This window comes from Dendronephthya gigantea, unplaced genomic scaffold (genome assembly GCF_004324835.1).
Source record: "Dendronephthya gigantea isolate DGI-Jeju-01 unplaced genomic scaffold, DenGig_1.0 000393F, whole genome shotgun sequence".
Lineage (NCBI taxonomy): Eukaryota > Metazoa > Cnidaria > Anthozoa > Malacalcyonacea > Nephtheidae > Dendronephthya > Dendronephthya gigantea.
In genome coordinates, this window is record NW_021163403.1 from 24,308 (window position 1) to 86,648 (window position 62,341).

At 37.0% G+C, this 62,341-nt stretch overlaps 1 protein-coding gene and 3 long non-coding RNA genes across 5 annotated transcripts; all 4 read left to right on the top strand.

The window, feature by feature from the left end:
* The first annotated feature begins 25,158 nt into the window (after window positions 1-25,158).
* LOC114542768 lies at window positions 25,159-59,241 on the top strand. The gene is made up of 3 exons (XR_003689757.1): window positions 25,159-25,189; window positions 25,252-25,332; window positions 59,128-59,241. It is a non-coding gene; the product is annotated as an uncharacterized LOC114542768 (long non-coding RNA).
* Window positions 26,526-27,585, top strand: LOC114542767. The gene is made up of 3 exons (XR_003689756.1): window positions 26,526-26,567; window positions 26,817-26,879; window positions 27,546-27,585. It is a non-coding gene; the product is annotated as an uncharacterized LOC114542767 (long non-coding RNA).
* On the top strand, window positions 32,945-33,356 carry LOC114542766. The gene is made up of 3 exons (XR_003689755.1): window positions 32,945-32,958; window positions 33,159-33,234; window positions 33,316-33,356. It is a non-coding gene; the product is annotated as an uncharacterized LOC114542766 (long non-coding RNA).
* Window positions 33,586-40,270, top strand: LOC114542765 (calcium-dependent protein kinase 3-like). 2 transcript variants are annotated; one of them, XR_003689754.1, is made up of 5 exons: window positions 33,586-33,627; window positions 33,856-34,032; window positions 34,118-34,261; window positions 34,607-34,687; window positions 40,231-40,270. XR_003689754.1 is itself a non-coding variant. In XM_028562224.1 (4 exons), the coding sequence occupies exons 2-4, from the start codon at window positions 34,021-34,023 to the stop codon at window positions 34,682-34,684; spliced, it is 234 nt and encodes a 77-aa protein (XP_028418025.1). In that variant the 5' UTR covers window positions 33,586-33,627; window positions 33,856-34,020; the 3' UTR covers window positions 34,685-34,824. The 2 variants fall into 2 exon arrangements, 1 of the variants encoding a protein (XP_028418025.1); XM_028562224.1 differs by lacking the exon at window positions 40,231-40,270 and having other exon boundaries at window positions 34,607-34,824.
* Window positions 59,242-62,341: the final 3,100 nt, after the last annotated feature.

Here is a 62,341-nt window from a genome sequence, read left to right on the forward strand (position 1 = left end):
CCATCGATTTAACACTTGGGAGACCATCGTCTTCGCCACTAAACCGCAAGGTCTTGTGCTGGATGACCCTGTTTATTTAGTCTACTTTATCCTTTCACGAAGTTCATAATAAAAAATAGTTTTGGCAGGATTCGAAACATCGGTTTTAACACTTGGGACAAAATTGTCTTAGCCACTTGACCACAAGTTCTTTGGGTGAACGGCTATGTTTATTTGATCTACTTTATTGTTTTAACGAAGTTCATAATGAAAAAGGGTTATGGTAGGATTCGAACCATCGATTTACCACTTGGGAGACCATCACCCTCGCCACTAGACAGCAAGATCTTGTGCTGAACGGTTATGGTTATTTAATTTACTTTGTCCTTTTAACAAAGTTCATAATGAAAACGGTTATGGTAGGATTCGAACCATCGATTTAAGACTTGGGAGACCATCGTCTTCGCCTCTAGACTGCAAGGTCTTGTGCTGGATGACCATGGTTATTTAGTTTACTTTATCCTTTCACGAAGTTCATAATAAAAAATGGTTTTGGCAGGATCCGAAACATCGATTTAACACTTGGGGGAAAATTTTCTTAGCCACGAGACCACAAGTTCTTCGGGGGAACGGCTATGTTTATTTGATCTACTTTATCGTTTTCACGAAGTTCATAATGAGAAAAGGTTAAGGTAGGGTTCGAACCATCGATTTAACACTTGGGAGACCATCGTCTTCGCCTCTAGACCGCAAGGTCTTGTGCTGGATGACCATGGTTATTTAGTTTACTTTATCCTTTCACGAAGCTCATAATAAAAAATGGTTATGGTAGGATTCGAATCATCGATTTACCACTTCTGAGACCATTGTCCTCGCCACTAGACTGCAAGATCTTTTGCTGGATTGCCATGGTTATTTAGTTTACTTTATCCTTTTACGAAGTTCATAATGAAAACGGTTATGGTACGATTCGAACCATCGATTTAACACTTGGGAAACCATCGTCTTCGCCTCTAGACCGCAAGGTCTTGTGCTGGATGACCATGGTTATTTAGTTTACTTTACCCTTTCCACGAAGTTCATAATAAAAAACGGTTATGGTAGGATTTGAACCATCGATTTACCACTTGGGAGACCATCGCCCTCGCCACTAGACAGCAAGATCTTGTGGTGAACGGTTATGGTTATTTAATTTATTTATCCTTTTCACGAAGTTCATAATGAAAACGGTTATGGTAGGATTCGAGCCATTGATTTAACACTTGGGAGACCATCGTCTTCGCCACTAGACCACAAGGTCTTGTGCTGGTTGACCCTGGTTATTTAGTCTACTTTATCCTTTCACGAAGTTCATAATAAAAAATAGTTTTGGCGGGATTCGAAACATCGATTTAACACTTGGGAGAAAATTGTCTTTGCCACAAGACCACAAGTTCTTCGCGTGAACGGCTATGTTTATTTGATCTATTTTACCGTTCTCACGAAGTTCATAATGAAAAACGGTTATGGTAGGATTCGAACCATCGATTTACCACTTATGAGACCATTGTCCTCGCCACTAGACGCAAGATCTTGTGCTGGATGGCCATGGTTATTTAGTTTACTTTATCCTTTTACGAAGTTCATAATGAAAACGTTTATGGTAGGATTCGAACCATCGATTTAACACTTGGGAGACCATCGTCTTCGCCACTAGACCGCAAGGTCTTGTGCTGGATGACCCTGGTTATTTAGTCTACTTTATCTTTTCACGAAGTTCATAATAAAATAGTTTTGGCAGGATTCGAAACATGATTAACACTTGGAGAAAATTGTCTTTGCCACAAGACCACAAGTTCATTGGGTGAACGGCTATGTTTATTTGATCTATTTTACCGTTCTTACGAAGTTCATAATGAAAAACGGTTATGGTAGGATTCAAACCATCGATTTACCACTTATGAGACCATTGTCCTCGCCACTAGACGCAAGATCTTGTGCTGGATGGTCATGGTTATTTAGTTTACTTTATCCTTTGACGAAGTTCATAATGAAAACGGTTATGGTAGGATTCAAACCATCGATTTAACACTTGGGATACCATCGTCTTCGCCACTAAACCGCAAGGTCTTGTGCTGGATGACCCTGGTTATTTAGTCTACTTTTACCTTTCACGAAGTTCATAATAAAAAATAGTTTTGGCAGGATTCGAAACATCGGTTTTAACACTTATGAGAAAATTGTCTTAGCCATTGACACAAGTTCTTTGGGTGAACGGCTATGTTTATTTGACTACTTTATTGTTTTAACGAAGTTCATAATGAAAAGGGTTATGTAGGATTCGAACCATCGATTTACCACTTGGGAGACCATCTCCCTCGCACTAGACGCAAGATCTTGTGCTGACGGTTATGGTTATTTAATTTACTTTATCCTTTAACAAGTTCATAATGAAAACGGTTATGGTAGGATTCGAACCATCGATTTAAGACTTGGGAGACTATCGTCTTCGCCTCTAGACTGCAAGGTCTTGTGCTGGATGACCATGGTTATTTAGTTTACTTTATCCTTTCACGAAGTTCATAATAAAAAATGGTTTTGGCAGGATCCGAAACATCGATTTAACACTTGGGGGAAAATTTTCTTAGCCACGAGAGCACAAGTTCTTCGGGGGAACGGCTATGTTTATTTGATCTACTTTATCGTTTTCACGAAGTTCATAATGAGAAAAGGTTAAGGTAGGGTTCGAACCATCGATTTAACACTTGGGAGACCATCGTCTTCGCCTCTAGACCGCAAGGTCTTGTGCTGGATGACCATGGTTATTTAGTTTACTTTATCCTTTCACGAAGCTCATAATAAAAAATGGTTATGGGAGGATTCGAACCATCGATTTACCACTTCTGAGACCATTGTCCTCGCCACTAGACTGCAAGATCTTTTGCTGGATTGCCATGGTTATTTAGTTTACTTTATCCTTTTACGAAGTTCATAATGAAAACGGTTATGGTACAATTCGAACCATCGATTTAACACTTGGGAAACCATCGTCTTCGCCTCTAGACCGCAAGGTCTTGTGCTGGATGACCATGGTTATTTAGTTTACTTTACCCTTTCCACGAAGTTCATAATAAAAAACGGTTATGGTAGGATTTGAACCATCGATTTACCACTTGGGAGACCATCGCCCTCGCCACTAGACAGCAAGATTTTGTGCTGAACGGTTATGGTTATTTAATTTACTTTATCCTTTTAACGAAGTTCATAATGAAAACGGTTATGGTAGGATTCGAACCATCGATTTAAGACTTGGGAGACCATCATCTTCGCCTCTAGACTGCAAGGTCTTGTGCTGGATGACCATGGTTATTTAGTTTACTTTATCCTTTCACGAAGTTCATAATAAAAAATGGTTTTGGCAGGATCCGAAACATCGATTTAACACTTGGGGGAAAATTGTCTTTGCCACAAGACCACAAGTTCATCGGGTGAACGGCTATGTTTATTTGATCTTTTTTACCGTTCTTACGAAGTTCATAATGAAAAACGGTTATGGTAGGATTCGAACCATCGATTTACCACTTATGAGACCATTGTCCTCGCCACTAGACGCAAGATCTTGTGCTGGATGGTCATGGTTATTTAGTTTACTTTATCCTTTTACGAAGTTCATAATGAAAACGGTTATGGTAGGATTCGAACCATCGATTTAACACTTGGGAGACCATCATCTTCGCCACTAAACCGCAAGGTCTTGTGCTGGATGACCCTGGTTATTTAGTCCACTTTATCCTTTCACGAAGTTCATAATAAAAAATAGTTTTGGCAGGATTCGAAACATCGGTTTTAACACTTGGGAGAAAATTGTCTTAGCCACTTGACCACAAGTTCTTTGGGTGAACGGCTATGTTTATTTGATCTACTTTATTGTTTTAACGAAGTTCATAATGAAAAAGGGTTATGGTAGGATTCGAACCATCGATTTACCACTTGGGAGACCATCTCCCTCGCAACTAGACAGCAAGATCTTGTGCTGAACGGTTATGGTTATTTAATTTACTTTATCCTTTTAACAAAGTTCATAATGAAAACGGTTATGGTAGGATTCGAACCATCGATTTAAGACTTGGGAGACCATCGTCTTCGCCTCTAGACTGCAAGGTCTTGTGCTGGATGACCATAGTTATTTAATTTTCTTGTATGATTGCATGGCGACTTTAGTAATTATAATAACTTGTAGGTACACCACGTAAGTATTAAATACTGCAAAGCTTTCGGTCCGTTAACCCGGACCTTCATCAGTGCAATTACTTGAATACACGTTTGCGCGTCACTTAAATATCATGTTAGTCGTGATTAGTTTGCTCGCGCTATTAATTAAACGGTTTCATTTAATTAAGTTCTAACTAATGCGCGCGCCCTAGACAAGTATTTGACTAAGAGACACCGAAAAGAGCACGCCACGTACTATTAAGTGGCTTTCCCTCTTGGACGATAGTTTGATGTTTATAAATTTCAATAGATTCTCTCATTTTACGAGAGACAGTAAACTTATCGTTTGCTAAAATGGTAGCATCGTTCCATTTAATACGATGATCATAAGTCCATGCATGGTGAGCTACTGCAGACTTATCCAGTTTACCTTTCTCGCAGTTCGTCTTATGTTCTTTAAGACGTATTGAGAGATTTCTACCGGTCTCTCCAATGTAAACCAAACCACATTCACATGGAATGCGGTACACACCAGGTTTCTGTTGTTCATCGACGCCATCCTTGTGTGTGTAAAGAGCGCGAAACAATTTGTTATTGCTAGAATGGTAAACTTGTATTCCAACTTCTTTTAAAATCCTAACGATTTTATATGAAGCTGGGCCAATATATGGTAAACAGACAGAGGATAGATATTCCGTGTCTTGCCTCTGTCTTTGCTGTTCATTCATAGCATGTTCTATGAATTTCTTAGGATAACCATTCATGTGCAGAACATCCTTCAAATGCTTTAACTCTGAGTCAATGCTATTTGAATCACAAATTGTTTTGGCACGGTTGATTAATGTTTTGCATACTGATCTTTTAATGCTAGGATGGTGAAATGAACTATAATTCAGATATCTGTCAGTGTGTGTTGGTTTCTATAAACTTTATGGCCCAAAGTCCCGTTCTCTTTTACATCAAATAAGATATCTAAGAAAGATATAGAGTTATCTTTCTGTATTTCTAATGTGAATTTAATTGAAGGGTGTATACTATTAATGTGATCTAAAAATTTATTCAAATTTTCTAAACCATGCGACCAACTACTTAATGTGTCATCTACATATCTAAACCAGAAACCAGGTTTTAAACATGCTGTAGCTATAGCTTTCTTCTCAAATTCTTCCATGAATAAATTAGCCATAACTGGTGATAAGGGACTACCCATAGGAGCACCATGAGTTTGCTCGTAGTATTTCTCCCGCCACTGAAAACTAGTTGTATTCAGGCACAATTTCAGTAGTTCATATATACTCTCAGGAGAAAGGCTAGTCCTTTTAGAGAGGGTATCATCTGAAAGCAGCCTGTCTTTCGCAATGTTACACGCCTCATCTACTGGTACATTAGTAAATAAACTAACTACGTCGAAACTGACAAGAATTTCATTTTTACCTAATCTAACATCTTGCATATTCGTAACAAATTCTTTAGAATTAACTACATGATGTTCAGTTTGACCAACAACTGGTTTTAAAATTCTAGCAAGATATTTAGCTAAATTATAAGTCGGTGAACCTTGGGATGCAACTATAGGCCTAAGAGGTACACCTGATTTATGTATTTTGGGTAAACCATAAAATTTTGGGCACACACTACATGAAGGTCTCAAATAATCATGAAGGTTTTGAGACAAAATACCTGATTTCCTAAGTTCAGATAGTTTAGAACATACTTTACGTTCAATATTGGCTGTAGGATCACGTTTTAGCTCTTTATATGTTGGAGTTTCAAGAAGAGCATGGATTTTACTTTCGTACTCTGCACGATTTAATAAAACCGTAGCATTACCCTTATCAGCCTTTAAAATATGTATAGACTTATCTGCCCTTAGGTTCCTCACTGCATCCTTCTGCTCCTTGGAAAGATTAGACTTGGGTAAAGTTGTACGTCGCAAGACCTCAGTTACTTTAACACGAATGTTGGATGCTATATCATCTCTGAGATGATTCAACTTTGGTTCCAGATGTTGAACGATTTCTTCTTTAGGAATCTTGTGTGGTACAACAGCGAAATTTAAACCCAATGCCAAGACTTCTTCTTCAACCGGCATAAGTTTTCGCGCACTTTGGTTAACAACAGTGCGTCTTAGAGTGTCAACAGCCGGTTGAAGAAGAAGTCTTGGCATTGGGTTTAAATTTCGCTGTTGTACCACACAAGATTCCTAAAGAAGAAATCGTTCAACATCTGGAACCAAAGTTGAATCATCTCAGAGATGATATAGCATCCAACATTCGTGTTAAAGTAACTGAGGTCTTGCGACGTACAACTTTACCCAAGTCTAATCTTTCCAAGGAGCAGAAGGATGCAGTGAGGAACCTAAGGGCAGATAAGTCTATACATATTTTAAAGGCTGATAAGGGTAATGCTACGGTTTTATTAAATCGTGCAGAGTACGAAAGTAAAATCCATGCTCTTCTTGAAACTCCAACATATAAAGAGCTAAAACGTGATCCTACAGCCAATATTGAACGTAAAGTATGTTCTAAACTATCTGAACTTAGGAAATCAGGTATTTTGTCTCAAAACCTTCATGATTATTTGAGACCTTCATGTAGTGTGTGCCCAAAATTTTATGGTTTACCCAAAATACATAAATCAGGTGTACCTCTTAGGCCTATAGTTGCATCCCAAGGTTCACCGACTTATAATTTAGCTAAATATCTTGCTAGAATTTTAAAACCAGTTGTTGGTCAAACTGAACATCATGTAGTTAATTCTAAAGAATTTGTTACGAATATGCAAGATGTTAGATTAGGTAAAAATGAAATTCTTGTCAGTTTCGACGTAGTTAGTTTATTTACTAATGTACCAGTAGATGAGGCGTGTAACATTGCGAAAGACAGGCTGCTTTCAGATGATACCCTCTCTAAAAGGACTAGCCTTTCTCCTGAGAGTATATATGAACTACTGAAATTGTGCCTGAATACAACTAGTTTTCAGTGGCGGGAGAAATACTACGAGCAAACTCATGGTGCTCCTATGGGTAGTCCCTTATCACCAGTTATGGCTAATTTATTCATGGAAGAATTTGAGAAGAAAGCTATAGCTACAGCATGTTTAAAACCTGGTTTCTGGTTTAGATATGTAGATGACACATTAAGTAGTTGGTCGCATGGTTTAGAAAATTTGAATAAATTTTTAGATCACATTAATAGTATACACCTTCAATTAAATTCACATTAGAAATACAGAAAGATAACTCTATATCTTTCTTAGATATCTTATTTGATGTAAAAGAGAACGGGACTTTGGGCCATAAAGTTTATAGAAAACCAACACACACTGACAGATATCTGAATTATAGTTCATTTCACCATCCTAGCATTAAAAGATCAGTATGCAAAACATTAATCAACCGTGCCAAAACAATTTGTGATTCAAATAGCATTGACTCAGAGTTAAAGCATTTGAAGGATGTTCTGCACATGAATGGTTATCCTAAGAAATTCATAGAACATGCTATGAATGAACAGCAAAGACAGAGGCAAGACACGGAATATCTATCCTCTGTCTGTTTACCATATATTGGCCCAGCTTCATATAAAATCGTTAGGATTTTAAAAGAAGTTGGAATACAAGTTTACCATTCTAGCAATAACAAATTGTTTCGCGCTCTTTACACACACAAGGATGGCGTCGATGAACAACAGAAACCTGGTGTGTACCGCATTCCATGTGAATGTGGTTTGGTTTACATTGGAGAGACCGGTAGAAATCTCTCAATACGTCTTAAAGAACATAAGACGAACTGCGAGAAAGGTAAACTGGATAAGTCTGCAGTAGCTCACCATGCATGGACTTATGATCATCGTATTAAATGGAACGATGCTACCATTTTAGCAAACGATAAGTTTACTGTCTCTCGTAAAATGAGAGAATCTATTGAAATTTATAAACATCAAACTATCGTCCAAGAGGGAAAGCCACTTAATAGTACGTGGCGTGCTCTTTTCGGTGTCTCTTAGTCAAATACTTGTCTAGGGCGCGCGCATTAGTTAGAACTTAATTAAATGAAACCGTTTAATTAATAGCGCGAGCAAACTAATCACGACTAACATGATATTTAAGTGACGCGCAAACGTGTATTCAAGTAATTGCACTGATGAAGGTCCGGGTTAACGGACCGAAAGCTTTGCAGTATTTAATACTTACGTGGTGTACCTACAAGTTATTATAATTACATAGTTATTTAGTTTACTTTATCCTTTCACGAAGTTCATAATAAAAAATGGTTTTGGCAGGATCCGAAATATCGATTTAACACTTGGGGGAAAATTTTCTTAGCCACTAGACCACAAGTTCTTCAGGGGAACATCTATGTTTATTTGATCAACTTTATCGTTTTTACGAAGTTCATAATGAGAAAAGGTTAAGGTAGGGTTCGGACCATCGATTTAACACTTGGGAGACCATCGTCTTCGCCTCTAGACCGCAAGGTCTTGTGCTGGATGACCATGGTTATTTAGTTTACTTTATCCTTTCACGAAGCTCATAATAAAAAATGGTTATGGTAGGATTCGAACCATCGATTTACCACTTCTGAGACCATTGTCCTCGCCACTAGACTGCAAGATCTTTTGCTGGATTGCCATGGTTATTTAGTTTACTTTATCCTTTTACGAAGTTCATAATGAAAACGGTTATGGTACGATTCGAACCATCGATTTAACACTTGGGAAACCATCGTCTTCGCCTCTAGACCGCAAGGTCTTTTGCTGGATGACCATGGTTATTTAGTTTACTTTACCCTTTCCACGATGTTCATAATGAAAAACGGTTATGGTAGGATTTGAACCATCGATTTACCACTTGGGAGACCATCGCCCTCGCCACTAGAAAGCAAGATCTTGTGCTGAACGGTTATGGTTATTTAATTTACTTTATCCTTTTAACGAAGTTCATAATGAAAACGGTTATGGTAGGATTCGAACCATCGATTTAAGACTTGGGAGACCATTGTTTTCGCCACTAGACCACCAGATCTTGTGCTGGATGACCCTGGTTATTTAGTCTACTTTATCCTTTCACGAAGTTCATAATAAAAAATAGTTTTGGCGGATTCGAAACATCGATTTAACACTTGGGAGAAAATTGTCTTTGCCACAAGACCACAAGTTCTTCGGGTGAACGGCTATGTTTATTTGATCTATTTTACCGTTCTCACGAAGTTCATAATGAAAAACGGTTATGGTAGAATTCGAACCATCGATTTGCCACTTATGAGACCATTGTCCTCACCACTAGACGCAAGATCTTGTGCTGGATGGCCATGGTTATTTAGTTTACTTTATCCTTTTACGAAGTTCATAATGAAAACGGTTATGGTACGATTCGAACCATCGATTTAACACTTCAGAGACCATCGTCTTCGCCACTAGGTCGCAAGGTCTTGTGCTGGATGACCATGGTTATTTAGTCTACTTTATCCTTTCACGAAGTTCATAATAAAAATAGTTTTAGCAGGATTCAAAACATCGATTTACCACTTAAGAGACAGTTGTCTTAACCATTAGACTGCAGGTTGTGCTGAACGGTTATGGTTATTTAATTTATTTATCCTTTTCACGAAGTTCATAATGAAAACGGTTATGGTAGGATTCGAGCCATTTATTTAACACTTGGGAGACCATCGTCTTCGCCACTAGACCACAAGGTCTTGTACTTGACGGCTATGGTAATTTAGTTTACTTTACCCTTTTACGAAGTTCATAATAAAAAATGGTTTTGGCAGGATTCGAAACATTGATTTACCACTTAAAAGACAGTTGTATTAGCCATTAGACTGCAAGGTCTTGTGCTGAACGGCGATGGTTATTTAATTTACTTTATTCTTTTCACGAAGTTCATAATGAAAAAGTCATGGCAGGATTCTAACCATCGATTTACTACTTGGGAGACGATTGTCTTCGCCAGTAGCTGCAAGATCTTTTGCTGAGCGGTTATGGTTATTTAATTTGCTTTATCCTTTTCACGAAGTTCATAATGAAAAAGGTTATGGTAGGATTCGAATCATCGATTTAACACTTGGGAGACAATTGACTTAGCCACTAGAATGCAAGATCTTGTGCTGAACAGCCATGGTTATTTAATTTACTTTATTCCTTTCACGAAGTTCATAATGAAAAACAGTTATGGTAGGATTCGAACCATCGATTTACCACTTGGGAGACCATCCTCCTCGCCACTCGACTACAAGGTCTTGTGCTGGATGGCCATGGTTATTTAGTTTACTTTCTCCTTTTACGAAGTTCATAATAAAAAAAGAAAGCTTTTGGCAGGATTCAAAACATCGATTTAACACTTGGGAGACCATTGTCTTCGCCACTAGGCCACAAGGTCTTGTGCTGCTCGGTTATGGTTATTTAATTTACTTTATCCTTTTCACGAAGTTCATAATGAAAAACGGTTATGGTAGGATTCGTCCCATCGATTTAACACTTGGGAGACCATCGTCTTCACCACTAGACCGCAATGTCTTGTGCTGGATGACCATGGTTATTTAGTTTACTTTATCCTTTCACGAAGTTCATAATAAAAAATGGTTTTGGCAGGATCCGAAACATCGATTTAACACTTGGGAGAAAATTTTTGTAGTCACTAGACCACAAGTTCTTCGGGAGAACGGCTATGTTTATTTTATCTACTTTATCGTTTTCAAGAAGTTCATAATGAAAAACTGTTATCGTAGGATTCGAACCATCGATTTAACACTTGGGAGACCATTGTTTTCGCCACTAGACCACAAGGTCTTCTGCTGAACAGATATGGTTATTTAATTTACTTTATCCTTTTCAGGAAGTTCATAATGAAAACGGTTATGGTAGGATTTGAACTATCGATTTAACACTTGGGAGACCATCGTTTTCGCCACTAGACCACAAGGTCTTGTGCTGGATGGCTACGGTTATTTAGTTTACTTTACCCTTTCCACGAAGTTCATAATGAAAAACGGTTATGGTAGGATTCGAACCATCGATTTACCACTTATGAGACCATTGTCCTCGCCACTAAACGCAAGATCTTGTGCTGAATGGCCATGGTTATTTAATATACTTTATTCTGTTCACGAAGTTCATAATGAAAAAGGTCATGGCACGATTCGAACCATCGATTTAACACTTGGGAGAAAATCGTCTTCGCCACTAGACCACAAGGTCTTGTGCTGGATGACCCTAGTTATTCAGTCTACTTTATCCTTTAACGAAGTTCATAATAAAATAATTTTAGCAGGATTCGAAACATCGATTTACCACTTAAGAGACAGTTGTCTTAACCATTAGACTGCAAGGTCTTGTGCTGAACGGTCATGGTTATTTAACTTACTTTATTCTTTTCACGAAGTTCATAATGAAAAAGGTCATGGCAGGATTCTAATCATCGATTTACTATTTGGGAGACGATTGTCTTCGGCACTAGACTGCAAGTTCTTGTGCTGAACGGTTATGGTTATTTAATTTATTTATCCTTTTCACGAAGTTCATAATGAAAACGGTTATGGTAGGATTCGAGCCATTGATTTAACACTTGGGAGACCATCGTCTTCGCCACTAGACCACAAGGTCTTGTACTTGATGGCCATGGTAATTTAGTTTACTTTACCCTTTTACGAAGTTCATAATAAAAAATGGTTTTGGCAGGATTCGAAACATCGATTTACCACATAAAAGACAGTTGTATTAGCGATTAGACTGCAAGGTCTTCTGCTGAATGGTTATAGTTATTTAGTTTACTTTATTCTTTTCACGAAGTTCATAATGAAGAAGGTCATGTCAGGATTCGAACCATCGATTTAGCACTTGGGAGACAATTGTCTTAGCTACTAGACTACAAGATCTTGTGCTGAATGGCCATGGTTATTTAATCTACTTTATTCTTTTCACGAAGTTCATAATGAAAAAGGTCATGGCACGATTCGAACCATCGATTTACCACTTGGCAGACATTTGTCTTACCCACTAGAATGCAAGATCTTGTGCTGAACGGCCATGGTTATTTAACTTACTTTATTCTTTTCACGAAGTTCATAATGAAAAACGGTTATGGTAGGATTCGAACCATCGATTTAACACTTGGGAGACCATCGTCTTCGCCACTAGACCACAAGGTCTTGTGCTGGTTGACCCTGGTTATTTAGTCTACTTTATCCTTTCACGAAGTTCATAATAAAAAAAGTTTTGGCGGGATTCGAAACATCGATTTAACACTTGGGAGAAAATTGTCTTTGCCACAAGACCACAAGTTCTTCGCGTGAACGGCTATGTTTATTTGATCTCTTTTACCGTTCTCACGAAGTTCATAATGAAAAACGGTTATGGTAGGATTCGAACCATCGATTTACCACTTATGAGACCATTGTCCTCGCCACTAGACGCAAGATCTTGTGCTGGATGGCCATGGTTATTTAGTTTAATTTATCCTTTTACGAAGTTCATAATGAAAACGGTTATGGTAGGATTCGAACCATCGATTTAACACTTGGGAGACCATCGTCTTCGCCACTAGACCGCAAGGTCTTGTGCTGGATGACCCTGGTTATTTTGTCTACTTTAACCTTTCACGAAGTTCATAATAAAAAATAGTTTTGGCGGGATTCGAAACATCGATTTAACACTTGGGAGAAAATTGTCATTGCCACAAGACCACAAGTTCATCGGATGAACGGCTATGTTTATTTGATCTATTTTACCGTTCTTACGAAGTTCATAATGAAAAACGGTTATGGTAGGATTCGAACCATCGATTTACCACTTATGAGACCATTGTCCTTTCCACTAGACGCAAGATCTTGTGCTGGATGGTCATGGTTATTTAGTTTACTTTATCCTTTTACGAAGTTCATAATGAAAACGGTTATGGTAGGATTCGAACCATCGATTTAACACTTGGGAGACCATCGTCTTCGCCACTAAACCGCAAGGTCTTGTGCTGGATGACCCTGGTTATTTAGTTTACTTTATCCTTTCACGAAGTTCAAAATAAAAAATGGTTTTGGCAGGATCCGAAACATCGATTTAACACTTGGGGGAAAATTTTCTTAGCCACAAGACCACAAGTTCTTCGGGGGAACGGCTATGTTTATTTTATCTACTTTATCGTTTTCACGAAGTTCATAATGAGAAAAGGTTAAGGTAGGGTTCGAACCATCGATTTAACACTTGGGAGACCATTGTTTTCGCCACTAGACCACCAGATCTTGTGCTGGATGACCCTGGTTATTTAGTCTACTTTATCCTTTCACGAAGTTCATAATAAAAAATAGTTTTGGCGGGATTTGAAACATCGATTTAACACTTGGGAGAAAATTGTCTTTGCCACAAAACCACAAGTTCTTCGGGTGAACGGCTATGTTTATTTGATCTCTTTTACCGTTCTCACGAAGTTCATAATGAAAAACGGTTATGGTAGGATTCGAACCATCGATTTGCCACATATGAGACCATTGTCCTCGCCACTAGACGCAAGATCTTGTGCTGGTTGGCTATGGTTATTTAGTTTACTTTATCCTTTTACGAAGTTCATAATGAAAACGGTTATGGTACGATTCGAACCATCGATTTAACACTTGGGAGACCATCGTCTTCGCCACTAGACCGCAAGGTCTTGTGCTGGATGACATGGTTATTTAGTCTACTTTATCCTTTTACGAAGTTCATAATAAAAAATAGTTTTAGCAGGATTCGAAACATCGATTTACCACTTAAGAGACAGTTGTCTTAACCATTAGACTGCAAGGTCTTGTGCTGAAAGGTTATGGTTATTTAATTTATTTATCCTTTTCACGAAGTTCATAATGAAAACGGTTATGGTAGGATTCGAGTCATTTATTTAACACTTGGGAGACCATCGTCTTCACCACTAGACCACAAGGTCTTGTACTTGACGGCTATGGTAATTTAGTTTACTTTACCCTTTTACGAAGTTCATAATAAAAAATGGTTTTGGCAGAATTCGAACATCGATTTACCACTTAAAAGACAGTTGTATTAGCCATTAGACTGCAAGGTCTTGTGCTGAACGGCGATGGTTATTTAATTTACTTTATTCTTTTCACGAAGTTCATAATGAAAAAGTCATAGCAGGATTCTAACCATCGATTTACTACTTGGGAGACGATTGTCTTCGCCAGTAGGCTGCAAGATCTTTTTCTGAGCGGTTATGGTTATTTAATTTGCTTTATCCTTTTCACGAAGTTCATAATGAAAAAAGGTTATGGTAGGATTCGAATCATCGAGATAACACTTGGTAGACAATTGACTTAGCCTCTAGAATGCAAGATCTTGTGCTGAACAGTCATGGTTATTAAATTTACTTTATTCCTTTCACGAAGTTCATAATGAAAAACAGTTATGGTAGGATTCGAACCATCGATTTACCACTTGGGAGACCATCCAACTCGCCACTCGACTACAAGGTCTTGTGCTGGATGGCCATGGTTATTTAGTTTACTTTCTCCTTTTACGAAGTTCATAATAAAAAAAAGAAAGCTTTTGGCAGGATTCGAAACATCGATTTAACACTTGGGAGACCATTGTCTTCGCCACTAGGCCACAAGGTCTTGTGCTGCACGGTTATGGTTATTTAATTTACTTTATCCTTTTCACGAAGTTCATAATGAAAAACGGTTATGGTAAGATTCGTCCCATCGATTTAACACTTGGGAAACCATCGTCTTCACCACTAGACCGCAAGGTCTTGTGCTGGATTACCATGGTTATTTAGTTTACTTTATCCTTTCACGAAGTTCATAATAAAAATGGTTTTGGCAGGATCCGAAACATCGATTTAACACTTGGGAGAAAATTTTCTTAGTCACTAGACCACAAGTTCTTCGGGAGAACAGCTATGTTTATTTTATCTACTTTATCGTTTTCAAGAAGTTCATAATGAAAAACTGTTATCGTAGGATTCGAACCATCGATTTAACACTTGGGAGACCAATGTTTTCGCCACTAGACCACAAGGTCTTCTGCTGAACAGTTATGGTTATTTAATTTACTTTATCCTTTTCAGGAAGTTCATAATGAAAACGGTTATGGTAGGATTTGAACCATCGATTTAACACTTGGGAGACCATCGTCTTCGCCACTAGACCACAAGGTCTTGTGCTGGATTGCTATGGTTATTTAGTTTACTTTACCCTTTCCACGAAGTTCATAATGAAAAACGGTTATGGTAGGATTCGAACCATCGATTTACCACTTATGAGACCATTGTCCTCGCCACTAGACGCAAGATCTTGTGCTGAATGGCCATGGTTATTTAATCTACTTTATTCTTTTCACGAAGTTCATATGAAAAGGTCATGGCACGATTCGAACCATCGATTTAACACTTGGGAGAAAATCGTCTCGCCACTAGACCACAAGGTCTTGTGCTGGATGACACTAGTTATTCAGTCTACTTTATCCTTTCACGAAGTTCCATAATAAAATAGTTTTAGCAGGATTCGAAACATCGATTTACCACTTAAGAGACAGTTGTCTTAACCATTAGACTGCAAGGTCTTGTGCTGAACGGTCATGGTTATTTAACTTACTTTATTCTTTTCACGAAGTTCATAATGAAAAAGGTCATGGCAGGATTCTAACCATCGATTTACTATTTGGGAGACGATTGTCTTCGGCACTAGACTGCAAGTTCTTGTGCTGAACGGTTATGGTTATTTAATTTATTTATCCTTTTCACGAAGTTCATAATGAAAACTGTTATGGTAGGATTCGAGCCATTGATTTAACACTTGGGAGACCATCGTCTTCGCCACTAGACCACAAGGTCTTGTACTTGATGGCCATGGTAATTTAGTTTACTTTACCCTTTTACGAAGTTCATAATAAAAAATGGTTTTGGCAGGATTCGAAACATCGATTTACGACATAAAAGACATTTTTATTAGCCATTAGACTGCAAGGTCTTCTGCTGAATGGTTATGGTTATTTAGTTTACTTTATTCTTTTCACGAAGTTCATAATGAAGAAGGTCATGTCAGGATTCGAACCATCGATTTAGCACTAGGGAGACATTTGTCTTACCCACTAGAATGCAAGATCTTGTGCTGAACGGCCATGGTTATTTAACTTACTTTATTCTTTTCACGAAGTTCATAATGAAAAACGGTTATGGTAGGATTCGAACCATCGATTTAACACTTGGGAGACAATCGTCTTCGCCACTAGACCACAAGGTCTTGTGCTGGTTGACCCTGGTTATTTAGTCTACTTTATCCTTTCACGAAGTTCATAATAAAATTAGTTTTGGCGGGATTCGAAACATCGATTTAACACTTGGGAGAAAATTGTCTTTGCCACAAGACCACAAGTTCTTCGCGTGAACGGCTATGTTTATTTGATCTATTTTACCGTTCTCACGAAGTTCATAATGAAAAACGGTTATGGTAGGATTCGAACCATCGATTTACCACTTTTGAGACCATTGTCCTCGCCACTAGACGCAAGATCTTGTGCTGGATGGCCATGGTTATTTAGTTTACTTTATCCTTTTACGAAGTTCATAATGAAAACGGTTATGGTAGGATTCGAACCATCGATTTAACACTTGGGAGACCATCGTCTTCGCCACTAGACCGAAAGGTCTTGTGCTGGATGACCCTGGTTATTTAGTCTACTTTATCCTTTCACGAGTTCATAATAAAAAATAGTTTTGGCGGGATTCGAAACATCGATTTAACACTTGGGAGAAAATTGTCTTTGCCACAAGACCACAAGTTCTTCGGGTGAACGGCTATGTTTATTTGATCTATTTTACCGTTCTTACGAAGTTCATAATGAAAAACGGTTGTGGTAGGATTCGAACAATCGATTTAACTCTTGGGAGAAAATCGTCTTCGTTACTAGGCCACAAGGTCTTGTGCTGCACGGTTATGGTTATTTAATTTACTTTATCCTTTTCACGAAGTTCATAATGAAAAACGGTTATGGTAGGATTCGTCCTATCGATTTAACACTTGGGAGACCATCGTCTTCGCCACTAGACCGTAAGGTCTTGTGCTGGATGACCCTGGTTATTTAGTCTGCTTTATCCTTTCACAAAGTTCATATTAAAAAAATTTTTTGGCAGGATTCAAAACATCGATTTAACATGCACTTGGGAGAAAATTGTCTTAGCCACCAGACCACGAGTTCTTTGCGTGAACGGCTATGTTTATTTGATCTACTTTATCGCATTCACGAAAATCATAATGAAAAAAGGTTATGGTAGGATTCGAACCATCGATTTAACAGTTGGGAGACCATCGCCTTCGCTACTAGACCAAAAGGTCTTGTGCTGGATAGCTATGGTTATTTAGTTTACCTTACCCTTTGTACGAAGTTCATAATGAAAAACGGTTGTGGTAGGTTTCGAACCATCGATTTACCACTTCTGAGACCATTGTCTTCGCCACTAGACTGCAAGATCTTGTGCTGGATGGCCATGGTTATTTAGTTTACTTTATCCTTTTACGAAGTTCACAATAAAAAATAGTTTTGGCAGGATTTTAAACATCAATTTAAAACTTTGGAGAAAATTGTCTTGGCCACTAGACCACAAGTTCTTCGGGGAACGGCTATGTTTATTTGATCTACTTTATCGTTTTCACGAAGATCATAATGAAAAAACGGTTATGGTAGGATTCGAACCATCGATTTAACACATGGGAGACCACTAGACCAAAAGGTCTTGTGCTGGATGCCCATGGTTATTTAGTTTACTTCATTCTTTTCATGAATTTCATAATGAAAAATGGTTTTGGCAGGATTCGAAACATCGATTTACTACTTAGGAGACAGTTGTCTTAGCCACTAGTCTGCAAGGTCTTGTGCTGAACGGCCATGGTTATTTAGTTTACTTTATTCTTTTCACGAAGTTCATAATGAAAAAAGGTCATGGCAGGATTCGAACCATCGATTTAACACTTGGGAGACAATTGCATTAGCCACTAGACTACAAGATCTTATGGAGAATGGCAATGGTTATTTAATTACTGTATTTCTTTTGACGAAGTTTATAATGAAAATCGGTTATGGTAGGATTCGAACCATCGATTTACCGCATGGGAGACAATTGTCTTCTCCAATCGACTACAAGTACTTGTGCTGAACGGCCATGTTCATTTAATTTACTTTTTCCTTTTCACAGATTTATAATGAAACACGGTTATGGTAGGATTCGAGCAATCGATTTGCCACTTGGGAGACCATTTCAGTTTGACAACCTTCAATCCAGCTGTTTTTGTAGCATTCTAGTAAAATTTTGTATGTTCCTTCACAGGCAGCTAGTGATCTAGAATAAAAATAACCAATGATTCAATATTTTGTCCACCACCACCCAAGGTGTGTGTACATAGCTTTTACTAGTAAACAACTCTAATATGTCTTTCCCTGAACAAGTAAAGTTGTCGGGTTTAAATAGAAATAAGCACACTTACAATGATTTCACAACTTCTTCTTCTTCTCGTTCCCGTTTGCTTCTATCCGATTCGTTAAACAAGTTTTTAAAGAAATTCTCTAAAGCTGATAACGTGATGTTATCATTGAATCACCATCTTTTGGTGTATGGAAATGAATATTGTGTTTTCGTACTGCTTAATTCAGACCAATATGTCAGTTGGTCGGCAGCTCTATATATTTTTTATATATTTATTTCATCTAACGAGTTTCGTACATCTCGACCAATTAATATGGCATTTAAGAGTACTAATTGCACGGATTTGGATGGATTGGCTGCGGATGGCATACCCTTGAGTATTTGTGGAGATATTGCTTTTCGATGTCGGGTCAACATACAACGAGTTGGCTTTGAACCTAAATACAAAGTCTCTTTTGCGATTGCTAAAGAAACGAAACATGGATTTGTTAGTCTAGTCCTGTGTACGAAGCCTTCAAGCAGGATCTAACAATGTGTGTGGATGTTTCGCCTAATCCTGGTCCTCAAACTTTTGATAATAATCAGTCGGATGAGATGTCTGAACATCGAAAGCAGTTACGTTTGATGAACACATTTCGACCCGCTAATAATCCTGAGGAGCTTAGTTCAATGCTTGGGCAGTTGAATCTACAGAAAGGTTGGTTGTTCCATATGACCTATAGGAATATTTGCTATAATACCTACTTCGCAAACACCACCGCCACACTATACAATCACTATCATCCTGCAAATCATCAGGAAGCTATCCCTGTTAGAATCACGGACCGTGTCCCAAAGCCTGTAAATATATATGGCAGAAATTATATTAGGAGAATCAATCTCATCAATATTCCTTTATCAGGCATTGCCAAGACTCCTGGTACGGCTGTTACTCAGCTTTGTTCTTTTGGTCTTCTCAACTGACGGTCTATTCGGAACAAAGCGAATTTAGTCAAAGACTATGTGGTTGAGAATGAATTTGATATATTTGCGATTACAGAAACCTGGCTTCACCCTGACAAATTTGATCATATATCTTTTGGGAATTTCACCCCGAAGGGCTACTCCTTTAACAATATCTCGAGACAACAAGGTAGAGGGGGAGGCATTGGTATACTAAACAACAACACTTTAAAAGTCAAGCTGGACTCGGCGAAAATGTTCTCACATATTAAGTCTTTCGAAGTGATGGGTATGCAAATCAATGTGTCATCTCTCTAAATATAATCGTATTATATCGACCTCCATGTAGACGATAAGTCGGAATTAACAACAAAAAAAATTCTCAATCTTGTTGATTCTTTTAATCTGGAACAACGTGTACAAACAACCAACACACTTTGCTGGTCACACGTTAGACCTTATCTTGTCTCGCCATGAGGAAAATATTGTTCAATCTATTGACGTTCATGATCCATCTATATCTGACCATTACACGGTTACATATGAACTCAATTTTAAAAAAACATTGTTTCAGAGAAGGGTCGTGGAGTCACGTAAAATTAAAGCAATCAATATGGACTCGTTCCTTAATGAAATTAGGCTATCTCCGATTAACACTGGGAACACGGCTGATATAAGTGCGAAAGTCAACCAATACAACTCGGAGCTGCCCAAAATTCTGGATCATCATGCACCACTTATTTCCAGAGAGATAATTATTCGTCCAGCTGCACCTTGGTACACTGAACAAATTAAAAACGAAAAACGTATCAGAAGGAAACTCGAGCGGGTATGGCGTAAGTCAAGACAATCCTGTGATCGTCTAAAATACAGTCAGCAATGTCGCCGTGTCAGTGAGCTATTATAGGAAAGTCGTACTCGTTATTATTCTGAAATTGTTAGAGATAATGGGAGTGACCAAAAGAAATTATTTAAAAACCGTTAGAAAGTTTACTACATTATACCCCTGATTCTCAATATCCTGTGTGCCAATCTGATGAGAATCTAGCTAACAATTTTATGACTTTCTTTGAGGACAAAATTAATAAAATATATGAAGATCTAACGGAATCCACTTAGCTAAATAAAATGTCGTTGTTTGCAGCTAAATGAAATGTCGTTGTTTGCAGTAATCCTCAGTTATTCTCCTGGTTTCTCATCGTTCCCAGTCTCTTCATCCTTACTGCGAAAACTGGTTTGAAAATATTAAAGATTTGGTGGAGAAATACTTCAAGTGTGTGGTCTTCTTTTTTCTTTATATTTTGTTATGTAAAAATGTAATATTTTGGTATGTTGATTTTTTTTAAGTTCGTGATGTATTTCTATGTAGCCTCAGTCTTATCCTAATGGGAATTTTTTTTTAGATGTGAAGAGAGGACGGCCAACCGAATTAAAGCTCTAAATGTGCTTTGTAACATATTAGGAACGTTATCTCCACTATATGAGGTATAAAATTTTAGTACTTTGAATAAATTTTAGTCCATTTTTCTAGACATTAGCGATATTATGAATCTTTTTCTAGTTTTATAACTCCTTGTTTTTTACAGGAAGAAATACTTGAGAATTCAGTGTTGCCACATTTAGACCACATTGTCAAAGATCGGGATATTTCTGTGCGGATCCGAGCTGTCCAGCTTCTGGTCGATGTTATTGAATCCTCTGATTCACCGAAAGTTTGCGATGTTTTGCATATAATCGAGAAGGTACTCAATACAATCATTTTCAGACGGTTTCATTTCTCCACTCCAATTTCCCTCTTCATTCGTGATGAGCTGATACTGTACTTCAATAGAAAACTCTTTCTTATCAGTGAAAGCTTCCTGACCTGAACCTAACTATATATCCGCAAATTGGATCGTTTTACACGGGGGTCGTGAATGCAAACGCATCAGTGAAGTAAAAGGATATATATTTCATTTATCAATTCCAGATTGCCACTGTCCAGTTGATCCTCTCAAACGATACGTTAAGCCGTCATGTAAAGAACATGTAAGGTAATTATAGAGACTGCAAGGTATATGTAGGAACATCTAGAGACATAAAATTACATCTAATCACTGTAATTTGTCTTTGTTGCTGCAGCCTCAGGATGAAACAGCATAGAAAGACATCAAGGAGGCTGTATTAGGATTAGTACGCTTGTTCAAGGTAATGAAGGACATGCAGAGATTGTCCACACATATTCGTTCATTGTGATGAAGTTATTTTCGTGAACAAAAATAAGTGTAATTTAATGCCACACTTGCTTCTCTTTCAGTAATTTCATTCTATTTTTGCAGATGAAATTGTTTCGTAAACCTCAAGAACGAGCCGAACGAATATTCAATATATTAGTGTACCACATAAAAACTCATTATGACAATGGCTATCGGACGTATAGTGCATCGGAAATACGGCTTTCGGTAAGGCAAATTCAATTCTATTTCTCGCGATTTTTCTATGATGTCTCACATTGTGTTTTCTTAAAGATTCTTCAATGTTTCCTCAGTCTGCGAGCTGACAACGTCTAGGCCTTGTGCAAGACAAAAGTAGAAAAGTTTAATTCACTTCGTATTTTGTTTGTTCTGAAAGAAAATGTTGGTTAATGACGATAGTGCCACGTATGTCAGGTATTCTGCTTCCAAAATTCCTTTTCTTGTTTGCGTAATACATTCTCATTTTTGTTTTAGTTCTGCAGAAGATAAGACAAACGGGATTGTTTCACTGCCTTACAGCGAGGCGATGAATGTTATTCTTGTGTGCTTACAACAGGTAAACTTTTCTATCATAATATATCATCTGGCATTAAGTTTCGATTGAAGTTCAACTTTCTTCATTTTCTAGGAATTGGAATGGGAGGTGTTGGATGTTCTTCTGAGGAACTTTCCAGAGGCACTGCAAGATAAAAACTTGATACTTTCTGGAAAGCAATATTTACGTTCAATATCTACAGTCTTCTCTAAAATGGGAAGGGAAGTGAAGTTGTGTCTTTTCACACCAAAATCATGAACTAAAAATTTTACTTTGCATTCAGGTTTCAAATTACGATTTTCTTCCTGGATTATTTCGTGTTCCTAACGATATGCGCCGACCTCATTTGTACGCTAGAATTTTTCCAGTACGGTTCTTATCAATCAGTTTTTTGCATATATCATAATATCTTACCATAATTATACCAAAACCATACCATACCATAACCATACCATATCATATAATCATATCATATAATCATATCATATAATCATATCATATAATCATATCATATAATCATATCATATAATCATATATACCATAACTAACCATAACTAAATCATACCATACGATAACCATATCTTACCATAATAATATCACACCATACCATACCATAACGAAATCATACCATACCATAACCATGCATATCATACCATAATTATATCATACCATACTAATGATTTAATTGGATATTTTATTGTAACACGTGCAGGTATTAACGGAGCTGTGTACGTACCACATTTTTATTGGTCAAGATGAACAGGTAAGAATCTGCGTGACTTTATTTTCAGCGGTTGTCTGTTCTTGCTTAAACGTTGTTGTATATTTCGTCTAGTGTTGTCTGATGCGTACTTGGTTGCTCATTTCGCGACGTTAAGCGTATCTTGTCTCACCGTATGTATGTTAGAAATGCCTTCAGTTATGGCAAGGTATGGCTACTTAAAATAGTCTGGAATTTGAGACGTTTTTTTATTTCCATTAGCACTTTGTAAGAATGAAGTTGATTTAAGTAGTTGCAGCGTTTTAGAAGTTTATTTCTTTGGAGATATTTGAAATCGTGCCTTGATAATGTGCTCAGTGAATTTACAGAAACGTTTTTCAATAAACTCAGCCTAAACGTAACGTCTCTTGTGATGCGAGATACTCCTTCACAAATATATGATTTTTTAAGTAATAATTACTAAATTTTCTGTCCTTAGACTGCTCCCACAATATCTGGAAAAGTTTACTAAACTTTCGCCAACGTCTCAAGTTGCCATACCACTGCTAGAATTTCTCTGGTATGTTTCTTGAAGTTACGTAAATTATGAAATCTGTTACAAAATATCAATGTACCCCCTAAAGAGAGCTAGGTTGTGTAAACACACAATCGTATTCGGCGAAAAGTTGGTAACATTCTTTTAAATCGTTTAAATCGCATTGTAACAGCTTTGTGCTTTGTACAAAAACTTCACAGCGATCCAGTTGAAACAAGTCTTTGGAATATGTTTGCCTTACACAGAATCATCGAAGTTGGCTCAACGCGATAACATCTGAAACTTTTTATTATTGGTTTTGTCAAAATGATTAAAATATAAACGAACTGATATGTTTCACCTTAGATACTCTCAATACACTGTAGCTCTTGCTGATAATGTCATTTCATCCTGGTTTGTCAACTGTCCGCTATTGTTAAGAAAACAATTCGTGCCATTTATTACGAAAGTAAGTCCACATGTCATTCTATTGCCAGGGGATTGCTTGCTGAATTTTCAATAGATATATTTGCAAGAGCGACCAAGTTTTAATATTCTTCTAGTGAAAGCTCTTAGGAACGTATTTGTCATTTCCAGGCTTCTTCAACTGATAGAAAAACTCGTGCAGATGATTCTAGCCAGGTGCCAAACACAAAATTCGATACCAAAGCATCTGACCTTCTTACCCGCGATTTAAAGCCCACTGGTACCGTAGGCTCAGTACAGAAATCTTGTGACTCAAACATCTTGTGACGACCAGCGGTGGGAAAGACTGAGATTTATGAAAGTTTAATTCCAAAACAACTCTTTGGTAAGGTCAACGATGGGTCAAACCTGTTCAATGTTTCGGTTGGGCATTCCGTTGGCGGAATGTCAAATTGATATTGTTGTATTTCAGATGATTTATCGGCCGAACTCATTAAAGAAGGAGCCAGACAACGCCTTGAAACTACAACAGAACTTCTTAGCAAGAGCACAGACAGCGTACATTGATTGTAGATCTTGTCAAAGATCGCCTCGCATCGTGTAGAGAAGATGAGGAAACTAATATTGAAGATACCCGGGATGATGTTGAAATAAGAAAACCGAACTCAAGGAGTCAGGTTTGTAATGTTAAAACAGATCGGCCATTGTTCGCGCATTTACGAAATGAACAAATTATCTGCCAACATTTTAGACAGCGCAGAACAAAAGATGCTGCTTACAGAACACGGCAGATCTTCACCCTCGTCGATTTTATTACAAGATTCCGGTCAAAAGTTGAATCTTGGTTCGGCATTTGTTCAACGAACTCGATATTTGAGTCGTAGTCCGAGATATGGACCAAGCGCTTTTATGGTAAGAATTTCTCTTCAAACTCGCTTTGCATGAAATTTATTTCGTGCAAGAACATTCACTATCCATCCCTTATATTGCTACTAACATGACTGGCAGGGGAAGCAGAAAAGAAAGAGATCTTTGATTTAGACTAGCTTTTTCATTTTACAATCGTTTCAGATTGATGTCGTACCAGATTCCAAAGACACTGTTTTACACAAGGAAGAAACTGAAGGCAAGCGAAATTACCTTTGCAATATGGAGGAAATATATATTATAATATGACTATATTTACCTATTTTTCTTTCACAGGGAACAGTCAAGGCTTATTAACTCGTGAAGAGTTTCAAAAGGTAGCAATTTTAAGATCACGAATCATCATCGTGCATTAATCTCAACATCTGTTTAATTTTAGCCTGTTCCTGGTAAATCCCTTCTGGATGCAAGTCCTTTGAAAACTTTTTTGAGTTAAGACGAGGATAAACTTAATCAATCCGTAAGTCACAGTAATAATAATGATAAATTGGTCTTATACGGATTATTAAATACTGAGCATTATAAACCGGTAAACTCAGAAACCGGTAATCTCAATTTTGCACTTCGAATTACGTAATTTAATCCTTGTGGTTGAAGGTGAGGACTTGCAACGTTACTTATTTATTACAGGGTGACGATAGCGTGGGGAATTCAGGGGTCGGTAGACTTAGGGAAAGACACTCGTAATATAATAGATTTTACAAAATATATCCTTAGGTTTTCCTATGAGTTACAATAAAACCTTTACAATTGTTCATTGATGAGCTCAGAATGTTTCGTTATCACGTGGCCTATGCACGACTCTTAATGGTTACTGTTAATCTGTTGTAACCACCTGCTGTACTGGTACGATTATTATCACATTTTGTTTGAGCTTTACATACCCGGGGAAAACACTCAGCCACGTCGAGGTTATTAGCTAATTCCAACAGCTTGTCGTAGTATTCATTGTGGAATAAATCTACAGAGGCACGTAGTTTTGCCATTTCATCCTTTAAAAGATTAATCTGTTTTATTGATTCCGCAATATCGATTTTTTTTTCTTCTTTAATTGGACCGTCAATGACAAAGTATGATCCAGAACATGTTGGGTGATAATGAGAGCAGCCATAAATTCAAATTTCTCCACGTTGCGAAAATGAGACTGTGCGTCACTAGCTAATCTAGGAAATGGCCCTTCCTGCGATCCTCCAAACTGCATAAAATTGAGTGTTTCGTAGATAACTTTGAATGCATCCAAACAACCATCGCGGGATCTTATTCGTTCTACCCATCGTGTCGTGGAAGGCTTTGCGAGCTTGTTACGGGTTAAACCAAACTCTTTCATCTTTTTACTTAGATACTGTGAGCGGATAGGGAAACTGATAAAAAAGCTGGCGATATTTTGTGCCTGACTCAAAATATTTTTCACTGGAAGAATTGAACACGCTTTGGCAACAATAAGGTTTAAACGATGACTGGAGTAATGAACATGCAACGCCTTCGGGTTTTTCTCTAATATTCTCCCAGAAATACCTTTTACCTGGCTGGACACAGCACTAGCACCGTCATATCCCTGGCCTCGACAATTTTGAAGGGAAGCCCGACATCTTGAAGTGTACTTTGACTAATGAACGGAATCAAATCCAAAGGCGAACAGTTCGGTATACAAATGAAAATGTTCTTGAATCATGTAAAACTTCAAATTTATTCAAGGTATGTTATATAATTAATAATGCATAATATATTTTCGAAATATTAATTTGAACTTAAAATCAGTGTCTACCGTCTACTTTTTTGCATATTATAAAAGTAGCAAGCAAATTCAAATGACCATAAACCCGGCATTATTTTAGAATTCGAAATTTTGACAGGATATAATTTTGTAGTTTTGATAGTTTATACACCCCAACAGCCAAACAATTTTATGATACTTATCCCTATATTGATCATTAAACCCTATAGAATGTATTAAATTATCCAGAAAGTATAAGCTTGGAGTTATCATTAAAAAGTGCCTTGCACCAGGTGAACTATATTTATTCAAATCTATTTACTAATTATTGTATTTTACTAATTTTGTATTTACTAATTATTGTATTTACTAATTATTGTATTTTACTAATTTTGTATATACTCATGTGTATGTTATAGTGATAATAATATAACAATAGAGTTGATGTTCGCGGTCATAAATGTGTTTTTGGCCCGACTTCGAACTCATTTTAGCCCGAGCGTAGCGAGGGTTAAAATGTGTTCCGCGAGGAGGGCCAAAAACACATTTATGCCCGCGAACATCAACTCTATTACTATAATATATAATAAACTATAAACTATTATTACTATAATATATGTTCAACATCGTCAGCCTTCATCCCCTTAGCTCAGTAAGTCATGCGACATTCCATGTCAGTTCCAGTAATTGTTCATCTCAGACCTTGAAAGAAAAAAAACAAACATTCCAAACACTCCAAACACTCCAAACACTCCCCATGTCTTCTGACCTGGATTCAAGTTTACTGCTTTTATCATCTTTTTTATTTCACGTTTCCATTTTGAACATGTCCAATTGCAAAAAAGTATCCAGCCGACTTAAAATAGTTTTATTTTTGCAGTTACTTTCCAGAATATACCGTTTGGTTAAGACTTGTGTATTATAGTATATCATAGTTTTAAAACTTCTTTTTCTGTCAGATATTTTCAATAATTAGCTATCGAGACCATCCTCAGTTGTTCGGGCTGGAATACACAAGCGGTCAGCTGAGAAATTACTCGTCTTCCGACAGGTAGTTTAAAAAAGCAGATTTTGTATGAAGCTATATAAAATATTTCTTGTTCTGAATGTTTGTATTTCACTCAATCTAGGGATATATCATTGGCTGGTTAGCTACACGGGGTTAGAGGCAGTGGAAATGGAGATGTTTGTGTAAAAACGACCCCAACGAAAGACGGTACTGTACGCTTTTTCATAGATGATTGAGCGAAAATTATGGTCAAAATTTTCCTGATGAAAATCTCGCACTGCTATGATTGCCGTAAATACGAACCCTCATTTCATTCTCCTCCTGACGTATGGGATCTCATATAACACACAAACAATTACACTTCTCGTCAGGTATTCCTATTAGTCAGTCCAATACATCACATACAGCAAAAGAAGAATTGTTTTTTTAAGATGATATATTTTTCAAGGTTATCGTTGGGGTCCATTGTATAACGTTGTTGACGAAGAAGTAGAAAGCAGTCATTTAAAATTCCTCGCTGCGTCTCCAGGTGAAATATTTCTCTTTTTATTTCACTTTAAATTTTTGAAATATCTCCAAAAGCTTATATTGTCTTATTACTGGTTCCTTGCAGGAAATTTAACCGAAGATGTGTAGAGATTTAACTGCAATATTTCCTACAGCGGTCTACTTCATGCAGTCACCCAAGACGTAAGTTGACAATTTCTTATTTTGTACTTTTCTGCAGACAAAATCCTGTGTAGAGAATATTATTGCATTTTTACTGAGTTTTAATGTTCTGTCAAAATCTGGATTAAGGCTGTTTTCCACTCACGTGTTTTTCATACGCACGTTAGTTTTCTGCTTATTTTAGTATGCATTAGTTGACCTAGATTTACAACAATAATCGTTATAAAGGAAGCGAGAATAATTTAAATTGGCAGATTGAAGCTTATTATAATCATAACCATGTACGCACGGACTCGAGTTTACTTGATAGTCGATAGCGTCGACAGCAAATGACATTGAAACGTTTGTATGGATATTTCGAAGTCCTGACAGTATAATTAATATCCCGTAGGTTATTTCAAGCAAATATTTGACTAGCGACGTCGAACAAGGCCAGTTAACCGCGTCGTGGATCGTAAACTGACCTCAATACAGAAAGTGGGGACAAAAAGCCATAGCCAAAATACAAACATTTTGTTCTAGGCCTCTCAGTTCCCGCCTCGCCGCGTATAAGGAACGTTAAGAGGCCTAGGGACTACGCTGCGGTAACTCTGGTTGCTGAGTTGACTGGGTCCGAATCCATGAAATGGTAGATTTGAATTTTCTCGCCAGAAGTACGGCTGGAATATTAAGTCTTTTAAACTCCAATATATATTTCAAACGATTTTAAATATTTTGTAAGGACTTTTCCCGGAGAATAAAGAAAGACTTATCATTAATGCCATCACAATGCTCATTGCTCACGAAGGTATTGTATATCTTTGCCAATAAATATATTTAGTGTTCACCCCTAAAATATACATATTCTGACTGCTATTACCTTCACAGGTATTCAATATATACATAAAATAGTTAAAATGTTTCGTCTATTTGCAGGAGACCAAAACAAAATATCAGATAAAGATCTCGAAGCACTGTTTCACGCTTTGAGACATTAGGTTGGATCCAAAGCAGGTTTCACAACGCTCACTAGGTGAGAAACGTTTATCTTTAACCACAACACACGCTGTTTACTCAACCAGCTCACTTTCTCTAGACCGTGTTTCTGTTTTGTTTTTACAGCTTCTATGAGAAGGTTGGTGTGAAAACTGTGAAAGCTTTGAAGAGGAATAATGAAGCCGTGACTCACGCCGCTGTCGACATACTGTGTGCTCTGATGCAGGTAAAGAGAGGGCTTTCCTTTAAGCGGCCAAAATGGTCAGACCGGTCATATTTAAATTTAAAATAGAGTATTTCGTTAAGAATATAGTTGCGAAATTTCCGAGCTAGACAGATGCAAGTAACGATATACTTGAACGCAGAGTTCTTGAAACACTCTAAAATACCAGTAATCTGTCTGTACCGAGATCAACAATAGGACCGGTCTGGCCGTTTTTTCCGTATAAAGGAAAGCGCCAACACTTTAACGATGAATTTCCTGGTAATATGTTGCCAAATCTGTCACTGTCATTAGTGTTACCCCTTTAACTTGCAATCCACATAAACTCAGCCAACTTTGAAATCTGAATGTTAACAGGATCCAATTTTATCGAAACCAATTCTTTTTTTTATATAGCCAACGCACGATAACTATGACATTCGACAAGAACAGATAAACAAAAGCTCTTTGTTATCCTCTGAAAAATTTCTAAGCAGTTTGTTGGAAATTCTCACGATAAATGTTGTAAGATGTGCGGTGTTGGTTGCCTATAATCTATGCTGAACCCTTGCATTTTTTTTTCCATCCCTCTTGTATGTATATAGCTTTGTTTTGGAAGAGAAATTCCCTTGCAAAACCCAGCAAGTGATTCGTAGCAACTGCCTTTCTAATTTGAACTACCTTTCTAACTAAACACAAGAAATAGATTAACCATGAAAACTTTTCTTCTATATTCGTTCTACTGGGGTTTTAGTTATAAGTGGATTGCTTGATTTTCTGACGTTTGCTCTGTGTCCTCCTTACAGGTTTGTTCTAGTTGCTTTGCAATATATTAAAATAATACGGGGGTGAAGTTGGACATTCATGTTAAACTAATAGTAAGGTGTGATTGCTTCCAATATTTTGAATCAACTCATGTAGTCTGTTACAATAAATCGACTATTGCATATTCCTCTTAGTGAGACAACAGATGATGAACAGTTTGGGAAATTACTGGAGAAAGTTGCAGGTATGCTACAAAGAAATTTGAGGAGCTTTTCATTCAACTTGTCTTCTTGGTAGTTTATGGCTCTTTGACTGAGGTTGAGAGTTGATTAAATAGCCTTTCTCTCTTTACCTTTTTGGTGAAGTTTACCACGTCCACTAGCTTGACCCATGCATAGGAGCAACTCATGAAGTCTGTTATTTGTTTGTCTAGAAATGGGTCATTGCATTTATCGATTGTTCCAGGTAGGTTTACGACAAAACTAAATAATAGTACCAATTTTACCATTTCTTCGCTTATGTATGTTTTACTATTGCCCGCTAATGGTTCTTACCAATCGTGGTTTTGAATTCGTTCCTCAACAATTTCAGCATCCGTCGACAACAATTGTGAAAGGTGCTGGCATGGTTCTGAAGGCGATAATCGAGGTACGTTTTATTCATTCATTCATCCATTGAGAATTTTCTGCCTTTGACGAACGTCATTTATAACGCTCTGCATTTTTTTAGCCGTGATGAATGTACATATTAGTTCAGTTGATATTTAAGAGGTTTTAAAGGGTCTTAATTTTGAGAGGTATTATACACACTTCAAATCAGCCAGGAACAGATGACGGAAAAATGAGTGAACTATAGATCCTCCGGCAGGAATCGAACCTACGCTTTTGCGATGCCGGTGCAATGCTCTTGTCACTGAGGACGTACAGTTGACTCATTTTTCCATCAACTGTTCCCTGCTTGAATTTGAAGTGCGTATAATACCACTCGAAATTAAGACCCTTTAAAACCTCAAGAATATTCCTGCATCGTGTGAAGTGCCTAAAATCATCTGTTAATATTATTTAGAACTTCACTTTAGGAAGCTGATGAAGAAACCTGCGGCAAAATACAAGTTCTGGCGCTTGCCGAGGGCGCTCTACCAAAACGCTTACGCATGGCCATGTTTACGCAAAGCACTGATAGACGTTCGCTATTGAACAGGTGCGAATTAGTGTGATAAATTAACAAATTGTTGCAGAGGTATAGCCTCTATTCCATCCGCAGGACCAGAGTTTATTTTAGCAACATTCTCAGATTCATCTTAAAACTTGTGATTTTATAATCCTCTATATACTAGCCATCCGTAAATAGTTCAATTGAGACTAACAAGCATACTCCTATAAGTAATTTATAATATTATTGTTGGCATAGCATCATCCAACAGCAATGGCATTACTTGCGAGAATAATGTTCGTATTAAAGTAGTTATAGTTTTTAATGTCTAAAATATACAAGAAAGTTTAAATGCGAGATTTCCTGTTCATAATTTTTGGTTCATAAACAATTATGTAATAAATTTGAATACGATTTTCACAGCCTGCTGGTTTGCTCTATTACCTTGAAAGCCCTGACGAAGTAAGAAATCTTTGAAAACTTTTTTGCGAGGGCCATTATTTACATAAACCCATTGAGGTGATTCTGACTAACCAATCGTATTCATGACTAAGTGGTATCAACTGCTTTGGTAACTAAACTCCATCATTCATCCTTAAACTGTGCCAACTGCCCCACTGAGGAAATAATTAAATGGTAATTCATTCAGAAGTGTAAAACCTTTTTGTAAAGAAACAATTTTGTTGGAAAGTTTTTATCTTTCCTTCAGCCACCAGAGACTGAAGAAGATCGTTTATCAATTCGTGACAATGTAAAGCTTGCAGAAGTACGTTTTAAATCAACAATCGTGTTCCAAAATTTCATAATGCATGCTTGCATGTACGTATAAGCCTGTTATTTCACGTGCTATACTTGTGTCTTAGAGCTCTGGAAAAACGAGGGAACGTTGAGGAATCAACTTGAAGGATATCTCTCGCATTGGAGGACAAAAATAGGATTCAAATCCAGGAAAGATGTGAGAATTTAAATCCAGTTTTTTTATTACAAGTAAGTGTTCATATTAAGAAAATGGGAAAATGTTCTAGTCGTTTGAAAGATGAAAAAGCAATGATATTTAAGCGGATCTTTTTTACAGATTCAGTCAAGATCTGACAGCGTACAACCTGATTTGGAATTACAAGGTGAGTCTCGAAGTTAAGGTTAGTTTCCGTTGAAAATATAGAAAGGGAAATGTAATGGAGGATTTCCTGTCGCTATGAGTATAACAAGACAAATTCAATAGTCCTGACCTCTTTCTCTAAACTGTTCTCGTAAAAGAGTATGAAACAATTTCTTATGTTTTCAATGTGACAGACGCGAGAGGAACTTCTGGGGCACTCGAATCTGATTTGCACGCATTTGCAATGGAAAAAGATCTGAGTGGAAACTACGTTGTCTTTTGGAATCACCTTTAGTTTGAAGTCCTGTATGAATGTTTAGCTGATGAACTGAAATAGGTTAGTGATAAGCCTAACTGCTCTAGCTTTTTAACAGTTCTTCATAAAGCGTCCCCCCTTATTCCTCGATAGGAATCAAACTCAGTAACGTATCTCTGCTATCAGGTGACTATTATTTGAGAGTCTTGTTGGAACAAAACGACGAGGAGACCGATAACAAATGTGTGAGTCCACGACATTTATCTATCAGGGTTTGCAAATATTCAAACTACTTTCCATGTGCTTTTCTGTCTGGCTTCCCCCTATTCTCTATATTGCTGCACAGTTCACGCAATGTTATTTGTCCTGCAGAATGTAGTAGAGAAGTATAGAATCATGGATGAAACCATTCAAGATTCGATCGACTTTTCTATTTTGTTTTCAGGCTCGAGTTGTCTAACGATCTGTATCACTGATTCCTATTGACAACTAAACCAACTATGAAAGCAATGTGCCTTCAGGTGAGGATGTCGTTTAGGCGAATGTAGCCATGTGTAGCCTTCGAAGAATGAATTAAACAAATTGGAATATTTCATTCACAGGCGATGACTAAAGTTTATGGAAAATATCACGAAGAGATTGGAGCTTTTAATGACACCAAGCTAAGGATCATCTGTTATTGATCCAGTGTTACTGCAGGAGCCTGAACTAAACTAACTTTATTCATACTGTTTCGTATTTTTAGCATTTACATGAAAATGGCATCACTAACAGGGATTGGAAGGTAAGCACGCCCTAATTTATTTATCACTACTGTCTTTATATCCTAAACTTTAACGACCATAATTTAACTTTTTCTTCTCTAGCCAGAAAATGTTTTATTGTGTTCCTCGTATGACGAAACGCTTATAAAGGTTTGTGTCGGTTGTGTATTGAACTTGTGTTTAAATTGCCCTTTAAATTGTATTTGAAGAAACCATTCGATGTGACCATTGCCAGCAAATCCTGGAAGTCACTATAATCTCAATTCCGAGTTTTGTCCGTGATTTCGTTTTACGAAAGCAGAGCGCATTCTGCAAACGTTTTAGGTTCAGTTATTTCTCATTGTTACAGTTTCTCAATGATAACAATTAATTTTTTAGATCAGAATTCCTATATGGAAACAATCTGTGGTACACCAAGTTACCTCGCTACCAAAATGTTAATCCCGTAGCCCGAAGAACGATCCTACAAGAAATCGTCTGTTATATGTTTGGTATGCCATATACTTCAGTTTACTCAAATTCACGTAGTGAACACGATTTGTAATGAAGCTGGAGGTAGGTTAACCTCATTTCAAAATTGGAGTACGTCAATGAAAAGTTAACGTCTTTTAGACTTTCCGGATCTTCTTTATTTTCAAAGCAGGCAAATAACCCATTGGAGAAACAAGTCAAAGAAAGGGAGAATGTTAGCAGTGAAGCTAAGGATCTTATAACAAAACTGCTTACTGTTGGTCACAGAAAATGCATCACGGTTTCAGAAGCTCTGGAACATCCTTGGATGAAGGTGATGATGAAATTACTAACCGCCTTATAACACCCCGCATCTAAGATTTTTCAAAATCGGCTGACCTTTTTCGTCTGAAGTCCCAGCTTTTTCGAATTGTTAGAATTAGTTTGGTTGAAGTTTAGAACTGATACAGCTATCCAGCATAAATAAAGTCAGTTTAGTTCAGGTTTCCTCCTGTAGTAACACTGGATCAATACGGGATGACCCCTACTGGACCTCCATGAAGGACAATTTAGAACTGATAGAACTATACGGTATAAATAAAATTAGTTCAGTTAGGAGAGAAAGCTTTTAAAAGTGTTAGATTGATCCACGATTTAACAAGGTTTTTGTCTTTTGTAGGATAAAGAAATGATAGAAAAAGCAGAAAAAATGATAAAACCGACCGTGGATGGAAGATCAATGTCTCCGCCCTTATAAAAGGTATGTTGAAAACTACGATACTTGTCCCGTTCTTCCGTCCAATGACCCTTATTTTCAACTCGCAATTGCAATGAAACATTACATGTTTGCAAGTTACATCGAAATTTAACCAGCTTTCCGAAACAATCTCAAGGCGCTGTTACACTACGCAACTTTCCTTGCAAATTGCAAAACCATTCTACTCCTGAGGCATCTAAAGTTGTCAAATACGAACATCTATTACGATCTGCTAATGTTTCCTTAGTATTTCGAACACTCTTTACAAATTAACATCCTTCGGAGTTATAATTGCATTGCAAGTTGTAAGGAAAATTGCATATTGTATAGTAGCGCCTTCAGTAAAGTTGAAAACTCACCGTGCAATGAAACATTGCATGTCGGCAAGTTAAAAGGCAGAAAATAACTGTCACCGTACATGGTGAAGACTGGCCGACGGTCACGTTCAGCAGACGAGGCTCTGCGAGCAAATAAAATACTCAGTGGCGAAGCCAGCACGACATTTAGCAGCATGACTGAAAATGCTTCATGTAAGATCACATCACTAGTTATTCCGATAAATAAAAGAACAGGGGCCGGTTGTTCGAAAGGTGGATAAGTCGCTATCCAACGGATAACTCACTATCCAACGGATAAGTTTTATCCAGCGTGTGATTTGGGTTGCACGAAGCTTGTATAACTTTATCCAGAGGATAAAAATCGCTATCTACCGATAAATTTATCCAAGGTCCGGAGGTGGTTTAAATCCACTATCCAGTGGATAAATTCAAAGATACAAGGTAACACTGTAAACATTTATATAAAATAGGACAAAAATGCAATATTCCTCTTACTGTGTTTCAACAAACTAATACACATCATGATTGTATTCACTATATATTAAAAATGTTTTCGAAGTGCAATTTGTCGCAGCAGCGTTTCACGTTGCCTACACATTCCGTTCGACCGGCGATTTTTTGGACATCCTCGCATTTATAACAGGTGGTAAATTTACTATACGCTTCTAATCAGTTTATAAACGCGAATATGCAAAGAAAGTCAACCTATTCCAAGGAAACTTGCTAATATCTAAGTAATTTCATTCACGATTAAATAGTGTTTCTAAATTTGCTATTGGACCGAAAGGCAAAGCGTTGCAAGGTCAAGGAATAAAATTGCAATGTGTTTAATTAATAAAATCACTATGATGTGAAGTGCAAAGTTCGAGCAAATCACTTGTTCAAGCCTTTTCCATTCAGTAACTATACTCGAGAATTCGTAATGATTATGAATTCAATGTTGTAAATGCTTAGCAACAGCTGACGTTGTGGTACGAAATTTCAGAATACTGTTTTCTTCTGGTAAATTTTAACTTATCTATTGGGTAGCTATCCACTTCACTATCCACGCTTCCTGCAACGCGTTTTTATCAATGGATAACTATCCAGATTTATCCGTTGGATAGGACTTATCCGTTGGATAAGTTATCCATCTTTCGAACAACCGGCCCAGTTCCATACCTATACTTTTGTACGTGTGAAACTTTTCGCTTGATTTTCTTTTAATTGTGAGAATCCGACCGTGCAGCAAACATTGAAATAAAGCGATAACACTAAACTTGATTGTGATAGCCCTGAGTATATACCGCTATAATAGCTTTGTTCCTCATAATGATATGCTGGATTCCTCGTCCAGGTATAACTTCTAAAACACGCCTTATTTTTACTTGTATTCCAATGCACCTAAGTTAGTAAAAAACCTGACAAACCCGCTGGTAGGGTGTAAAGAATTTATTTCTAAATCAAAAACTCGCTCTTACATAAGCCACTTATTGAAAAATTTTCGCTATATATTTCAGTCAGATGGATCTCTCAGTCATTTCTCATTCCTTAGTGAACAAATAGTATTTCAGTGAATTGCTAGAACATACCTGAAAAACAGCTATAAACTTCAATTCTCAAAGATATGTTGCGTACCATGTCTTTGGATGAATGCGGATGTAAAGCGCGGTTACAGTTGGTGATAGGACATTTTCCACCAGCGAGTCTCTAATGAAATGAATAATTTGTTAAACAATTAATCTTAATCACACATTAAAAGTTATATATGACCGCATGGAAATGATGTGATGCATATAACGTGACAGGGTAATCTGTAGAAGCCTTGCTTATTAATCCAGCTAACCCTGACTAGTCCATTTATTTTGTAATGATCGAATTTTTGCCCGTCGGAACTACAGGACACAGAATAGGTCTTCACCCACTAATTATAATCACGACGACTTGAGTGAAATCGCTCCGACAAACATCTTTCTTGCCGAATGCATTTGGTCCTGGTTATTTTTCCGTGCAGACCAGGAAGCTGCCTCATTTAAGCGACCATGTCCTGTCGACTTATCCGCATTCCCAACACTTGTTGCTATTATCTGGGATGTTATGTGTCTTCAGTACGTGGGCCAATAATTAGTATCAATTATCTTCTGGCACCAAACACCATCGAACAATCATCAACAAAAATGAAATGATAATGCATATAATTTTGCCATACACGGCTCCTCCAGAATTGAAACCAGTCGAGGTACAGCGTTATTTCCATTGATTTTGTGAAATCTTTACTTGGGGTTAACATCGAATTTTTATCACATTCCCATATAGGGGAATTACTGAATAAAAAATAATGTCCAACAGTCCTAATATTGACATAATAATAAACTGAACATATCCATGTAGCCTGCAATATTTACCTTGCTTGGTATGTCAGTCCATCAAATCCATGTATGGCACAGCGATGGATGGAGGTGTAGTCAGTGATGAGAAGGTATAATTGTTAGCAACTCCTGGGTTGCCATACTTTATTTGATCTAAAATTGAAACACAAGGAACAAGTAAATTATTATCTTATTGTCCAGGGTTGTGAGGCTATCAGCATTGTGATATCCCAATTTCATGCGTACCGCTACCATGGGACAACATTCCTTAGCAAACAAATAGTATTTCAGTGAATTGCCAGAACATACCTGAAGAACCGCCATAAACTTCAATTCTCAAAGATATTTTGCCGTACCAATTCGACTCTATATGCCATAGAATCTACAATTGAGATTACAAGAACATAACTATCACACAATTGAAACTATAATTGTATATGAATCACAAGGGCCTATACAGTATAGTAACAGCATGTATTTTTGACTTCTATAACACAAGAATATACAGAACAAAATGCAGGTTGTTTTCTTTCATATTCACATAATACCCCCAACCCCTGACAGTTACATATATATTGGTAAATGCAATTACATAATAGGAAAGGGAGAAAAAAAATCTATTTTTTATAACACCAGTGAAATATTGTGTACGCATAATACTTAGCGCTATGACCCATGCTGTCATGCTTCCATCACCAGATATCATGAAATCATCTTGGTTTTTTAATGTTGAAATTAATCCGTTTAATTTAAAAAGCACAAAAATACCACCAAAATATAGCTCGAAAATTTCTAATCAAGAAATTAATCAATATTGCTGTTAACCTGACACTGCAGTGCAGCTCTAAAAATCATATCAAATTACACAGGATTACAAAATGGAAATATAACTCGCCTTTGGAATTTCGTTATTTTCTTCGTTATTTTTTATCCTGTCGTCTTTTAACCGTTACATATAAACTGTAAAGGCATTAGTTATCTTTTCTGATAGGATTTAAGTCAGGATGGGCAGAAAAACTCGAAAAATATAGATTTTTTTATTTGTTATTGTGTATAGCGAGGCGTTGCTCAGCCGCATGCACAAGTGGTTGTCGCGTGAGGTTAGAGGTGTCAAAAACGTAATGTTGCCTACCCCGTGGGGGTAAAATAAGCCCAGAAATCGATTTCTGGGTAAAATTGTCCCTAGAGGTCATAATTGTCAAATTTTCGCTAATATGGTGATAATTATATGCACATTTTCGGGTTTCCGTTTGTAAACACATTTGTTGGAAATATCACTACAAATCGCCAAAGCAACTGTATTTCGAGTAAATATATGAAAATATTGATCCCAATGTAAGCTACAATATTTGGAGGTTTTTAGGCGAGATTTTTGGAAGGCTTTGCGTATTTTTGCTTCTCTAACATTCAATTTAAAAAGTACAAGTTCTGCAATAAATATCTTGGCTTATAGGAAAGCTTTTGAAATGAACTAAAGTTATACAAATAGGTAAATGTTTTTTCTTTAAGATAATACAATTTCTAGTTGAATTGATAAAACACTTCCAGATAAAACCGAAATTATCTGTGTGCGCCGTTTACGACCGGACAGCAATGAGTTTAGTGGTCTCATATTTATTAAAATGGGTGAAGTATTCGCAGAGTAATCACAAGTTTAAATGAGCTTACCACTATGAAATATCCTCTGATCGGACGTCTAACTGAGAGGATCCCTTAAACATCGAGAATACTTCATTAACAAGTGCCGCATTCTGTCCTGTTTGAGAAGGTACAAGAACTTCATCTTGGGTATTGGTTACTCTTTGCTCCGTTGGAAGTTCCATTCTGTTGTATGAGGACAACACTTGTAGTTGGTGTGATGAAAGGATGCAGATTGTCCGTTGGATGTTGTGCTTTTGTATTTGAGACGGACCACATTAGATATCAGCGCGAAATTGACACATTCATGGGATTCGAACCCATGAACTCCTAAAAAGGAGTATCCGCAAAATGTGTTCTTTGTGTGGCCAGGAAAAAGAGAGAGCTACAGGGCTTCTCCCAAACCGACTGGCAGACAATACGAAACGTAGAGGACAAGACAGTACAACACAACACAACACAAAACACACAACCGACGACACAACATCCAACAACCCACAACCCACTAACTCTGTAGCTGAAACGACAAAAAATATGGTGAGTTGTTCCTAGAAAATAAGCATCACAATTAGCATGAAGGCAATTGCTGGCTGGGGTTTAACTGACGGCATGGATATGGGGTGGCTTCTTAGGGTTGGATACTGAAACTAAACTACGATCGTCTTTGTCTGAAAAACACAAAAAAAAATTATTAGTAGCTCCCTAGAAAACGAAAAGCAAAACACAGTTAGACAAGCAGTGAGCCGTGTTTCCAGATACGGGGAGAGAGATTCTTAGCTAACAGCGGGGCCACGGGGTCTACTTCTATTTAAAAAATTAATTATACATACCTTGATCCTACCTAAAGAAAGAACTCACTTACCTGAGAAAACGGTCGCAGACGGCTGTTTTATAGCCTGTAGGCTCTTGCATAATTCAGCAAAATTAAGACAACTTGATTGGTTATTTCTGTACACAGGTCAATTTGTCATTGGTCAATTTTTGTACTCCACGATTGGTTCAATAAAAACCAATCAGATTGGTTAATCTATATTCAAAATTTGATACCGTTTCTTTGATATTTGCAAGGTGATTGCACAACAAATGTTCGATTTCACACGTTTTGGAGCATATTCCAAGCCAATGTATCACAGTATGAGTGTATTTGTTCGATTATTTCTCTCATGAAGTTCACAAGAAATTACTGTTCAATCATTATTAAAAGGCTTTATTCCCCTACCAGCTTTAGAACCCCATCGAACAGGAAAGTCGGAATTTAAAAGGCAAGTAAATCTTTCAAACTGTTGTAGCACTTGAATTCTGTGGTACATTTAACTACTGAACCTTTCAGAATATTGTAGAATTGGGCATGGCATGGAATAATAGTAAATATAGCAAACTGACAAATTCGCAAATGTAGTAAATTTCAAGGCTAAATATTGCAAATTCCAGTGGAAATACGGCGTTTTACCGCCATGCATACATAGCTATTCACAGCTACGATATTCACGTGTTGTATATATTCAATATTACACATCAAAGCGGCCTAATTCTTTGGATATTGCCCAAATGCAAACGAAAACCGGTTGCAGTGGTTTAGCTCACATATTCAGGATTATTTTGATATCTTTAGCGTCAAAATCAAGCCTTTAGAAGATTTTTGCCCATTTTTTATATAAACATACCTGATGATATGAATTATCGCATCACCGGCAATAATATTTCACAATAATAAAAATTTCGGGCCAAAAGCCGAAAATCTGACCTAGGTCCGATTCGAGCTTGCCTTAAGCACGTGATTAGCAATGATTATCGCTTAGAACTTATAAAATGCTCTTTCTTTGATTTTTTTGCACATACTACACCAAGAATTACTCAGAATTAAAACAGAATGATAACATGTCAAATTCTAGACATTTTGAAGACAACAGAGACCAAAAAAGCGAAAAAATATGGAATTTCCAAAATATATTTTGCAATGGGTGAGTAATTTCAGATAACAAAGCAAGCTATTATTTTAATTCTTATTTTCACGTATAATACAAATGCAGGTTATAACTATATGCTGGTTGGAATATACTATTCAAAGAATCGTTTTAACCGCTATCGTTTACTGGTATTCCGGGGTCTTTAGCCCAAATACTTGCTGAGATATTTAATGTTTTTCTTCTGTGCGACAATATTGTCAGGAGTAATAGCCTAATAGGGACCAGACGGGAATTAGATATTATAGTACTTGTATATAATAATTGTAGGAAAAAAATATTCCCTGTGATATATCTTCATAGGAAAAAGTATCAAAACGGATTATTTTCAACATTAAAAACCAAGATTATCTGATGATGTCTGGTGATGGCAGGCATGACAGCATGGTTCTTAGTGCCAACTACTTCGCAGGGCCACGTGTTATGCCTACACCATATTTTTGTACAGTTCCATCATTCATTTTACACTGATGTTATATAATTTTTTTTTATTCTCCCTTTCCTATTATGTAATTGCAGAACGAATATTCAATATATTAGTGTACCACATAAAAACTCATTATGACAATGGCTATCGGACGTCTATTGCATCGGAGATACGACTTGTGGTAAGCCAAATTCAATGTTATTTCTTGCGATTTTTCTATGATGTCTTACATTGTTTTTTTGTAAAGATTCTTCAATGTTTTCTCAGTCTGCGAGCTGACAACGTCAAGGCCTTGTGCAAGACAAAAGTGGAAAAGTCAAATTCACTTCGTATGTTAATTGTTCTGAAAGGAAAACGTTGGTTAATGATGATAGTGCAAGGCATGTCAGGTATTCTGCTTCCAAAATTCCTTTTCTTGTTAGTGTAATACATTCTCATTTTTGTTTTAGTTCTGCAGAAGATAAGACAACCGGGATTGTTTCACTGCCTTACAGCGAGGCGATGAATGTTATTCCTGTGTGCTTACAACAGGTAAACTTTTCTATCATAATATATCATCTGGCATTAAGTTTCGATTGAAGTTCAACTTTCTTCATTTTCTAGAAATTGGAATGGGAGGTGTTGGATGTTGTTCTGAGAAACTTTCCGGAGGCACTGCAAGATAAAAACTTGATACATTCTCGAAAGCACTACTTACGTTCAATATGTACAGTGTTATCTAAAATGGTAAGGGATGTAAAGTTGTGCACTTTTCACACTAAAATCATGAACTAAAAATTTTACTTTGCATTCAGGTTTGAAATTATGATTTTCTTCCTGGATTATTTCGTGTTCCTCATGATATGCGCCGACCTCATTTGTACGCTAGAATTTTTCCAGTACGGTTCTTATCATTCAGTTTTTTGCATCTATCATAATATCTTACCATAACTATACCAAAACCATACCATACCATAACCATAACCATACCACATCATATCATATAATCATATCATATAATCATCATCATATAATCATATCATACCATAACTAACCATAACCAAATCATACCATACGATAACCATATCATACCATACGATAACCATATAATCCCAAAATTATATCACACCATACCATACCATGACCAAATCATACCATACGATAACCATATCATACCATAATTATATCACACCATACCATAGCATAACCAATTTATACCATAATTATATCATACTATACTAATGATTTAATTGGATTTTTATTGTAACATGTGCAGGTATTAACAGAGCTGTGTACGTACCACATTTTTATTGGGCAAGATGAACAGGTAAGAACCTGCTTCACTTTATTTTCAGCGGTTGTCTGTTCTCGCTTAAACGTTGTTGTATATTTCGTCTAGTTTTGTCTGATGCGTACTTTGGAGATTGGTTTGGTTGCTCATTCCACGACGTTAAGCGTATCTTGTCTCACCATATGTATGTTAGAAATGTCTTCAGTTATGGCAAGGTATGGCTACTTAAGATTGTCTGGAATTTGAGACGTTTTTTATGTCCATTAGCACTTTGTAAAGAATGAAGTTGATTTAAGTAATTGCAGCGTTTTAGAAGTTTATTACTTTGAGATATTTGAAATCGTGCCTTGATAATGTGCTCAGTGAATTTACAGAAATGTTTTTCAATAAACTCCAGCCTAAATGTAACGTCTCTTGTTATGCGAGATACTCCTTCACAAGATTATTTGGGTAATAATTTCTAAATTTTCTGTCCTTAGGCTGCTCCCAACATATCTGGAAAAGTTTACTAAACTTTCGCCAACGCCTCAAGTTGTCATACCACTGTTAGAATTTCTCTCTGGTATGTTTCTTGAAGTTACGTAAATTAAGAAATCTTTTATGAAATATCAATGTACCCCCTAAGGAGAGCTAGGTTGTATAAACACTCAATCGTATTCGACGAAAAGTTGCTAACATTCTTTTAAAACGTTTAAATAGCATTGTCAAAGCTTCGTGATTAGTACAAAAACTTCACAGCGATCCATTTGAAACAAGTCATTGGAATATGTTTGCCTCACACAGCATCATCGAGGTTTGTTTAACGCGATAACATCTCAAACTTTTTATTATTGGCTTTGTGAAATTGAATAAAATATAAACGAACTGATATGTTTCACCTTAGATACTCTCAATACACGGTAACTCTTGCTGATAATGTCATTTCATCCTGGTTTGTCAACTGTCCACTGTTGTTAAGAAAACAATTCGTGCCATTGATTACAAAAGTAAGTCCACATGTCATTCTATGGCCACGGAGATTGCTTGCTAAATTTTCAATAGATATTAAGAAGTGGTGTTTAAACTTTATACAGCTTAGGCAGTGTTGTTACATAAACTTGTCCATTTCATGTTACATAATTTTGCTTATATGCAAGCTCGTTTTCAATCATTTGTCCTTGTATTCCTTTAGAGTCTTAACAACGCAGATATATCTTCAGATGCTGCAAACCCATACCCTTAGTCACTAATCCCCCCAAATTCCATTCACTCCCAAACTCCCTTGAGAAATCAAAGGAAGACTCAAGCAACACACTTAGTTCAGAGATGATGGAAATCGTGGGTGATATGATGGTCAAATATACATTTTCTTCTTATTTGACCCAACCAAAAAGGTCTGTATGTTGGTTTCGTATTTTTCTGCACTGTGTTTCAGGGAAGATGACTATTTTGTTGTTTTTATAGAACTGCAGTTGTTGAACGACTCCTGCGCAATGGAGTGTCAAGAAGTTGGTTGCTTGGCAATGTGTTGATCACGGTTACAGTCAACAAGCAGGCAACTTCGAACATGTCATGCGCATATTGTTCGGCAGGAAAAGTGTTTGTGTGAGATGATTCACTGCAGAAGGGCACGGAGCCTGAGGTTTTAAAAGTTGAGCTTAAGAGAAACAAAAACGAGGCCTCAATTAGTCAGGTAAGGAAAATTCTTTCAGTATCATTGTTTAAATTGGCATACACTGTCTGCCCAGCGTATTCATGCTTAAGCAACAAAATATATTTGCAAGAGCGACCAAGTTTTAATATTCTTCTAGTGAAAGCTCTTAGGAACGTATTTGACATTTCCATTGATAACGACAGTAATATCGTGTGTTTGAACGTTAAAGATGAACTCAGGGATATTCTAAACAATACAAATTATGGCCCTAGAGTTATTTCCGATAAAAACCTGTCGAAGTTGGTTCGTCATATTGCAATGCATGTTAAATAAATTTGGTCAGTAACTTAGGGTAATTTAAATGTCCGGATGTGATATTGACGGTATACGAATGTTTTTCTTTTTAAGATTGCGTCAGTTATTCACCAAAATCAGAAAAAAACTACAGATACCTAGGCTGTAATTGGTTACAAAGAATACGTCAGATCAAGAGGATTCGAGCTAGAGTTTCTCATGCGGTACCGGAACAATGTAGGTCGCTAGACTTAAGGAAAGACGCTCGTAATATAATAGATTTTACAAAATATATCCTTTGGTAATTCTTATGAGTTGCAATAAAACCTTTACAATTGTTCATCCTTCACTGATGAGCTCAGAATGTTTCGTTATCACGTGGTCAATGCACGACTCTTGCCCTGGAGGAGGAACCCAATCCGGATATAAATGACTTTTTTATCTAAAGTACTTCACGGAAATGCCTTCAGTTGAAATATGAAGAAAGTCGGGCTGATGTTTCAAAGATTTTATGACGCGAAGTTGAATCTTGGTTCATCGTTTCTTCAACGAAACGGGCACTGATAAGACTTCACAGATAAGATATCACAGTGGAAGCCAGTGCTCTTTCGCTGTAGCTTGCCTAGCGGCACAGAGGTCTCAACAGATGGTAGGAAATGACAACAGAGAGCGAACATGATAAAATTTTTATGAATAAAATTATTCCGAAAATAACAAAAAAGATCAACCTGGTTGGGTGACATCTAGAGGTCTAATTTTATTCTTTCTCCAACTATGAGATTTGATGTGAGCCTCATTTTTGTTTCTTCTGTCCATCTATTATTTCTTGAAAACAAATACCATGAAACATGGTTCAAAATATTGAGACATTTTATAAGCACGATGTTTGTAGAATACTTTGCAACGCTTAACAAAAATCCGTAACTGGTATTTTCAATTTGTGTTTATAGCTTCAATCTCGTTCTACTGCAGTTTCCGATAGCACAAATGAAAGGTAGGATACATTAATTGTAATTTAAATTTTAATTTAAATTTGATGAAGTATCGTATACCTCAAAACCTTCAACACCACTTTGCTGGTATTACTAAATGACGCTCAGAAAACTTCGAAACATTAATTTTGCACTTTAGCGAGTTTCGAATTATGGAGTTTTTTATTGCTGAGAGAAGAAGCACTGGCTGAAGCCGTTGCTAGATCATTCCTCATTTTTTTCATTTTCAGTAATAATCAGTATTATTCACTCGCATATATTTATGTATCTTTCTCTCTGTAGTGGCATTCGCAAGTAAGTGAAAGGAGTGAGCCGTTTGAACCCGTTCCTTACGGTCACTTATTGAAAATTACTAGCTATACTATTTACAAAAAGTGCTGAAAGACTTCTCTTTAGGCCTCGACTGAAAACCATTATTCCATTGCACTCTTTCATTCATCTCTATAAAAAAAATCACTTTATATTTTGAAACATCTATGACATGAAGAGAAAGTGCAACATTTGGAGAGAAAAAACCAAAGTGGAAAATTATCAAAGAAAGCCAAGTCAAACCTTCCCAACCTTAAAATTTGCAACCCGTCACCAGAGTTGTCGATGGGAATTAAAACATTTGTTGAAGTTTGCAAGTCGATTGTATTGCTACAAATATCACGAACATTTTTTTAATTTGTTTTTATTAATATCCATTCTACTTTACATATTCAGTATAAAGTGTTTTGTATTGACAAGCAATTGCTTTTGACTTACAGATGTGACTACAATATTGAAAATGGCTTGAGTGACGAAGGTGGACTTGGTGGAGTTGTTGAGGATTATGCCATTGCAATGGCGACATAATTGATGAAATCAATGGCGAAAAAAATTTTTAGTCAACTAGAGTCGTGTTAGAGTACCATGTTAGAAGGCGCTTGCGACGGACGACGAAAAACAGCGATAAATTTGCAAAATATGGTCGAAATTGTGTTTTAGTAGGGGTTAAGTGAAATGAAATATGTCGTATCGCAACAAAACATCGTTATTTCTTTGGAAATTTATAATATATAAAAGCATTTTTTTCATAATATGGCGAACATTTTTAGAAAATAGAAAAAATTAGACTTTTCCGGGTGAATCAGTAATTTTATGCCTAATTAGCAGTTGACCTGGAATGGTAAACATAATTTGCTTGTAAAATATAAAACTGATGATAATTTCACCCTCCAGTGACCACCCCTAAAAGCAACCATTCTGAACCATATAAGCAATTCAGAAAGACTGTAGCTTTGATAATTCAGGATTTAGAGCTATGGCGGTTATGACCGCCATGGTCATTTTACCCTTAAACAATTGAGATAACCTGTTTTGCATGAAATGCACACAAACTCCTTTACAGGGCCTTGACTAGTAAATATACCTGAGTTACACGGGCTGTTGATATCACAATTGTTTATCTCTTCACGCACTTCACGCAATAAATCACATCATTAGCAGGGGATGGGTCAACTTTGCAATTCCGGACTTGACTTGATATGTTCATATCAGAGAGATGTCGGTTTGGAGAGGTACATATTAAGACATGTTTACATTTTCAATTGCTGCTGCCATCTTCTTCTTTTGATATATGTGAACGAGTAGATAAGTTATGGATTTTTCTGATAACAGCACCGATTTTATGTATTGAAATGCAACGCTCAATACCCTACACACAACTAATAGCGTAGTAAAATTTAAGATAAATGGTACGATAATTTATTCAGCTTTAGAGAGATTACATGTTCTGACGTTTGGGTTCATTACGAGAGCTAAATCCAAACAAGGCTACAGGACCCGATATTATACCTCCTATTGCTTAACGAAAGATAGCAGAAGAAGTCTCTACTATGCTTAATGCTAGCCTCCTCCGCAAGCATATCTTATGTATTAGGCATTTATATTTCGCTTGGGTTAGCTGTGTCGGGGAAGGCGAGGAAAAAGTGGGAGAGATCGCTCCCCGACAAAGCTAACCAAAGCCAATTATAAATGCCTAATATTTTGTATTTCGCGCATAAATTGAGTAACTAATTTAGTTACAAACTTCCAGCCGTACGATTCCGGCTTTTCTCTATCCTTGTTTTAAAGATCCCGGCTTCTCTCATTCCCTGTTATAAAAATTTCGGCTCTTCCCATTCTTTGTTTTTAAGATTCCGGCTTTTCTCATTCCTTGATTTAAAGTTTTAAAGATTCTGGCTTTTCCTATTCCTTGTTTTATCGTCCCCCGTTCCCTTCCCCGTAACTGGTTTTAAGGCTAGTTTCCACTCAGGAAAAATCTCCTTTGGATCGGAATGGACAGTAAAATTTTTTTTGTCGCTGAGTTCTCAGGCGGCGTTTATACAAATGAAACTTTTCCGTCCCCTCCGATCCAAAGGAGAATTTTCCTGAGTGGAAACTAGCCTTTAAAGATAGCCCTTTTCCGCCCCTCCCTTGCATATGAACTAACCGCTAATTAAAAATTTTTGCGCTATCACATGACCAGCCTTAACCTAGGTTTTCGCCGCAGCGTGGGTCGTGGAGCGTAGGTAGAATAGCCTGGCCTGCGAAGTTGGAATATGTCAATGTACACACACACCCGAATTACGAAAATTGCACTTGTCAGCAAATCGTCACAAAGGTTTAGTAAAATGTCACGTACCCTCAATATTCCATTATGAATAGGAAAGTTTACTTGAACGAGATCCGCATGTCTTCGGTTTTTGATACAAAAATCAATTCATATGAAGAAACATTGGCGTTGAATTAAAATCGTATCATCATGCACATGGGATAGAAACTTCGTCATAATTATTAAGTCGTTTTTTGGCTTCACCGAAAAAATAAGCCTGGAAAAATTTGGCATAAAACGATAGACAAAAACATGATTATCTTTAATTTCAAGATCAAAGAACGTTTTTGGATCAATATTTAAATATAAGTTGCGCTTGTGTTCCTTACAACGGAAACAAGACCACGTGAATGAAACAGCTCACAAATTTTAAATCTAGCAACATCTATTGTTTGCTTTACTTAGTTTATTGAAAGGTTCCTGTTACTGTTTCAGGAAAGTAGCGGTAGTATATTTACTGTGTTTTAGGCAGAAAATGGTTGTTTATAACAATTGAGTCTCATCATAGGTAAGAGAAGTTTCCTTCTCTTACAACAACAATAGGGCCATTATGGGATACCAGATATGGATACTGCACATCGACAACTTTACAAAAGAAGGTAAGAGTTTCCAGCTTCCCGCCTGCTTCAGGGTAGCGCAGAAAGAAATAGGAATTTTTTCCCCTACCACGGTTAGAACCAATATTTTACAAATAACCTAGTGAAATGCCACTCTGACAATTTATGATGGTCTGGGACTTTTATTGTTGTCTTCAGATTTCCTTCCTTGGTGTGTATTTGAACTGCCGTATGATCGTTTGTTGGTATCATGATTTCATTCTGCTGGAAATACTCAATGAAAATGCCTCACTTGAGTCGTTGTCAAATTTGTATTTCAATTGACACATCTTGTTACAAACATACACATCAGGCCTCTGTGTTGATGATGATGATATCATCGTCTTTGAATATTGCGATTCTAACTACAGAAGATATTTTGTCCTGGAGCAAATCTAATTTGTCTTCTGCTTTACATTGTAATTCTCGTTCAATATCGTCAACAGGAATCCTTCACCAGTATGTTTTTAGCACGTAAACATTGTTTATTGATATCAACAGAAAGGGCCATTAAAATTGCCTGTAATTTCAGGTAATTCAATCTGTTTAATTTTTCCTTCCTGGATAATCATGATTTTCTAATAAGGCGTAGTACGAGGGAAAGTAAGAACACCCTCTGACTTTTCACAGCATATGGAGAAGCTCTTTTTTTTCATGAAGGGTCTGTTCGTTTGGAGGATGAGGCAATTCCTCTTTTATAGAATTTCTTGCTGAAATTTCGTGCCAGCTTATTATTGGATGAAAACTGCGAGTGGGAAGTTCAATCGTTGGCATGCAGGCGGACACTTCAAATGAACATTTATTACTGAATTTGCAAACATATTGAAACAAAACATAGTTGATTAACATAACCGACAGACGTTCTCCACCCGTTGAGTTTTATTCAACAACGATTTGACTCCATCGTTCAAAGACACTGAGAATATCTCTTGAATCAGTTGAATGGCTTGTAAGCTATGCAGCTTCTTCCAAAACGATAAACATTCGGTCATTGCGGTCTCAGGACAATCGAGATGTTCCACTATTTTGAAACTATTCGTAGCTTCGCTGCAAAAAACGATCTTCGATACTAAATGCCTCATTCCAGAAAGCAGTGGTTGCTGCCTTGCGCGCTTCCTCGAATCTTTTCTCGCAGTTTCTAACTCTCTGTCCGAGTTGATTTTAAGCTTTTCCTGGCTGGAGGAAGCTCTATTGCTTGGTTTAAGATACCAGACAGAATAACGCTCGAAAGTTCACCTGGTTCGTCCGAGTTTCGCTCTCTTTCTGCTCAAGATTTGATTTATCGAGAGAAACACTGAGTAACTGTACTCTTCTTAGAAAATTATAACTGGCGAGTGAAGTTGATCTAGAAAGGCCATCGATTTTAGACTTGATATCATTTAACTCGCGTACGACAATCTTACGAATTTCGCCGTCTTTCAGTTTGTCTGCCGTCGAGGCTATGACCTTATTCCATAATAAACCAAGTGTTGAACTGAGTATACTTGTCACAATTAAAGTCGTATCGCGTTTCTTATTAACTGTACCCAAAAATTAAGGCTTTATTAAAAGCATCTGCTAAAAGGTGAGGAGGCAAAACATCATTTAGAACCAAAGCTTCTTGAAGCGATACCCTTTGTACGAAGTTCATAATGAAAAACGATTATGGTAGGATTCGAACCATCGATTTACCACTTCTGAGACCATTGTCCTCGCCACTAGACTGCAAGATCTTGTGCTGGATGGCCATGGTTATTTAGTTTACTTTATTCTTTTACGAAGTTCACAATAAAAAATAGTTTTGGCAGGATTCCAAATATCGATTTAAAACTTTGGAGAAAATTGTCTTGGCCACTAGACCAAAAGTTCTTCGGGGAACGGCTATGTTTATTTGATCTACTTTATCGTTTTCACGAAGATCATAATGAAAAAACGGTTATGGTAGGATTCGAACCATCGATTTAACACATGGGAGACCATCGTCTTCGCCACTAGACCAAAAGGTCTTGTGCTGGATGCCCATGGTTATTTAGTTTACTTCATTCTTTTCATGAAGTTCATAATAAAAAATGGTTTTGGTAGGATTCGAAACATCGATTTACTACTTAGGAGACAGTTGTCTTAGCCACTAGTCTTCAAGGTCTTGTGCTGAACGGCCATGGTTATTTAGTTTACTTTATTCTTTTCACGAAGTTCATAATGAAAAAGGTCATGGCAGGATTCGAACCATCGATTCAACACTTGGGAGACAATTGCATTAGCCACTACACTACAAGATCTTATGGGGAATGGCCATGGTTATTTAATACTGTATTTCTTATGACGAAGTTTATAATGAAAATCGGTTATGGTAGGATTCGAACCATCGATTTACCGCTTGGGAGACAATTGTCTTCTCCAATCGACTACAAGTTCTTGTGCTGAACGGCCATGTTCATTTAATTTACTTTATCCTTTTCACAGATTTATAATGAAACACGGTTATGGTAGGATTCGAGCAATCGATTTGCCACTTGGGAGACCATTTCAGTTTGACAACCTTCAATCCAGCTGTTTTTGTAGCATTCTAGTAAAATTTTGTATGTTCCTTCACAGGCAGCTAGTGATCTAGAATAAAAAAACCAATGATTCAATATTTTGTCCACCACCACCCAAGGTGTGTGTACATAGCTTTTACTTGTAAACAACTCTAATATGTCTTTCCCTGAACAAGTAAAGTTGTCGGGTTTAAATAGAAATAAACACACTTACAATGATTTCACAACTTCTTCTTCTTCTCGTTCCCGTTTGCTTCTATCCGATTCGTTAAACAAGTTTTTAAAGAAATTCTCTAAAGCTGATAACGTGATGTTATCATTGAATCACCATCTTTTGGTGTATGGAAATGAATATTGTGTTTTCGTACTGCTTAATTCACGACCAATATGTCGGTTGGTCGGCAGCTCTATATATTTTTTATGATATTTATCTCATCTAACGAGTTTCGTACATCTCGACCAATTAATATGGCATTTAAGAGTACTAATTGCACGGATTTGGATGGATTGGCTGCGGATGGCATAACCTTGAGTATTTGTGGAGATATTGCTTTTCGATGTCGGGTCAACATACAACGAGTTGGTTTTGAATCTAAATACAAAGTCTCATTTGCGATTGCTAAAGAAACGAAACATGGATTTGTTAGTCTAGTCCTGTGTACGAAGCCTTCAAGCAGGATCTAACAATGTGTGTGGATGTTTCGTCTAATCCTGGTCCTCAATCTTTTGATAATAATCAGTCGGATGAGATTATCAACATCGAAAGCAGTTACGTTTGATGAACACGTTTCGACCCGCTAATAATCCTGAGGAGCTTAGTTCAATGCTTGGCAGTTGAATCTACAGAAAGGTTGGTTGTTCCATATGACCTATAGGAATATTTGCTATAATACCTACTTCGCAAACACCACCGCCACACTATACAATCACTATCATCCTGCAAATCATCAGGAAGCTATCCCTGTTAGAATCACGGACCGTGTCCCAAAGCCTGTAAATATATATGGCAGAAATTATATTAAGAGAATCAATCTCATCAATATTCCTTTATCAGGCATTGCCAACACTCCTGATACAGCTGTTACTCAGCTTTGTTCTTTTGGTCTTTTCAACTGCCGGTCTATTCGGAACAAAGCGAATTTAGTCAAAGACTATGTGGTTGAGAATGAATTTGATATATTTGCGATTACAGAAACCTGGCTTCACCCTGACAAATTTGATCATATATCTTTTGGGAATTTCACCCCGAAGGGCTACTCCTTTAACAATATCTCGAGACAACAAGGTAGAGGGGGAGGCATTGGTATACTATACAACAACACTTTAAAAGTGAAGCTGGACTCGGCGAAAATGTTCTCACACATTAAGTCTTTCGAAGTGATGGGTATGCAAATCAATGTGTCATCTCAAATTCTAAATATAATCGTATTATATCGACCTCCATGTAGACGATAATCGGAATTAACAACAAAAAAAATTCTCAATCTTGTTGATTCTTTTAATCTGGAACAACGTGTACAAAAACCAACACACTTTGCTGGTCACACGTTAGACCTTATCTTGTCTCGCTGAGGAAAATATTGTTCAATCTATTGACGTTCATGATCCATCTATATCTGACCATTACACGGTTACATATGAACTCAATTTTAAAAAACCATTGTTTCAGAGAAGGGTCGTGAGTCACGTAAAATTAAAGCAATCAATATGGACTCGTTCCTTAATGAAATTAGGCTATCTCCGATTAAAACTGGGAACACGGCTGATATAAGTGCGAAAGTCAACCAGTACAACTCGGAGCTGCCCAAAATTCTGGATCATCATGTACCACTTATTTCCAGAGAGATAATTATTCGTCCAGCTGCACCTTGGTACACTGAACAAATTAAAAACGAGAAACGTATCAGAAGGAAACTCGAGCGGGTATGGCGTAAGTCAAGACAATCCTGTGATCGTCTAAAATACAGTCAGCAATGTCGCCGTGTCAGTGAGCTATTATAGGAAAGTCGTACTCGTTATTATTCTGAAATTGTTAGAGATAATGGGAGTGACCAAAAGAAATTATTTAAAACCGTTGGAAAGTTACTACATTATACCCCTGATTCTCAATTTTCTGTGTGCTAATCTGATGAGAATCTAGCTAACAATTTTATGACTTTCTTTGAGGACAAAATTAATAAAATATATGAAATCTAACGGAATCCACTTAGCTAAATAAAATGTCGTTGTTTGCAGCTAAATGAAATGTCGTTGTTTGCAGTAATCCAGTTATTCTCCTGGTTTCTCATCGTTCCCAGTCTCTTCATCCTTACTGCGAAAACTGGTTTGAAAATATTAAAGATTTGGTGGAGAAATACTTCAAGTGTGTGGTCTTCTTTTTTCTTTATATTTTGTTATGTAAAAATGTAATATTTTGGTATGTTGATTTTTTTTTAAGTTCGTGGTGTATTTCTATGTAGCCTCAGTCTTATCCTAATGGGAATTTTTTTAGATGTGAAGAAAGGACGGCCAACCGAATTAAAGCTCTAAATGTGCTTTGTAACATATTAGGAACGTTATCTCCACTATATGAGGTATAAAATTTTAGTACTTTGAATAAATTTTAGTCCATTTTTCTAGACATTAGCGATATTATGAATCTTTTTCTAGTTTTATAACTCCTTGTTTTTTACAGGAAGAAATACTTGAGAATTCAGTGTTGCCACATTTAGACCACATTGTCAAAGATCGGGATATTTCTGTGCGGATCCGAGCTGTCCAGCTTCTGGTCGATGTTATTGAATCCTCTGATTCACCGAAAGTTTGCGATGTTTTGCATATAATCGAGAAGGTACTCAATACAATCATTTTCAGACGGTTTCATTTCACTCTTCATTCGTGATGAGCTGATACTGTACTTCAATAGAAAACTCTTTCTTATCAGTGAAAGCTTCCTGACCTGAACCTAACTATATATCCGCAAATTGGATCGTTTTACACGGGGGTCGTGAATGCAAACGCATCAGTGAAGTAAAAGGATACATATTTCATTTATCAATTCCAGATTGCCACTGTCCAGTTGATCCTCTCAAGCGATACGTTAAGCCGTCATGTAAAGAACATGTAAGGTAATTATAGAGACTGCAAGGTATATGTAGGAACATCTAGAGACATAAAATTACATCTAATCACTGTAATTTGTCTTTGTTGCTGCAGCCTCAGGATGAAACAGCATAGAAAGACATCAAAGAGGCTGTATTAGGATTAGTACGCTTGTTCAAGGTAATGAAGGACATGCAGAGATTGTCCACACATATTCGTTCATTGTGATGAAGTTATTTTCGTGAACAAAAATAAGTGTAATTTAATGCCACACTTGCTTCTCTTTCAGTAATTTCATTCTATTTTTGCAGATGAAATTGTTTCGTAAACCTCAAAACGAGCCGAACGAATATTCAATATATTAGTGTACCACATAAAAACTCATTATGACAATGGCTATCGGACGTATAGTGCATCGGAAATACGGCTTTCGGTAAGGCAAATTCAATTTTATTTCTCGCGATTTTTTTATGATGTCTCACATTGTGTTTTCTTAAAGATTCTTCAATGTTTCTCAGTCTGCGAGCTGACAACGTCTAGGCCTTGTGCAAGACAAAAGTAGAAAAGTTTAATTCACTTCGTATTTTGTTTGTTCTGAAAGAAAAGGTTGGTTAATGACGATAGTGCCACGTATGTCAGGTATTCTGCTTCCAAAATCCTTTTCTTGTTTGCGTAATACATTCTCATTTTTGTTAGTTCTGCAGAAGATAAGACAAACGGGATTGTTTCACTGCCTTACAGCGAGGCGATGAATGTTATTCTTGTGTGCTTACAACAGGTAAACTTTTCTATCATAATATATCATCTGGCATTAAGATTGAAGTTCAACTTTCTTCATTTTCTAGGAATTGGAATGGGAGGTGTTGAATGTTGTTCTGAGGAACTTTCCAGAGGCACTGCAAGATAAAAACTTGATACTTTCTGGAAAGCAATATTTACGTTCAATATCTACAGTCTTCTCTAAAATGGGAAGGGAAGTGAAGTTGTGTACTTTCACACCAAAATCATGAACTAAAAATTTTACTTTGCATTCAGGTTTCAAATTACGATTTTCTTCCTGGATTATTTCGTGTTCCTCATGATATGCGCCGACCTCATTTGTACGCTAGAATTTTTCCAGTACGGTTCTTATCAATCAGTTTTTGCATATATCATAATATCTTACCATAAATATACCAAAACCATACCATACCATAATACCATACCATATCATATCATATAATCATATCATATAATCATATCATATAATCATATCATACCATAACTAACCATAACTAAATCATACCATACGATAACCATATCTTACCATAATAATATCACACCATACCATACCATAACGAAATCATACCATACCATAACCATGCATATCATACCATAATTATATCACACCATACCATAACCAATTTATACCATAATTATATCATACCATACTAATGATTTAATTGGATATTTTATTGTAACACGTGCAGGTAATAACGGAGCTGTGTACGTACCACTTTTTATTGGTCAAGATGAAAGGTAAGAATCTGCGGGACTTTATTTTCAGCGGTTGTCTGTTCTTGCTTAAACGTTGTTGTATATTTCGTCTAGTGTTGTCTAATGCGTACTTGGTTGCTCATTTCGCGACGTTAAGCGTATCTTGTCTCACCATATGTATGTTAGAAATGCCTTCAGTTATGGCAAGGTATGGCTACTTAAAATAGTCTGGAATTTGAGACGTTTTTTATGTCCATTAGCACTTTGTAAGAATGAAGTTGATTTAAGTAGTTGCAGCGTTTTAGAAGTTTATTCTTTGGAGATATTTGAAATCGTGCCTTGATAATGTGCTCAGTGAATTTACAGAAACGTTTTTCAATAAACTCCAGCCTAAACGTAACGTCTCTTGTGATGCGAGATACCCCTTCACAAATATATGATTTTTTAAGTAATAATTACTAAATTTCTGTCCTTAGACTGCTCCCACAATATCTGGAAAAGTTTACTAAACTTTCGCCAACGACTCAAGTTGCCATACCACTGCTAGAATTTCCCTCTGGTATGTTTCTTGAAGTTACGTAAATTATGAAATCTGTTACAAAATATCAATGTACCCCCTAAAGAGAGCTAGGTTGTGTAAACACACAATCGTATTCGGCGAAAAGTTGGTAGCATTCTTTTAAATCGTTTAAATCGCATTGTAACAGCTTTGTGCTTTGTACAAAAACTTCACAGCGATCCAGTTGAAACAAGTCTTTGGAATATGTTTGCCTTACACAGAATCATCGAAGTTGGCTCAACGCGATAACATCTGAAACTTTTTATTATTGGTTTTGTCAAAATGATTAAAATATAAACGAACTGATATGTTTCACCTTAGATACTCTCAATACACTGTAGCTCTTGCTGATAATGTCATTCCATCCTGGTTTGTCAACTGTCCGCTATTGTTAAGAAAACAATTCGTGCCATTTATTACGAAAGTAAGTCCACATGTCATTCTATTGCCACGGGGATTGCTTGCTGAATTTTCAATAGAATATTTGCAAGAGCGACCAAGTTTTAATATTCTTCTAGTGAAAGCTCTTAGGAACGTATTTGTCATTTCCAGGCTTCTTCAACTGATAGCAAAACTCGTGCAGATGATTCTAGCCAGGTGCCAAACACAAAATTCGATACCAAAGCATCTGACCTTCTTACCCGCGATTTAAAGGCCACTGGTACCGTATGCTCAGTACAGAAATCTTGTGACTCAAACATCTTGTGACGACCAGCGGTGGGAAAGACTGAGATTTATGAAAGTTTAATTCCAAAACAACTCTTTGGTAAGCCCATTTATTTTCTCAGTCAAATTGTGCTCTGAATGTTTTCGCCCACAACTTGTCAACGATGGGTCAAACCTGTTCAATGTTTCGGTTGGGCATTCTGTTGGCGGAATGTCAAATTGATATTGTTGTATTTCAGATGATTTATCGGCCGAACTCATTAAAGAAGGAGCCAGACAACGCCTTGAAACTACAACAGAACTTCTTAGCAAGAGCACAGACAGCGTACATTGATTGTAGATCTTGTCAAAGATCGCCTCGCATCGTGTAGAGAAGATGAGGAAACTAATATTGAAGATACCCGGGATGATGTTGAAATGAAGAAAACCGAACTCAAGGAGTCAGGTTTGTAATGTTAAAACAGATCGGCCATTGTTCGCGCATTTACGAAATGAACAAATTATCTGCCTGCATTTTAGACAGCGCAGAACAAAAGATGCTGCTTACAGAACACGGCAGATCTTCACCCTCGTCGATTTTATTACAAGATTCCGGTCAAAAGTTGAATCTTGGTTCGGCATTTGTTCAACGAACTCGATATTGAGTCGTAGGCCGAGATATGAACCAAGCGCTTTTATGGTAAGAATTCTCTTCAAACTCGCTTTGCATGAAATTTATTTCGTGCAAGGAACATTCACTATCCATCCCTTACATTGCTACTAACATGACTGGCAGGGGAAGCAGAAAAGAAAGAGATCTTTGATTTAGACTAGCTTTTTCATTTTACAATCGTTTCAGATTGATGTCGTACCAGGTTCCAAAGACACTGTTTTACACAAGGAAGAAACTGAAGGCAAGCGAAATTACCTTTGCAATATGGAGGAAATATATATTTTAATATGACTATATTTACCAATTTTTCTTTCACAGGGAACAGTCAAGGCTTATTAACTCGTGAAGAGTTTCAAAAGGTAGCAATTTTAAGATCACGAATCATCATCGTGCAATAATCTCAACATCTGTTTAATTTTAGCCTGTTCCTGGTAAATCCCTTCTGGATGCAAGTCCTTTGAAAACTTTTTGAGTTAAGACGAGGATAAACTTAATGAATCCGTAAGTCAAGTAATAATAATGATAAATTGGTCTTACGGATTATTAAATACTGAGCATTATAAACCGGTAAACTCAGAAACCGGTAATCTCAATTTTGCACTTCGAATTACGTAATTTAATCCTTGTGGTTGAAGGTGAGGACTTGCAACGTTACTTATTTATTACAGGGTGACGATAGCGTGGGGAATTCAGGGGTCGGTAGACTTAGGGAAAGACACTCGTAATATAATAGATTTTACAAATATATCCTTAGGTTTTCCTATGAGTTACAATAAAACCTTTACAATTGTTCATTGATGAGCTCAGAATGTTTCGTTATCACGTGACCTATGCACGACTCTTAATGGTTACTGTTAATCTGTTGTAACCACCTGCTGTACTGGTACGATGATTATCACATTTTGTTTGAGCTTTACATACCCGGGGAAAACACTCAGCCACGTCGAGGTTATTAGCTAATTCCAACAGCTTGTCGTAGTATTCATTGTGGAATAAATCTACAGAGGCACGTAGTTTTGCCATTTCATCCTTTAAAAGATTAATCTGTTTTATTGATTCCGCAATATCGATTTTTTTTTCTTCTTTAATTGGACCGTCAATGACAAAGTATGATCCAGAACATGTTGGGTGATAATGAGAGCAGCCATAAATTCAAATTTCTCCACGTTGCGAAAATGAGACTGTGCGTCACTAGCTAATCTAGGAAATGGCCCTTCCTGCGATCCTCCAAACTGCATAAAATTGAGTGTTTCGTAGATAACTTTGAATGCATCCAAACAACCATCGCGGGATCTTATTCGTTCTACCCATCGTGTCGTGGAAGGCTTTGCGAGCTTGTTACGGGTTAAACCAAACTCTTTCATCTTTTTACTTAGATACTGTGAGCGGATAGGGAATCTGATAAAAAAGCTGGCGATATTTTGTGCCTGACTCAACATATTTTTCACTGGAAGAATTGAACACGCTTTGGCAACAATAAGGTTTAAACGATGACTGGAGTAATGAACATGCAACGCCTTCGGGTTTTTCTCTAATATTCTCTCGAAGATGTGTAGAGATTTAACTGCAATATTTCCTACAGCGGTCTACTTCATGCAGTCACCCATGACGTAAGTTGACAATTTCTTATTTTGTACTTTTCTGCAGACAAAATCCTGTGTAGAGAATATTATTGCATTTTTACTGAGTTTTAATGTTCTGTCAAAATCTGGATTAAGGCTGTTTTCCACTCACGTGTTTTTCATACGCACGTTAGTTTTCTGCATATTTTAGTATGCATTAGTTGACCTAGATTTACAACAATAATCGTTATAAAGGAAGGGAGAATAATTTAAATTGGCAGATTGAAGCTTATTATAATCATAACCATGTACGTATGGACTCGAGTTTACTTGATAGTCGATAGCGTCGACAGCAAATGACATTGAAACGTTTGTATGAATATTTCGAAGTCCTGACAGTATAATTAATATCCCGTAGGTTATTTCAAGCAAATATTTGACTAGCGACGTCGAACAAGGCCAGTTAACCGCGTCGTGGATCGTAAACTGACCTCAATACAGAAAGTGGGGACAAAAAGTCCCCACTTTAGCCAAAATACAAAACATTTTGTTCTAGGCCTCTCAGTTCCCGCCTCGCCGCGTATAAGGAACGTTAAGAGGCCTAGGGACTACGCTGCGGTAACTCTGGTTGCTGAGTTGACTGGGTCCGAATCCATGAAATGGTAGATTTGAAATTTTCTCGCCAGAAGTACGGCTGGAATATTAAGTCTTTTAAACTCCAATATATATTTCAAACGATTTTAAATATTTTGTAAGGACTTTTCCCGGAGAATAAAGAAAGACTTATCATTAATGCAATCACAATGCTCATTGCTCACGAAGGTATATCTTTGCCAATATATTTAGTGTTCAACCCTAAAATATACATATTCTGACTGCTATTACCTTCACAGGTGTTCAATATATACATAAAATAGTTAAAATGTCTCGTCTATTTGCAGGAGACCAAAACAAAATATCAGATAAAGATCTCGAAGCACTGTTTCACGCTTTGAGACATTAGGTTGGATCCAAAGCAGGTTTCACAACGCTCAGTAGGTGAGAAACGTTTATCTTTAACCATAACACACGCTGTTTACTCAACCAGCTCACTTTCTCTAGACCGTGTTTCTGTTTTGTTTTTACAGCTTCTATGAGAAGGTTGGTGTGAAAACTGTGAAAGCTTTGAAGAGGAATAATGAAGCCGTGACTCACGCCGCTGTCGACATGCTGTGTGCTCTGATGCAGGTAAAGAGAGGGCTTTCCTTTAAGCGGCCAAAATGGTCAGACCGGTCATATTTAAATTTAAAATAGAGTATTTCGTTAAGAATATAGTTGCGAAATTTCCGAGCTAGACAGATGCAAGTAACGATATACTTGAACGCAGAGTTCTTGAAACACTCTAAAATACCAGTAATCTGTCTGTACCGAGATCAACAATAGGACCGGTCTGGCCGTTTTTTCCGTATAAAGGAAAGCGCCAACACTTTAACGATGAATTTCCTGGTAATATGTTGCCAAATCTGTCACTGTCATTAGTGTTACCCCTTTAACTTGCAATCCACATAAACTCAGCCAACTTTGAAATCTGAATGTTAACAGGATCCAATTTTATCGAAACCAATTCTGTTTTTTATATAGCCAACGCACGATAACTATGACATTCGACAAGAACAGATAAACAAAAGCTCTTTGTTATCCTCTGAAAAATTTCTAAGCAGTTTGTTGGAAATTCTCACGATAAATGTGGTAAGATGTGCGGTGTTGGTTGCCTATAATCTATGCTGAACCCTTGCATTTTATTTTTCCATCCCTCTTGTATGTATATAGCTTTGTTTTGGAAGAGAAATTCCCTTGCAAAACCCAGCAAGTGATTCGTAGCAACTGCCTTTCTAATTTGAACTACCTTTCTAACTAAACACAAGAAATAGATTAACCATGAAAACTTTTCTTCTATATTCGTTCTACTGGGGTTTTAGTTATAAGTGGATTGCTTGATTTTCTGACGTTTGCTCTGTGTCCTCCTTACAGGTTTGTTCTAGTTGCTTTGCAATATATTAAAATAATACGGGGGTGAAGTTGGACATTCATGTTAAACTAATAGTAAGGTGTGATTGCTTCCAATATTTTGAATCAACTCATGTAGTCTGTTACAATAAATCGACTATTGCATATTCCTCTTAGTGAGACAACAGATGATGAACAGTTTGGGAAATTACTGGAGAAAGTTGCAGGTATGCTACAAAGAAATTTGAGGAGCTTTTCATTCAACTTGTCTTCTTGGTAGTTTATGGCTCTTTTACTGAGGTTGAGAGTTGATTAAATAGCCTTTCTCTCTTTACCTTTTTGGTGAAGTTTACCACGTCCACTAGCTTGACCCATGCATAGGAGCAACTCATGAAGTCTGTTATTTGTTTGTCTAGAAATGGGTCATTGCATTTATCGATTGTTCCAGGTAGGTTTACGACAAAACTAAATAATAGTACCAATTTTACCATTTCTTCGCTTATGTATGTTTTACTATTGCCCCGCTAATGGTTCTTACCAATCGTGGTTTTGAATTCGTTCCTCAACAATTTCAGCATCCGTCGACAACAATTGTGAAAGGTGCTGGCATGGTTCTGAAGGCGATAATCGAGGTACGTTTTATTCATTCATTCATCCATTGAGAATTTTCTGCCTTTGACGAACGTCATTTATAACGCTCTGCATTTTTTTAGCTGTGATGAATGTACATATTAGTTCAGTTGATATTTAAGAGGTTTTAAAGGGTCTTAATTTTGAGAGGTATTATACACACTTCAAATCAAGCCAGGAACAGATGACGGAAAAATGAGTGAACTATAGATCCTCCGGCAGGAATCGAACCTACGCTTTTGCGATGCCGGTGCAATGCTCTTGTCACTGAAGACGTACAGTTGGACTCATTTTTCCATCAACTGTTCCCTGCTTGAATTTGAAGTGCGTATAATACCACTCGAAATTAAGACCCTTTAAAACCTCAAGAATATTCCTGCATCGTGTGAAGTGCCTAAAATCATCTGTTAAT

What these genes read in the sequence shown, in the direction of transcription:
- LOC114542765 (XM_028562224.1), top strand. An exon ending in TGGAACATCCTTGGATGAAG is followed by an intron (nt 34,262 to 34,606) that starts GTGATGATGAAA and finishes TGTCTTTTGTAG; the next exon opens with GATAAAGAAATGATAGAAAA.